The sequence below is a fragment of the Rhinoderma darwinii genome, chromosome 7 (genome assembly GCF_050947455.1).
Source record: "Rhinoderma darwinii isolate aRhiDar2 chromosome 7, aRhiDar2.hap1, whole genome shotgun sequence".
Classification (NCBI taxonomy): Eukaryota; Metazoa; Chordata; class Amphibia; order Anura; family Rhinodermatidae; genus Rhinoderma; species Rhinoderma darwinii.
The window spans coordinates 171333-237991 of record NC_134693.1 but is presented as its reverse complement, the minus strand read 5'-3'; the positions used below and the strand labels follow the sequence as shown (position 1 = coordinate 237991).

The 66659-nt window shown below is 52.1% G+C and overlaps 1 protein-coding gene across 2 annotated transcripts; it reads right to left on the bottom strand.

The window, feature by feature from the left end:
* Positions 1–9374: 9374 nt before the first annotated feature.
* ATPAF1 (ATP synthase mitochondrial F1 complex assembly factor 1) lies at positions 9375–36800 on the bottom strand. 2 transcript variants are annotated; one of them, XM_075832542.1, is made up of 9 exons: positions 36541–36800; positions 28841–28949; positions 28522–28563; positions 20812–20874; positions 20685–20735; positions 18468–18515; positions 16343–16438; positions 16102–16209; positions 9375–9779 (listed from the first exon to the last, which is right to left on the bottom strand). In XM_075832542.1, the coding sequence occupies exons 1-9, from the start codon at positions 36753–36755 to the stop codon at positions 9552–9554; spliced, it is 960 nt and encodes a 319-aa protein (XP_075688657.1). In that variant the 5' UTR covers positions 36756–36800; the 3' UTR covers positions 9375–9551. The 2 variants fall into 2 exon arrangements, with proteins under 2 accessions (XP_075688657.1, XP_075688658.1); XM_075832543.1 differs by lacking the exon at positions 16343–16438.
* Positions 36801–66659: the final 29859 nt, after the last annotated feature.

The following is a 66659-nucleotide window of genomic DNA, read 5'->3' as shown; positions in this document are numbered from 1 at the left end:
TACTCCTGAAGGTCTATGATGATGAAGGGTTAATATCTAATACTCCTGGAGGTCTATGATGAAGGATTAATACCTAATACTCCTCGAGGTCTATGGTGATGAAGGGTTAATATCTAATACTCCTGCAGGTCTATGATGATGAAGGGTTAATATCTAATTCTCCTGTAGGTCTATGGTGATGAAGGGTTAATATCTAATACTCCTGAAGGTCTATCGTGATGAAGGGTTAATATCTAATACTCCTGAAGGTCTATGGTGATGAAGGGTTAATATCTAATACTCCTGGAGGTCTATGATGATGAAGGGTTAATGTCTAATACTCCTGGAGGTCTATGATGATGAAGGGTTAATATCTAATACTCCTGGAGGTCTATGATGATGAAGGGCTAATATCTAATACTCCTGGAGGTCTATGATGATGAAGGCTTAATATCTAATACTCCTGGAGGACTATGATGATGAAGGGTTTATATCTAATACTCCTGAAGGTCTATGATGATGAAGGGTTAATATCTAATACTCCTGGAGGTCTATGATGATGAAGGATTAATACCTAATACTCCTGGAGGTCTATGGTGATGAAGGGTTAATATCTAATACTCCTGGAGGTCTATGGTGATGAAGGGTTAATATCGAATACTCCTGAAGGTCTATGGTGATGAAGGGTTAATATCTAATACTCCTGAAGGTCTATGGTGATGAAGGGTTAATATCTAATACTCCTGGAGGTCTATGATGATGAAGGGCTAATATCTAATACTCCTGGAGGTCTATGATGATGAAGGCTTAATATCTAATACTCCTGGAGGACTATGATGATGAAGGGTTAATATCTAATACTCCTGAAGGTCTATGATGATGAAGGGTTAATATCTAATACTCCTGGAGGTCTATGATGATGAAGGATTAATACCTAATACTCCTGGAGGTCTATGATGATGAAGGGTTAATATCTAATACTCCTGGAGGTCTATGGTGATGAAGGGTTAATATCTAATACTCCTGAAGGTCTATGGTGATGAAGGGTTAATATCTAATACTCCTGAAGGTCTATGGTGATGAAGGGTTAATATCTAATACCCCTGGAGGTCTATGATGATGAAGGGTTAATATCTATTACTCCTGGAGGTCTATGGTGATGACGGGTTAATATCTAATACTTCTGAAGGTCTATGACGATGAAGGGTTAATGTCTAATACTCCTGGAGGTCTATGGTGATGAAGGGTTAATATCTAATACTCATGAAGATCTATGGTGATGAAGGGTTAATATCTAATACTCCTGAAGGTCTATGATGATGAAGGGTTAATGTTTTGTACTCCTGGAGGTCTATGGTGATGAAGGGTTAAAGTCTTGTACTCCTGAAGGTCTATGATGATGAAGGGTTAATAACTAATACTACTGGACGTTTATGGTGATGAAGGGTTAATACCTAATACTCCTGGAGGTCTATGATGATGAAGGGTTAATATCTAATACTCCTGGAGGTCTATGATGATGAAGGGTTAATACCTAACTCCTGGAGGTCTATGATGATGAAGGGTTAATACCTAATACTCCTGGAGGTCTATGATGATGAAGGGTTAATATCTAATACTCCTGGAGGTCTATGGTGATGAAGGGTTAATATCTAATACTCCTGGAGGTCTATGATGATGAAGGGTTAATACCTAATACTCCTGGAGGTCTATGATGATGAAGGGTTAATACCTAATACTCCTGGAGGTCTATGATGATGAATGGCTAATACCTAATACTACTGGAGGTCTATGATGATGAAGGGTTAATATCTAATACTCCTGGAGGTCTATGATGATGAAGGGTTAATACCTAATACTCCTGGAGGTCTATGATGATGAAGGGTTAATACCTAATACTCCTGGAGGTCTATGATGATGAAGGGTTAATATCTAATACTCCTGGAGGTCTATGATGATGAAGGGTTAATATCTATTACTCCTGGAGGTCTATGGTGATGACGGGTTAATATCTAATACTTCTGAAGGTCTTTGACGATGAAGGGTTAATGTCTAATACTCCTGGAGGTCTATGGTGATGAAGGGTTAATATCTAATACTCATGAAGATCTATGGTGATGAAGGGTTAATATCTAATACTCCTGAAGGTCTATGATGATGAAGGGTTAATGTTTTGTACTCCTGGAGGTCTATGGTGATGAAGGGTTAAAGTCTCGTACTCCTGAAGGTCTATGATGATGAAGGGTTAATACCTAATACTCCTGGACGTTTATGGTGATGAAGGGTTAATACCTAATACTCCTGGAGGTCTATGATGATGAAGGTTTAATACCGAATACTCCTGTAGGTCTATGATGATGAAGGGTTAATATCTAATACTCCTGGAGGTCTATGATGATGAAGGGTTAATACCTAACTCCTGGAGGTCTATGATGATGAAGGGTTAATACCTAATACTCCTGGAGGTCTATGATGATGAAGGGTTAATATCTAATACTCCTGAAGGTCTATGGTGATGAAGGGTTAATATCTAATACTCCTGGAGGTCTATGATGATGAAGGGTTAATACCTAATACTCCTGGAGGTCTATGATGAAGGGTTAATACCTAATACTCCTGGAGGTCTATGATGATGAAGGGTTAATATCTAATACTCCTGGAGGTCTATGATGATGAAGGGTTAATATCTAATACTCCTGGAGGTCTATGATGATGACGGGTTAATATCTAATACTTCTGAAGGTCTATGACGATGAAGGGTTAATGTCTAATACTCCTGGAGGTCTATGGTGATGAAGGGTTAATATCTAATACTCATGAAGATCTATGATGATGAAGGGTTAATGTTTTGTACTCCTGAAGGTCTATGATGATGAAGGGTTAATACCTAATACTCCTGGAGGTCTATGATGATGAAGGGTTAATATCTAATACTCCTGGAGGTCTATGGTGATGACGGGTTAATATCTAATACTTCTGAAGGTCTTTGACGATGAAGGGTTAATGTCTAATACTCCTGGAGGTCTATGGTGATGAAGGGTTAATATCTAATACTCATGAAGATCTATGGTGATGAAGGGTTAATATCTAATACTCCTGAACGTCTATGATGATGAAGGGTTAATGTTTTGTACTCCTGGAGGTCTATGGTGATGAAGGGTTAAAGTCTCGTACTCCTGAAGGTCTATGATGATGAAGGGTTAATACCTAATACTCCTGGACGTTTATGGTGATGAAGGGTTAATACCTAATACTCCTGGAGGTCTATGATGATGAAGGTTTAATACCGAATACTCCTGTAGGTCTATGATGATGAAGGGTTAATATCTAATACTCCTGGAGGTCTATGATGATGAAGGGTTAATACCTAACTCCTGGAGGTCTATGATGATGAAGGGTTAATACCTAATACTCCTGGAGGTCTATGATGATGAAGGGTTAATATCTAATACTCCTGAAGGTCTATGGTGATGAAGGGTTAATATCTAATACTCCTGGAGGTCTATGATGATGAAGGGTTAATACCTAATACTCCTGGAGGTCTATGATGAAGGGTTAATACCTAATACTCCTGGAGGTCTATGATGATGAAGGGTTAATATCTAATACTCCTGGAGGTCTATGATGATGAAGGGTTAATATCTAATACTCCTGGAGGTCTATGATGATGACGGGTTAATATCTAATACTTCTGAAGGTCTATGACGATGAAGGGTTAATGTCTAATACTCCTGGAGGTCTATGGTGATGAAGGGTTAATATCTAATACTCATGAAGATCTATGATGATGAAGGGTTAATGTTTTGTACTCCTGAAGGTCTATGATGATGAAGGGTTAATACCTAATACTCCTGGAGGTCTATGATGATGAAGGGTTAATATCTAATACTCCTGGAGGTCTATGATGATGAAGGGTTAATACCTAACTCCTGGAGGTCTATGATGATGAAGGGTTAATACCTAATACTCCTGGAGGTCTATGATGATGAAGGGTTAATACCTAATACTCCTGGAGGTCTATGATGATGAAGGGTTAATACCTAATACTCCTGGAGGTCTATGATGATGAAGGGTTAATGTCTCATACTCCTGGAGGTCTATGATGCTAAGGCTATACAGCCCACTACCACATACACTTTGAGACTGCGTCTCCGTGTGTTTTTTTAAATTGTCTTTGCAATAAAATTGGTAATATATTTCCTTTTTAAAATCAACATAGCGCTGGATTTTTTTCTCCTTTTCTTAATACCTAATACTCCTGGATGTCTATGGTGATGAAGGGTTAATGTCTCGTACTCCTGGAGGTTTATGATGATGAAGGTGTTAATGTCTCGTACTCCTGGAAGTCTATGGTGATGAAGGGTTAATGTCTCGTACTCCTGGAGGATCGGGCTTGGGGTGCAGTGAGATTTTTGTCCCCGCAGTTGTTTCTAGCTCAACATTATTAATAAATCTGCATGTGGTCATAAAGCGGGGCTCAGAAGGGAAGGAGCGCCATCGGCTTGTGGAGCCAGGATTTTGCTGGATTGGTCTCTGGGCGACGTGTTGCATTTGCAGAGCCCCTGAGAAGTGACAAGGAATTCTTTCACAGGTTAGGGTATGTTCACACGTAGTCAACCAAAACGTCTGAAAATCCAGAGCTGTTTTCAAGGGAAAACAGACCCTGCTTTTCAGACGTTTTTTACCAACTCGCATTTTTACCAACTCATTTTTTTACCAACTCGTTTTTGGGTATGTTCACACGGCCAAATTTCAGACGTATACGAGGCGTATTATGCCTCGTTTTACGTCTGAAAATATGGCTACAATACGTCGGCAAACATCTGCCCATTCATTTGAATGGGTTTGCCGACGTACTGTGCAGACGACCTGTTATTTACGCGTCGTCGTTTGACAGCTGTCAAACGACGACTCGTAAAAATACAGCCTCGTCAAAAGAAGTGCAGGACACTTCTTTCAGACGTTTTTGGAGCTGTTTTCTCATAGACTCCAATGAAAACAGCTCCAAAAACGAGTTGGTAAAAAAATGAGTTGGTAAAAATGCGAGTTGGTAAAAAACGTCTGAAAAGCAGGGTCTGTTTTCCCTTGAAAACAGCTCTGGATTTTCAGACGTTTTGGTTGACTACGTGTGAACATACCCTTAGTGAGAATTTTAATTTACAATTTACCCTACATGTGGCCCTAATCTTCTGCCTGTATATACGACAGGACTCCAGAAAGGGAGAGCAATGGAGCGGGGTGAAACCGTAGCCCGAACCAGCAGGGGTGCCTCCGACTGACACCAAGCCCAAACCCGGTCTGCTAGGTCCTGTATCTAATACATTCTGCTGGCCCTTGTATCTAACCCTAACACGTGGGATACTATCTGCTAGGCCCTGTATCTAACCCTAACACGTGGGATACTGTCTGCTGGGCCCTGTATCTAACCCTAAGACGTTGGATACTGTCTGCTGGGCCCTGTATCTAACCCTAACACGTGGGATACGGTCTGCTGGGCCCTGTATCTAACGCTAACACGTGGGATACGGTCTGCTGGGACCCGTATCTAACCCTAACACGTGGGATACAGTCTGCTAGGCCCTGTATGTAACCCTAACACGTGGGATAGAGGCCGCTGGGCCCTGTATCTAATCCTAATGCGTGGGATACAGTCCGCTGAGCCCTGTATCTAACCCTAACACGTGGGATACGGTCTCCTAGGCCCTGTATCTACCCCTAATACGTGGGATATAGTCCGCTGGGCCCCGTGTGGTGACGCGTCCTTGGTGACGCGCCTCTCTTGACATCTGGCCCCACCTCCCTGGATGACGCGGCAGTCCATGTGACCGCTGCAGCCTGTGCTTGGCTTGTGATTGGCTGCAGCTGTCACTTGGACTGAATTGTCATCCCGGGAGGTCAGACTGGAGGAAGAAGCCGGGAGTTATCGGTAAGTCAGAACTTTATTTTTTTTTACACTTTCACGTATAACAATCGGAAGTCACTGTCCATGGTGCTGAACCAGTTTAACTCTTTCAGCACCCTGCACAGTGACTGTCTCCTGCCGGGTTCGGTCAAAACGAGTTCGGTCGAACCCGGTAAAGGTCGGTTCGCTCATGTGTAAGACACTCTGTTCGGATGTTTGTAAACAGAAAAGCACGTGGTGCTTTTCTGTTTACATTCAGTTTCACAGCTCTTGCGCGAATCACGCAGTTCGCACGGAAGTGCTTCCGTGCGACCTTCGTGGTTTTCACGCACCCATTGACTTCAATGGGTGCGTGATGCGCGAAAAACTCAGAATTTTAGAACATGTCGTGAGTTTTACGCAAAGCATTCGCGCTGCGCAAAATTCACGCATCGTCTGCACTGCCCCATAGAGTAATATAGGTGCGTACGACACGCGTGAATCGCACGCGCGTATATTACGCTCGTGTAAATGAGGCCTAAGGCCCCATGCACACGACAGCAAAAAACCTCCGTTTTTGCGGACCGCCATTCACTTTCATTGAACGCTGACACCTTTCCGTAGCACTACGGAAGGGTGTGAGTGCCGTGGAAATGTTCCGGGAATTATGGAACATGTCCGTTCTTTCGCATTTTGCGGGCCGTGCTCCCATACTTTGTATGGGAGCACAGCCCGAAAATGCGGCTGTCAGTCAGTGGCCGGCCGTGATTGCGGGCACGGTCGTGTGCATGGGGCCTAACACATGGGATACGGTCTGCTGAGCCCTGTATCTAACCCGAACACGTGGGATACGGTCTGCTAGGCCCTGTATCTAACCCTAACACGTGGGATACGGTCCGCTGGGCCTTGTATCAAATCCTAAGACGTGGGATACGGTCTGCTGGGCCCTGTATCTAACCCTAACACATGGGATACGGTCTGCTGGGCCGTGTATCTAACCCTAACACGTGGAATACTGTCTGCTGGGCCCTCCTGCTGCATCCTCGGGTCTCTTGGAGGGTTTTCTGTGTTAGTGAGATTGGCGTCCGGTACTCAGGACAGACCGTCGGTGTTGGATCGGGGGGGGGGGGGGGGGGGCTCTCGTACAGGCGCCGCCGCCTCTTTATGGTTTCCATGTTCTCCTCCCGGTTCGTACTCGCCCACTCCGTTACATTTGTAGCCCCCGTGCCGGGTATTGCCCCGTTCGAGTGAAACTGTAAATGCAGCCGTGCACGAGGTAATGACACCGACGTCAAGTGAAAAAAACCTGAACTTTTACGTAACGACAGATCGCGGCGATGCTGGTGTGAACAGGCCCTGAGATGCTGCGCTGCTTGTTGGCTGTGGCAGGTAAAGGGCTTTCCATAGAGAATGGGGACTGGAGTCCTGCGCTCTCTGGATCGGTGGCAGTCCCAGAACGTGAGGGCTTGTTTTTCGCAGGATGAGGTGTCGTTTTTATTGGGGTAAATATAAAGTGATGAGGACGATGCACAGAAGCTGCGCTATAACTAAGGGGTGATGAGGACGAGGCACAGAAGCTGCGCTATAACTAAGGGGTGATGAGGACGAGGCACAGAAGCTGCGCTATAACTAAGGGGTGATGAGGACGAGGCACAGAAGCTGCGCTATAACTAAGGGGTGATGAGGACGATGCACAGAAGCTGCGCTATAACTAAGGGGTGATGAGGACGAGGCACAGAAGCTGCGCTATAACTAAGGGGTGATGAGGACGAGGCACAGAAGCTGCGCTATAACTAAGGGGTGATGAGGACGAGGCACAGAAGCTGCGCTATAACTAAGGGGTGATGAGGACGATGCACAGAAGCTGCGCTATAACTAAGGAGTGATGAGGACGAGGCACAGAAGCTGCGCTATAACTAAGGGGTGATGAGGACGATGCACAGAAGCTGCGCTATAACTAAGGGGTGATGAGGACGAGGCACAGAAGCTGCGCTATAACTAAGGGGTGATGAGGACGAGGCACAGAAGCTGCGCTATAACTAAGGGGTGATGAGGACGAGGCACAGAAGCTGCGCTATAACTAAGGAGTGATGAGGACGATGCACAGAAGCTGCGCTATAACTAAGGGGTGATGAGGACGAGGCACAGAAGCTGCGCTATAACTAAGGAGTGATGAGGACGATGCACAGAAGCTGCGCTATAACTAAGGGGCGATGAGGACGAGGCACAGAAGCTGCGCTATAACTAAGGAGTGATGAGGACGAGGCACAGAAGCTGCGCTATAACTAAGGAGTGATGAGGACGAGGCACAGAAGCTGCGCTATAACTAAGGGGTGATGAGGACGAGGCACAGAAGCTGCGCTATAACTAAGGGGTGATGAGGACGATGCACAGAAGCTGCGCTATAACTAAGGGGTGATGAGGACGAGGCACAGAAGCTGCGCTATAACTAAGGGGCGATGAGGACGAGGCACAGAAGCTGCGCTATAACTAAGGGGCGATGAGGACGAGGCACAGAAGCTGCGCTATAACTAAGGGGTGATGAGGACGAGGCACAGAAGCTGCGCTATAACTAAGGGGTGATGAGGACGATGCACAGAAGCTGCGCTATAACTAAGGGGTGATGAGGACGATGCACAGAAGCTGCGCTATAACTAAGGGGCGATGAGGACGAGGCACAGAAGCTGCGCTATAACTAAGGGGTGATGAGGACGATGCACAGAAGCTGCGCTATAACTAAGGAGTGATGAGGACGAGGCACAGAAGCTGCGCTATAACTAAGGGGTGATGAGGACGAGGCACAGAAGCTGCGCTATAACTAAGGGGCGATGAGGACGAGGCACAGAAGCTGCGCTATAACTAAGGGGCGATGAGGACGAGGCACAGAAGCTGCGCTATAACTAAGGGGTGATGAGGACGATGCACAGAAGCTGCGCTATAACTAAGGGGTGATGAGGACGATGCACAGAAGCTGCGCTATAACTAAGGGGTGATGTTTGCTGCGCCGCTCGTCCTGATTGAGGGGGGTCCAAATAGGCAGTTTTTATTAATTTATAAAGAATTTGTTTTTGAGGGGGGGGGGGACTTTTTAATTTTTTATTAAACTTTCTTGAAGTCCATTTTAAGGCTTCGCTCGGGGTCTCGGATATTTGATCGCTTGTGTAACGCTTTGGAATAGACGGCGTGTGGCCGGACAGGCAGAATATGCGGCCGTGCCGCTGGCAGTTACTGACGTGAAGCCGCGGGGTCTCCGTGGTGCCCACAGCTGCCATGGTAACCCACCTGCCTCTATTAAACACCTTCGATGCTATGGTCGCTTTTGACAACGGCACCTCTGGGATTAAACAGCCGGACATTTGCTGTTGATCCTGTATGTCGCGGAGCCTTAAGCAAGGCCGAGACCTGAGCTGCCGGCAGACGCAGGTGCGTGAAGGGGTTAAGTAGCGAGCAGGAGAACATGTGTGTGGATGAGACACCACAGCCCCGCGCCCTGCACCACAGTTGGAGCAGCTCCTTTGATACGGAGTCTTCTTTTACTGATGACCACATGATTGCACAGGATCATATATATACAATAAATCACGTTACATTTCAGAACCGGCGCGATCACGCGACCCCCAGCCGCCGGCCTCAGACTCCACGCTGTGCTGCCCCCGCTGGTCGTGCTCCAGGGCAGAGATCGCCGCCGGCCTCAGACTCCACGCTGTGCTGCCCCCGCTGGTCGTGCTCCAGGGCAGAGATCGCCGCCGGCCTCAGACTCCACGCTGCGCTGCCCCCGCTGGTCGTGCTCCAGAGCAGAGATCACCGTCTCGTAGTTGAAGTCGCTGGGATTGTAGTTGAAAGTCTCCACCAGATCAAACTTGTTCCCGGCATAGAAAAGCTGCACCTGATTGGCCAAACACTGCGCGGCCTGGACATCCTGTAAAGATCAACAGTCACATCAGACTACAACTCCCATCATCCTCCGCCAATAACAGAATAAAGCGCAGGCTCCATGAACCCGGGCCGGATGTGAGTCCTTGTCCTGGATCCACGGCTTATAATGACATCCCGGCCTGTGACATGTGCGCTCGGGCTGTTGATGGTTCTGCCGCTCCGCACACGTCCAAATCAGGCGCCCACATATAATGCCGACCCCTCCACCCCACTAATAGCCCTCGCCACGGCCAAAAGCATGCCTGTGTATGGGGGGGTCGGGGGTAATAGATGGCGGCTGAGCGTGTATGTGTATGGGGGGGGGGGGTCGGGGGTAATAGATGGCGGCTGAGCGTGTAAGTGTATGGGGGGGGTCGGGGGTAATAGATGGCGGCTGAGCGTGTATGTGTATGGGGGGGGGGGTCGAGGGTAATAGATGGCGGCTGAGCGTGTAAGTGTATGGGGGGGTCGGGGGTAATAGATGGCGGCTGAGCGTGTATGTGTTTGGCCACCTGTAGTGCAGAACGGAACGTCAGCAGAATACAGTGTCCTATAGAAGAGCGGTATATCATAGGGACAGGTAGGGCTGGGCGATTGTTGATGAACAATTATTTAGGCCACGCCCCTCATTTGCATGCTGCACCGTTAGATTATAGATCCCCTGAGCCTGCTGTATTCTACTGTATATAATATACACTGACACTGCCTCCACACAGTATAATGTCCCCATAGCTGCCCCCACACAGAATAATGTCCCCATAGCTGCCTCCACACAATATAATGCCCCCATAGCTGCCTCCACACAGTATAATGCCCCCATAGCTGCCTCCACACAGTATAATGTCCCCATAGCTGCCTCCACACAGTATAATGTCCCCATAGCTGCCTCCACACAGTATAATGTCCCCATAGCTACCTCCACACAGTATAATGTCCCCATAGCTGCCTCCACACAGTGTAATGTCCCCATAGCTGCCCCCACACAGTATAATGTCCCCATAGCTGCCTCCACACAGTATAATGTCCCCATAGCTGCCTCCACACAGTATAATGTCCTCATAGCTGCCTCCACACAGTATAATGTCCTCATAGCTGCCTCCACACAGTATAATGCCCCATAGCTGCCTCCACACAGTATAATGTCCCCATAGCTGCCCCCACACAGAATAATGTCCCCATAGCTGCCTCCACACAATATAATGCCCCCATAGCTGCCTCCACACAGAATAATGTCCCCATAGCTGCCTCCACACAATATAATGCCCCCATAGCTGCCTCCACACAGTATAATGCCCCCATAGCTGCCTCCACACAGTATAATGCCCCCATAGCTGCCTCCACACAGTATAATGCCCCCATAACTGCCTCCACACAGTATAATGTCCCCATAGCTGCCCCCACACAGTATAATGCCCCCATAGCTGCCTCCACACAGTATAATGCCCCCATAGCTGCCTCCACACAGTATAATGCCCCCATAGCTGCCTCCACACAGTATAATGCCCCCATAGCTGCCTCCACACAGTATAATGCCCCCATAGCTGCCTCCACACAGTATAATGCCCCCATAGCTGCCTCCACACAGTATAATGCCCCCATAGCTGCCTCCACACAGTATAATGTCCCCATAGCTGCCCCCACACAGTATAATGCCCCCATAGCTGCCTCCACACAGAATAATGTCCCCATAGCTGCCTCCACACAGTATAATGCCCCCATAGCTGCCTCCACACAGTATAATGCCCCCATAGCTGCCTCCACACAGTATAATGCCCCCATAGCTGCCTCCACACAGTATAATGCCCCCATAGCTGCCCCCACACAGTATAATGCTCCCATAGCTGCCCCCACACAGTATAATGCCCCCATAGCTGCCTCCACACAGTATAATGTCCCCATAGCTGCCTCCACACAGTATAATGTCCCCATAGCTGCCCCCACACAGTATAATGTCCCCATAGCTGCCCCCACACAGTATAATGCCCCCATAGCTGCCTCCACACAGTATAATGTCCCCATAGCTGCCTCCACACAGTATAATGTCCCCATAGCTGCCTCCACACAGTATAATGTCCCCATAGCTGCCTCCACACAGTATAATGCCCCCATAGCTGCCTCCACACAGTATAATGTCCCCATAGCTGCCTCCACACAGTATAATGTCCCCATAGCTGCCTCCACACAGTATAATGTCCCCATAGCTGCCTCCACACAGTATAATGTCCCCATAGCTGCCTCCACACAGTATAATGCCCCATAGCTGCCTCCCCACAGTATAATGTCCCCATAGCTGCCTCCACACAGTATAATGTCCCCATAGCTGCCCCCACACAGTATAATGTCCCCATAGCTGCCTCCACACAGTATAATGTCCCCATAGCTGCCTCCACACAGTATAATGCCCCCATAGCTGCCCCCACACAGTATAATGTCCCCATAGCTGCCTCCACACAGTATAATGTCCCCATAGCTGCCCCCACACAGTATAATGTCCCCATAGCTGCCTCCACACAGTATAATGTCCCCATAGCTGCCTCCACACAGTATAATGTCCCCATAGCTGCCCCCACACAGTATAATGTCCCCATAGCTGCCTCCACACAGTATAATGTCCCCATAGCTGCCTCCACACAGTATAATGCCCCCATAGCTGCCCCCACACAGTATAATGTCCCCATAGCTGCCCCCACACAGTATAATGTCCCCATAGCTGCCTCCACACAGTATAATGTCCCCATAGCTGCCCCCACACAGTATAATTTCCCCTAGCTGCCTCCATAGCTGCCCCCACACAGTATAATGCCCCCATAGCTGCCCCCACACAGTATAATACCCCCATAGCTGCCCCCACACAGTATAATGTCCCCATAGCTGCCTCCACACAGTATAATGTCCCCATAGCTGCCTCCACACAGTATAATGTCCCCATAGCTGCCTCCACACAGTATAATGTCCCCATAGCTGCCCCCACACAGTATAATGTCCCCATAGCTGCCCCCACACAGTATAATGCTCCCATAGCTGCCTCCACACAGTATAATGTCCCCATAGCTGCCTCCACACAGAATAATGTCCCCATAGCTGCCTCCACACAGTATAATGTCCCCATAGCTGCCTCCACACAGTATAATGTCCCCATAGCTGCCTCCACACAGTATAATGTCCCCATAGCTGCCTCCACACAGTATAATGTCCCCATAGCTGCCTCCACACAGTATAATGTCCCCATAGCTGCCTCCACACAGTATAATGTCCCCATAGCTGCCTCCACACAGAATAATGTCCCCATAGCTGCCTCCACACAGTATAATGCCCCCATAGCTGCCTCCACACAGTATAATGTCCCCATAGCTGCCTCCACACAATATAATGCCCCCATAGCTGCCTCCACACAGTATAATGTCCCCATAGCTGCCTCCACACAGTATAATGCCCCCATAGCTGCCCCCACACAGTATAATGTCCCCATAGCTGCCTCCACACAGTATAATGCCCCCATAGCTGCCTCCACACAGTATAATGCCCCCATAGCTGCCACCACACAGTATAATGTCCCCATAGCTGCCTCCACACAGAATAATGTCCCCATAGCTGCCTCCACACAATATAATGCCCCCATAGCTGCCTCCACACAGTATAATGTCCCCATAGCTGCCTCCACACAGTATAATGCCCCCATAGCTGCCCCCACACAGTATAATGTCCCCATAGCTGCCTCCACACAGTATAATGCCCCCATAGCTGCCTCCACACAGTATAATGCCCCCATAGCTGCCACCACACAGTATAATGTCCCCATAGCTGCCACCACACAGTATAATGCCCCCATAGCTGCCTCCACACAGTATAATGCCCCCATAGCTGCCTCCACACAGTATAATGCCCCCATAGCTGCCCCCACACAGTATAATGTCCCCATAGCTGCCTCCACACAGTATAATGCCCCCATAGTGCCTCCACACAGTATAATGCCCCATAGCTGCCTCCACACAGTATAATGCTCCCATAGCTGCCTCCACACAGTATAATGCCCCCATAGCTGCCTCCACACAGTATAATGCCCCCATAGCTGCCCCCACACAGTATAATGCCCCCATAGCTGCCTCCACACAGTATAATGCCCCCATAGCTGCCTCCACACAGAATAATGTCCCCATAGCTGCCTCCACACAATATAATGCCCCCATAGCTGCCTCCACACAGTATAATGCCCCCATAGCTGCCTCCACACAGTATAATGCCCCCATAGCTGCCTCCACACAGTATAATGCCCCCATAGCTGCCCCCACACAGTATAATGTCCCCATAGCTGCCTCCACACAGTATAATGCTCCCATAGCTGCCTCCACACAGTATAATGCCCCCATAGCTGCCTCCACACAGTATAATGTCCCCATAGCTGCCTCCACACAGTATAATGTCCCCATAGCTGCCTCCACACAGTATAATGTCCCCATAGCTGCCCCCACACAGTATAATGCCCCCATAGCTGCCTCCACACAGTATAATGTCCCCATAGCGGCCTCCACACAGTATAATGCCCCCATAGCTGCCCCCACACAGTATAATGTCCCCATAGCTGCCTCCACACAGTATAATGCTCCCATAGCTGCCTCCACACAGTATAATGCCCCCATAGCTGCCTCCACACAGTATAATGTCCCCATAGCTGCCTCCACACAGTATAATGTCCCCATAGCTGCCTCCACACAGTATAATGCTCCCATAGCTGCCTCCACACAGTATAATGCCCCCATAGCTGCCTCCACACAGTATAATGTCCCCATAGCTGCCTCCACACAGTATAATGTCCCCATAGCTGCCTCCACACAGTATAATGTCCCCATAGCTGCCCCCACACAGTATAATGCCCCCATAGCTGCCTCCACACAGTATAATGCCCCCATAGCTGCCTCCACAGTATAATGTCCCCATAGCTGCCTCCACACAGTATAATGCCCCCATAGCTGCCCCCCACAGTATAATGTCCCCATAGCTGCCTCCACACAGTATAATGTCCCCATAGCTGCCTCCACACAGTATAATGTCCCCATAGCTGCCTCCACACAGTATAATGCCCCCATAGCTGCCTCCACAGTATAATGTCCCCATAGCTGCCCCCCACAGTATAATGTCCCCATAGCTGCCCCACACAGTATAATGTCCCGATAGCTGCCTCCACACAGTATAATGTCCCCATAGCTGCCTCCACACAGTATAATGCTCCCATAGCTGCCCCCACACAGTATATTGTCCCCCATAGCTGCCTCCACACAGTATAATGTCCCCATAGCTGCCTCCACACAGTATAATGCTCCCATAGCTGCCTCCACACAGTATAATGTCCGCATAGCTGCCTCCACACAGTATAATACCCCCATAGCTGCCGCCACACTGTATAATGCCCCCATAGCTGCCCCCCACAGTATAATGTCCCCATAGCTGCCTCCACACAGTATAATACCCCCATAGCTTCCCCCATACAGTATAATGCCCCATAACTGCCTCCACACAGTATAATGTCCCCATAGCTGCCTCCACACAGTATAATGTCCCCATAGCTGCCTCCACACAGTATAATGTCCCCATAGCTGCCTCCACACAGTATAATGTCCCCATAGCTGCCTCCACACAGTATAATGCCCCCATAGCTGCCCCCCACAGTATAATGTCCCCATAGCTGCCTCCACACAGTATAATGTCCCGATAGCTGCCTAATAAAAATAAATCAAACAAATATCACATAATCCTGATCCTACGACAACTGGAGATTCCTTCGACGGCTCTACCAAAGGATTGTCCTGTATCTGCGACCGGAGGACAGAGATGAAGCTGAAACGTGCGACGTGCGGCCCGTTATCTGCGCTGGATTTCAGTTTCATTTTTTCTTATTAATTGCGCAGCCCTAGGGACAGGTCTGCTGTATAGATGAGGAGAGTGCCCCCTCCCCCCAGTGACGGATGGCCCGGTGTATACATGCAGGTGGGGGTCACAGCATCCATCACTGGGGGGCACCCTCCTCATGAATACAGCCGATCTGTCCCTACAATATACCACTCTTCTATAGGACGCCGTGTTCTGCGGACAGCTCCTCTTTACGGCTGCCAGCACGTGGGTGGGCGGGCTGATGGCACGTGGGTGGGCGGGCTGCCGGCACGTGGGTGGGCGGGCTGCCGGCACGTGGGTGGGCGGGCTGCCGGCACGTGGGTGGGCGGGCTGCCGGCACGTGGGTGGGCGGGCGGGCTGCCGGCACGTGGCACAGAGCTGAGCATAACCGCCATGCGGGGGCAGTTTCACACATGACTGGAGCAGAGAATAAACTTTACCAGGAACTTTGAGTCAATCTCGGCCGCCATTAATACGATTCCTTTGCCGGCCTGGAGCTCGCGGTAATGGTGCATGATCAGCTGACTTGGCGCAGAGTCACCCGCTGTCTGCAAGAGAAAACAACCAGGACAGTTTCTCTGGGACCCGGGGGGGGGGGGGGGGGGAGGCATGACAAAGACCCCCTACACGTCCTGTACTCCCCCGCTCAGACCTCGTATGATGGTGCAGACGTGACCTCACCTTGATATTAATCAGCGCAGTGAAGTGAAGCTCCGCCCCCGACCACTGACCAACAAAAAACTCGTACCCATCGTCCCTGGGCAGAGCGTAGAGAAACTAACAAGAAAGCGGAGAATGAGACGACATCGCTGCGCTAAACCCTGCTGCTGCTGCGCCAAACCCTGCTGCTGCTGCGCCAAACCCTGCTGCTGCTGCGCCAAACCCTGCTGCTGCTGCGCCAAACCCTCCTCCTGCTGCGCCAAACCCTCCTCCTGCTGCGCCAAACCCTGCTGCTGCTGCGCCAAACCCTGCTGCTGCTGCGCCAAACCCTGCTGCTGCGCCAAACCCTGCTGCTGCTGCGCCAAACCCTGCTGCTGCTGCGCCAAACCCTGCTGCGCCAAACCCTGCTGCGCCAAACCCTGCTGCTGCACCAAACCCTGCTGCTGCACCAAACCCTGCTGCTGCTGCGCCAAACCCTCCTCCTGCTGCACCAAACCCTGCTGCTGCTGCGCCAAACCCTCCTCCTGCTGCGCCAAACCCTGCTGCTGCTGCGCCAAACCCTCCTCCTGCTGCGCCAAACCCTGCTGCTGCTGCGCCAAACCCTGCTGCTGCTGCGCCAAACCCTGCTGCTGCTGCGCCAAACCCTGCTGCTGCTGCGCCAAACCCTGCTGCTGCTGCGCCAAACCCTGCTGCTGCGCCAAACCCTGCTGCGCCAAACCCTGCTGCGCCAAACCCTGCTGCTGCACCAAACCCTGCTGCTGCTGCGCCAAACCCTCCTCCTGCTGCACCAAACCCTGCTGCTGCTGCGCCAAACCCTCCTCCCGCTGCGCCAAACCCTCCTCCTGCTGCGCCAAACCCTGCTGCTGCTGCGCCAAACCCTGCTCCTGCTGCACCAAACCCTGCTGCGCCAAACCCTCCTGCTGCTGCGCCAAACCCTCCTGCTGCTGCGCCAAACCCTCCTCCTGCTGCGCCAAACCCTGCTGCTGCTGCGCCAAACCCTGCTGCGCCAAACCCTGCTGCTGCTGCGCCAAACCCTGCTGCTGCGCCAAACCCTGCTGCTGCTGCGCCAAACCCTGCTGCTGCTGCGCCAAACCCTGCTGCTGCTGCGCCAAACCCTGCTGCTGCTGCGCCAAACCCTGCTGCTGCTGCGCCAAACCCTGCTGCGCCAAACCCTGCTGCGGCACCAAACCCTGCTGCTGCTGCGCCAAACCCTGCTGCGCCAAACCCTCCTCCTGCTGCACCAAACCCTGCTGCTGCTGCGCCAAACCCTCCTCCCGCTGCGCCAAACCCTCCTCCCGCTGCGCCAAACCCTGCTGCTGCTGCGCCAAACCCTGCTGCTGCTGCGCCAAACCCTGCTGCGTCAAACCCTCCTGCTGCTGCGCCAAACCCTCCTGCTGCTGCGCCAAACCCTCCTGCTGCTGCGCCAAACCCTCCTGCTGCTGCGCCAAACCCTGCTCCTGCTGCGCCAAACCCTGCTGCGCCAAACCCTCCTGCTGCTGCGCCAAACCCTCCTGCTGCTGCGCCAAACCCTCCTGCTGCTGCGCCAAACCCTCCTGCTGCTGCGCCAAACCCTCCTGCTGCTGCGCCAAACCCTCCTGCTGCTGCGCCAAACCCTGCTCCTGCTGCACCAAACCCTGCTGCGTCAAACCCTCCTGCTGCTGCGCCAAACCCTCCTGCTGCTGCGCCAAACCCTCCTGCTGCTGCGCCAAACACTGCTGCGCCAAACCCTGCTGCTGCTGCGCCAAACCCTGCTGCTGCTGCGCCAAACCCTGCTGCTGCTGCGCCAAACCCTGCTGCTGCTGCGCCAAACCCTGCTGCGCCAAACCCTCCTCCTGCTGCACCAAACCCTGCTGCGCCAAACCCTCCTCCCGCTGCGCCAAACCCTGCTGCTGCTGCGCCAAACCCTCCTCCTGCTGCGCCAAACCCTGCTGCTGCTGCGCCAAACCCTGCTGCGCCAAACCCTCCTCCTGCTGCGCCAAACCCTCCTACGCCAAATCCTACTCAAATATTCACGAGCCCTTTACACATCTACAACAAAGACACAAAGGCCCAAGAGGAGCAAGAATAAAAAGACGCACCCCCCCCCCCCCCCCCGCGACACATCACAGAGCAGCTGCGTACACAGGACGGAGAGAACTCTACTCACAGAGGGGCAGCACTGAGATCTTTTCCATATCAGGTCAAAAGTGTCTCCCTGCAGAGAGGAAGAGGAGAATCATGAGCTCCACCCAAACAATAAACTCCACCCAAACAATAAACTCCGTCCACACACTATACTCATGAGCTCCACCCAAACAAACTCCACCCACACACTATACTCATGAGCTCCACCCAAACAAACTCCACCCACACACTATACTCATGAGCTCCACCCAAACAAACTCCACCCACACACTATACACATGAGCGCCACCCAAACAAACTCCACCCACACACTATACTCATGAGCTCCACCCAAACAAACTCCACCCACACACTATACTCATGAGCTCCACCCAAACAAACTCCACCCACACACTATACTCATGAGCTCCACCCAAACAAACTCCACCCACACACTATACTCATGAGCTCCACCCAAACAAACTCCACCCACACACTATACTCATGAGCTCCACCCAAACAATAAACTCCACCCACACACTATACTCATGAGCTTCACCCAAACAATAAACTCTGCCCACACACTATACTCATGAGCTCCACCCAAACAATAAACTCCGCCCACACATTACACTCATGAGCTCCACCCAAACAATAAACTCCACCCACACACTATACTCATGAGCTCCACCCAAACAATAAACTCCGCCCACACACTATACTCATGAGCTCCACCCAAACAATAAACTCCGCCCACACACTATACTCATGAGCTCCACCCAAACAAACTCCACCCACACATTATACTCATGAGCTCCACCCAAACAAACTCCACCCACACACTATACTCATGAGCGCCACCCAAACAATAAACTCCACCCACACACTATACTCATGAGCTCCACCCAAACAAACTCCACCCACACACTATACTCATGAGCTCCACCCAAACAATAAACTCCGCCCACACACTATACTCATGAGCGCCACCCAAACAATAAACTCCGCCCACACACTATACTCATGAGCACCACACCCACACATACAAACACTCCACCCCACACACCCCACCCCACCACACACACACAAACACTCCACCCCACACACCCCACCCCACACACACACCCCACCCTATACTCATGAGCGCCACCCACAGGATACCCCAACCAAATATTAAAGAGGCTGTCACCACATTATAAGTGTCCTATCTCCTACATGATGTGATCGGCAGTGTAATGTAGAGAACAGTGGTCCTAGTAATAAAGAGGCTGCCACCAGATTATAAGTGTCCTGTCTCCTACATAATGTGATCTGCGCTGTAATGTAGATAACAGTGGTCCTAGTAATAAAGAGGCTGTCACCAGATTATAAGTGTCCTGTCTCCTACATAATGTGATCAGCCCTGTAATGTAGATAACAGTGGTCCTAGTAATAAAGAGGCTGTCACCACATTATAAGTGGCCTATGTTGTACATAATGTGATCAGCCCTGTAATGTAGAGAACAGTGGTCCTAGTAATAAAGAGGCTGTCACCACATTATAAGTGGCCTATCTTGTACATGATGTGATCGGCGCTGTAATGTAGATGACCGCAGTGATTTTTATTTTGAAAAAAGATCATTTTTGAGCAAGTTATAAACAGTTTTAGATTTATGCTAATTAGTTTCTTAATAGACAACTGGGCGTGTTTTAACTTTTTACCAACTGGGTGTTGTACAGAGGATTGTATGACGCTGACCAACCAGTGACCAATCCGCGTCATACACTTCTCGTTTTTCAAAATAAAAATCACTGCGGTTATCTAAATTACAGCGCCGATCCGATTATGTACAATATAGGCCACTTATAATGTGGTGACAGCCTCTTTATTACTAGGACCACTGTTATCTACATTACAGCGCCGATCACATCATGTACAAGATAGGCCACTTATAATGTGGTGACAGAGCCTCTTTATTACTAGGACCACTGTTCTCTACATTACAGCGCTGATCACATTATGTAGGAGACAGGACACTTATAATCTGGTGACAGCCTCTTTATTACTAGGACCACTGTTATCTACATTACACTGCCGATCACATTATATAGGAGACAGGACACTTATAATCTGGTGGCAGAGTCTCTTTAAACTCCTCAGTGCCACACACACATTATACTTCATCAACACATTAACTCATGAGTGCCACACACAGCTCCGCTTCACATAATACTCCACCCTTACATTATACTCATGTAAATTGCGCCACACGTCACTCACTGGTATAACTGCAAACACTGTGTCTCGTGTGGCAAAGAACTGTGACCATATCTAGAAGAAGCAGATGAAACGTTACAAGGGTGTACGGACTAACGTGACCTGGGCGGTGGAGTCCTCCCTTACACACCTGGGCAATGTCTTCAGCGCTTTTGTGCTTTACCAGCTCCACATTCAGCAGCGAGTTCAAGGTCTAAAGAGAGAAAAAACACATTAATGGGGAGTTCACACTCAGTTTTTTGACGCGGAAACCGCACCAAAAAACGTGAGGTGGAGGCTTTTTTTCCCGCAAGCGGAAAAACCGGCTTGCAGGTAAAAGAAGGGACATGCCCGATCATCGGGCGTTTACGCCTATGACTACCTCCTATTGACATCAATGGGAGGCAGAGAAAGCGTATTTCACAGCGTTTTACGCCTGCGGTGCTCAATGGCCGGGGGCGAAAAATGCAGCGAAAATCGGCGTGCAGGCAGAGGAAAATCTGACTTAAAATTCCAAACTGAATTTTGAGGCAGATTTTCCTCCTGTAAAAAAAACTCACTGTGAACCCGGCCTTAGGTTGGAATCACACATCGTGTTGGCAGCAGTGTTTCCGGCAGCATTCACCGGCTGAGGCCTCATGCACACGACCGTATCTTTTCACACCCGTAAATACTGGCGTAAATACGGGTCCGGTGTCACACGTATTCCACCCGTTTTGCACCAGTATTTACGAACCCGTGCTCGTAAATATGGGTCCGGTGTCACACGTATTCCACCCGTATTTACGAGCACGTTTTTGGCGGCAAAATAGCACTGCACTAATCGGCAGCCCCTTCTCTCTATCAGTGCAGGATAGAGAGAAGGGACAGCCTTTTCTGTAATAAAAGTTAAAGAAATTCCTACTTACCCGGCCGTTGTCTTGGTGACGCGTCCCTCTCTTCACATCCAGCCCGACATCCCTGGATGACGCGGCAGTCCATGTGACCGCTGCAGCCTGTGCTTGGCCTGTGATTGGCTGCAGCGGTCACATGGCCTGAAACGTCATCCAGGACGTCGGGCTGGATGTCGAGAGGGACGCGTCACCAAGGCAACGGGCGGGAGACCGGACTGGAGGAAGCAGGAAGTTGTCGGTAAGTATGAACGTCTTTTATTTTTATTTTTTACAGGTTTATTCTGATCGGTAGTCACTGTCCAGGGTGCTGAGTTACTGCCGATCAGTTAACTCTTTCAGCTCCCTGGACAGTGACTATTTACGGACGTCGCTTAGCAACGCTGCCGTAATGACGGGTGCACACATGTAGCCACCCGTTATTACGAGAGCTCCATAGACTTCTATGGACTGTCCGTGCCGTTATTACGGCCTGAAATAGGACATGTTCTATCTTTTTCAACGGCACGGGCACCTTCCCGTGAGAAAACGGGAAGGCACCCGTCACCAATAGAAGTCTATGAGCCCGTTATTACGGGTCGTGATTACGACCCTTAATAACGGGAGTTTTTACGGTCGTGTGCATGAGGCCTGAGTTCCTGGCACCGTTTCCGGCAGCGCACCAAACATTTCTGGCAGCGTTTCCGACACCGTTTCTGGCAGCATTCCCAGCATAGTTTTTAGCAGTATTCCCGGCACGGTTTCCGGCAGTATTCAATGGGAGGTCAGAGACAGAACCGCAGCAGGAAAGAACATGTCACTCTTTTCCCCCAGGTGCGGCTAAAAGCCGCTGTGGGAAAAAAACTAACGTTTTTTGGCATTGATTCTAACGCGGTTTCCGTGTCGAAATCGGCACCAAAATTTTCTGAACTGGGCCTTAGCGTTCGTATTTGGAGCAATGTTTGTGGCAGTATTCTCGGTAGTATTCGGGGCAATGTTTGCGGCAGTATTGGCGGTAGTATTCGGGGCAATGTTTGCGGTAGTATTCGGGGCAATGTTTGCGGCAGTATTGGCGGCAGTATTCGGGGCAATGTTTGTGGCAGTATTCTCGGTAGTATTCGGGGCAATGCTTGTGGCAGTATTTGGAGCAGTGCCTGTGGCAGTATTGGCGGTAGTATTCGGGGCAATGTTTGCGGTAGTATTCTCGGTAGCACTCGTGGCAATGTTTGCGGCAGTATTTGCGGTAGTACTCGTGGCAATGTTTGCGGCAGTATTCTCGGTAGTATTCGGGGCAATGCTTGTGGCAGTATTTGGAGCAGTGCCTGTGGCAGTATTGGCGGTAGTATTCGGGGCAATGTTTGTGGCAGTATTCTCGGTAGTATTCGGGGCAATGCTTGTGGCAGTATTTGCGGTAGTATTTGGAGCAGTGCCTGTGGCAGTATTGGCGGTAGTATTCGGGGCAATGTTTGCGGTAGTATTCGGGGCAATGCTTGCGGCAGTATTCTCGGTAGCACTCGTGGCAATGTTTGCGGCAGTATTTGCGGTAGTACTCGTGGCAATGTTTGCGGCAGTATTCTCGGTAGTACTCGGGGCAATGTTTGCGGCAGTATTTGCGGTAGTACTCGGGGCAATGTTTGCGGCAGTATTTGCGGTAGTACTCGGGGCAATGTTTGCGGCAGTATTCGGGGCAATGTTTGCGGCAGTACTCGGGGCAATGTTTGCGGCAGTATTTGCGGCAGTACTCGGGGCAATGTTTGCGGCAGTACTCGGGGCAATGTTTGCGGCAGTATTTGCGGTAGTACTCGGGGCAATGTTTGCGGCAGTATTTGCGGTAGTACTCGTGGCAATATTTGCGGTAGTACTCGGGGCAATGTTTGCGGTAGTATTCGGGGCAATGTTTGTGGCAGTATTGGCGGTAGTATTCGGGGCAATGTTTGCGGTAGTATTCGGGGCAATGTTTGTGGCAGTATTTGCGGTAGTATTCGGGGCAATGTTTGTGGCAGTATTGGCGGTAGTATTCGGGGCAATGTTTGCGGTAGTATTCGGGGCAATGCTTGTGGCAGTATTTGCGGTAGTACTCGTGGCAATGTTTGCGGCAGTACTCGTGGCAATGTTTGCGGTAGTATTTGCGGCAGTACTCGTGGCAATGCTTGCGGCAGTATTTGCGGTAGTATTCGGGGAAATGCTTGCGGCAGTATTTGCGGTAGTATTTGGAGCAGTGCCTGTGGCAGTATAAGGGGCAATGTTTGCGGTAGTATTCGGGGCAATGTTTGCGGCAGTATTCTCGGTAGTACTCGTGGCAATGTTTGTGGCAGTATTGGCGGTAGTATTCGGGGCAATGTTTGCGGTAGTATTCGGGGCAATGTTTGCGGCAGTATTCTCGGTAGTACTCGGGGCAATGTTTGCGGCAGTATTTGCGGTAGTACTCGGGGCAATGTTTGCGTCAGTATTGGCGGCAGTACTCGGGGCAATGTTTGCGGCAGTATTTGCAGTAGTACTCGGGGCAATGTTTGCGGCAGTACTCGGGGCAATGTTTGCGGCAGTATTTGCGGTAGTACTCGTGGCAATATTTGCGGTAGTACTCGGGGCAATGTTTGCGGTAGTATTCGGGGCAATGTTTGTGGCAGTATTTGCGGTAGTATTCGGGGCAATGATTGCGGCAGTATTCGGGGCAATGTTTGTGGCAGTATTTGCGGTAGTATTCGGGGCAATGATTGCGGCAGTATTCGGGGCAATGTTTGCGGTAGTATTCGGGGGAATGTTTGCGGTAGCATTTGCGGTAGTATTCGGGGCAATGTTTGCGGCAGTATTTGCGGTAGTATTCGGGGCAATGTTTGCGGCAGTATTCGGGGCAATGTTTGCGGTAGTATTTGGGGCAATGATTGCGGCAGTATTCGGGGCAATGCTTGTGGCAGTATTTGCGGTAGTATTTGGAGCAGGGCCTATGGCAGTATTCGGGGCAATGTTTGCGGTAGTACTCGGGGCAATGTTTGCGGCAGTATTTGCGGTAGTACTCGGGGCAATGTTTGCGGGAGTATTTGCGGTAGTATTCAGGGCAATGTTTGCGGTAGTACTCGTGGCAATGTTTGCGGCAGTATTCTCGGTAGTACTCGGGGCAATGTTTGCGGCAGTATTTGCGGTAGTACTCGGGGCAATGTTTGCGGCGGTATTTGCGGTAGTACTCGGGGCAATGTTTGTGGCAGTATTGGCGGTAGTATTCGGGGCAATGTTTGCGGCAGTATTCTCGGTAGTACTCGGGGCAATGTTTGCGGCAGTATTTGCGGTAGTACTCGGGGCAATGTTTGCGGCAGTATTTGCGGTAGTACTCGGGGCAATGTTTGCGGCAGTATTTGCGGTAGTACTCGGGGCAATGTTTGCGGCAGTATTTGCGGTAGTACTCGGGGCAATGTTTGCGGCAGTATTTGCGGTAGTACTCGGGGCAATGTTTGCGGTAGTACTCGGGGCAATGTTTGCGGCAGTATTTGCAGTAGTACTCGGGGCAATGTTTGCGGCAGTATTTGCGGTAGTACTCGGGGCAATGTTTGCGGCAGTATTCGGGGCAATGTTTGCGCCAGTACTCGGGGCAATGTTTGCGCCAGTATTTGCAGTAGTACTCGGGGCAATGTTTGCGGCAGTATTTGCGGTAGTACTCGGGGCAATGTTTGCGGTAGTATTCGGGGCAATGCTTGCGGCAGTATTTGCGGTAGTACTCGTGGCAATATTTGCGGCAGCATTTGCGGTAGTACTTGGGGCAATGTTTGTGGCAGTATTCGGGGCAATGTTTGCGGTAGTATTCGGGGCAATGTTTGCGGCAGTATTTGCGGTAGTATTCGGGGCAATGTTTGCGGTAGTATTCGGGGCAATGCTTGCGGCAGTATTCTCGGTAGTACTCGGGGCAATGCTTGCGGCAGTATTTGTGGTAGTATTCGGGGCAATGCTTGTGGCAGTATTTGCGGTAGTATTTGGAGCAGTGCCTGTGGCAGTATTCGGGGCAATGTTTGCGGTAGTATTCGGGGCAATGCTTGCGGCAGTATTCTCGGTAGTACTCGGAGCAATGTTTGCGGGAGTATTTGCGGTAGTATTCAGGGCAATGTTTGCGGTAGTATTCGTGGCAATGTTTGTGGCAGTATTGGCGGTAGTATTCGGGGCAATGTTTGCGGTAGTATTCGGGGCAATGTTTGCGGCAGTATTCTCGGTAGTACTCGGGGCAATGTTTGCGGCAGTATTTGCGGTAGTACTCGCGGCAATGATTGCGACAGTATTTGCGGTAGTACTCGGGGCAATGTTTGCGGCAGTATTTGCGGTAGTACTCGGGGCAATGTTTGCGGCAGTATTTGCGGTAGTATTCGGGGCAATGTTTGCGGTAGTATTCGGGGCAATGTTTGTGGCAGTATTTGCGGTAGTATTCGGGGCAATGTTTGTGGCAGTATTTGCGGTAGTAATCGTGGCAATATTTGCGGCAGTACTCGGGGCAATGTTTGCGGTAGTATTCGGGGCAATGTTTGTGGCAGTATTTGCGGTAGTATTCGGGGCAATGTTTGCGGCAGTATTTGCGGTAGTATTCGGGGCAATGTTTGCGGTAGTATTCGGGGCAATGTTTGCGGCAGTATTTGCGGTAGTATTCGGGGCAATGTTTGCGGCAGTATTTGCGGTAGTACTCGGGGCAATATTTGCGGCAGTATTCGGGGCAATGTTTGCGGTAGTATTCGGGGCAATGTGTGCGGCAGTATTTGCGGTAGTATTCGGGGCAATGTTTGCGGCAGTATTTGCGGTAGTACTCGGGGCAATATTTGCGGCAGTATTCGGGGCAATGTTTGCGGTAGTATTCGGGGCAATGTTTGCGGTAGTATTTGCAGTAGTATTCGGGGCAATGCTTGTGCCAGTATTTGCAGCAGTGCCTGTGGCAGTATTCGGGGCAATGTTTGCGGTAGTATTCGGGGCAATGCTTGCGGCAGTATTCTCGGTAGTACTCGGGGCAATGTTTGCGGCAGTATTTGCGGTAGTATTCAGGGCAATGTTTGCGGTAGTATTCGGGGCAATGTTTGCGGCAGTATTTGCGGTAGTATTCGGGGCAATGTTTGCGGCAGTATTTGCGGTAGTACTCGGGGCAATGTTTGCGGTAGTACTCGGGGCAATGTTTGCGGCAGTACTCGGGGCAATGTTTGCGGCAGTATTTGCGGTAGTACTCGGGGCAATGTTTGCGGCAGTATTTGCGGTAGTACTCGGGGCAATGTTTGTGGTAGTATTGGCGGTAGTATTCAGGGCAATGTTTGCGGTAGTATTCGGGGCAATGTTTGCGGCAGTATTCTCGGTAGTACTCGGGGCAATGTTTGCGGCAGTATTTGCGGCAGTACTCGGGCAATGTTTGCGGCAGTATTTGCGGTAGTGCTCGGGGCAATGTTTGCGGCAGTATTTGCGGCAGTACTTGGGGCAATGTTTGCGCCAGTGCTCGGGGCAATGTTTGCGGCAGTATTTGCAGTAGTACTCGGGGCAATGTTTGCGGTAGTATTCGGGGCAATGTTTGCGGTAGTATTCGGGGCAATGCTTGCGGTAGTATTCGGGGCAATGCTTGCGGAAGTATTTGCGGTAGTACTCGGGGCAATGTTTGCGGTAGTATTCGGGGCAATGTTTGCGGTAGTACTCGTGGCAATGTTTGCGGCAGTATTTGCGGTAGTATTCGGGGCAATGTTTGCGGCAGTATTTGCGGTAGTATTCGGGGCAATGTTTGCGGCAGTATTCGGGGCAATGTTTGCGGCAGTATTCGGGGCAATGTTTGCGGCAGTATTCTCGGTAGTATTCGGGGCAATGTTTGCGGCAGTATTCGCGGTAGTATTCGGGGCAATGTTTGCGGCAGTATTCTCGGTAGTATTCGTGGCAATGTTTGCGGCAGTATTTGCGGTAGTATTCGGGGCAATGTTTGCGGCAGTATTTGCGGTAGTATTCGGGGCAATGTTTGCGGCAGTATTCGGGGCAATGTTTGCGGCAGTATTCGGGGCAATGTTTGCGGCAGTAGTCGGGGCAATGTTTGCGGCAGTATTTGCGGTAGTATTCGGGGCAATGTTTGCGGCAGTATTTGCGGTAGTATTCGGGGCAATGTTTGCGGCAGTATTTGCGGTAGTATTCGGGGCAATGTTTGCGGCAGTATTCGGGGCAATGTTTGCGGCAGTATTCGGGGCAATGTTTGCGGCAGCATTCGGGGCAATGTTTGCGGCAGTATTTGCGGTAGTATTCGGGGCAATATTTGCGGCAGTATTCGGGGCAATGTTTGCGGCAGTATTTGGGGCAATGTTTGCGGCAGTATTCGGGGCAATGTTTGCGGCAGTATTCGGGGCAATATTTGCGGCAGTATTCGGGGCAATGTTTGCGGCAGCATTCGGGGCAATGTTTGCGGAAGTATTTGCGGTAGTATTCGGGGCAATATTTGCGGCAGTATTCGGGGCAATGTTTGCGGCAGTATTCGGGGCAATGTTTGCGGCAGTATTTGCGGTAGTATTCGGGGCAATGTTTGCGGTAGTATTCGGGGCAATGTTTGCGGCAGCATTCGGGGCAATGTTTGCGGTAGTATTCGGGGCAATGTTTGCGGCAGTATTTGCGGCAGCATTCGGGGCAATGTTTGCGGCAGTATTCGGGGCAATGTTTGCGGCAGCAGATAAAACGACGAGGAAACGGTTTAAAAAAAGTAAAATATTCTGGCTGTCGGCAGCGCATCTTGGTGGGTAAACATGGAGACGCGCTGCAGACATGATGATAATGTACGGGGACGAGGGATCGGAGTAACGAGCGCTCCTCCCCATCCAGAGCTCCGCGTGACAGGAGAAAACCAGCGCCAATCAACGGAGTCTCAGTGATCGGCACTCGCTGCACCGGCCGGTGCCTTAAGGGGTGCAAACATGTGATATTAGTCCTCTCTGTAGGTTATTATATGACAGGAATAGAACCGTTATTATGCGGCTTCTCGGGGGAGGGGAGGTACATACAGGCTCCGCCCTCACCTTGTTCTTTGTCAATTCTTCCTCTATTGATCCTGATTTTAACTGGAAAAGACAAAGAATAAAAGTAAAGCAAAGACCTCGTACACGATCAACAGGGGGCGGCTAATGCGGATAATTACTAGTGGGAGGGGTCTCTGCTGTGGGAGGGGTCAGCAGAGGTCATCTGTTTTATCAGGACAAGGATCACACTTCTCCTACAGGATCCTGGGAATTTTAGAGAACCCCCAGAATCCTTTGCTCTTTAAAAAGCCGCTATGCATGTGATAACAGGCCCCGCCCTCTTCTCCTGGAAAGTGGGAGGCGCAGTCCCATTGTTTACCTGCTCTTCCACGGTCCGCACATATTCTGATTGGAGAGTGGAACCGACCGTCTGTTTTCGCACGTCTTTCCTCTGCTTTATACGAGCGTCAAACGCCCCAGGATCCGACCTGACGGGGAGAAACGTAACAAGTGACACCCACATTTACTGCGTGTCATACAAAGAGCGCCCCACACATCATGTTTTATTGTGTAACCGTATCAGGACTATTACACAACCAGTGGCGTAGATATAGAGGGTTGCAGTTGCAACTGGGCCCCTAATCCTGGGGGGCCCCCGTTGCCATACAGTATGCTGGTTAAATACATTTTCTGCGAAGTGAAGCCGGCACTTCCTGATTAGTCACATGGTACTTCGTGTATCATGTGACCGTGACAGCACGTGACACGTCTCCCAGCCAGTGCAGTGGAAGAGCCGGTGCGGAGGACTCCAGGAGAGCTGCGTGCCTCACTCTGCTCTGCCTGTGTTAGCGGTGGAGAGGGGGGGCATTAGGTTACAGCCCCTCCTCCTCTCTCCACCGCAAAATGAACAATACAGTACGGTACAGACTGTGGGTCGTGTCCCCCTGGGGGGGGGGGGGTCGCAAGTCACTCACCGGTTCCATTCAATGACTCCTTGCTCTAGAATTCACTGTGCCCTGAGCGGCTCGAGGCGGTTGGGATGTAACGTCATTATCGCACCGCGTCACTCATAGCACAGACCGGAGGAGGCTCCTGCACCCGGCGTGGGAACGGGGATAGGTAAGTAATTATGTTATTTTTCTATTATGCACATATGGGGGCATTTTACTGCATGGGGGGCGGATATGGTGGGGGGACATTATACTGTGTGGAGGCAGCTATGGGGGCATTATACTGTGTGGAGGGCAGCTATGGGGACATTATACTGTGTGGAGGCAGCTATGGGGGCATTATACTGTGTGGAGGCAGCTATGGGGGCATTATACTGTGTGGAGGCAGCTATGGGGACATTATACTGTGTGGAGGCAGCTATGGGGACATTATACTGTGTGGGGGCAGCTATGGGGGCATTATACTGTGTGGAGGCAGCTATGGGGGCATTATACTGTGTGGAGGCAGCTATGGGGGCATTATACTGTGTGGAGGCAGCTATGGGGACATTATACTGTGTGGAGGCAGCTATGGGGGCATTATACTGTGTGGAGGCAGCTATGGGGACATTATACTGTGTGGAGGCAGCTATGGGGACATTATACTGTGTGGGGGCAGCTATGGGGGCATTATACTGTGTGGAGGCAGCTATGGGGGCATTATACTGTGTGGAGGCAGCTATGGGGGCATTATACTGTGTGGAGGCAGCTATGGGGGCATTATACTGTGTGGAGGCAGCTATGGGGACATTATACTGTGTGGAGGCAGCTATGGGGACATTATACTGTGTGGGGGCAGCTATGGGGGCATTATACTGTGTGGAGGCAGCTATGGGGGCATTATACTGTGTGGAGGCAGCTATGGGGACATTATACTGTGTGGAGGCAGCTATGGGGACATTATACTGTGTGGAGGCAGCTATGGGGACATTATACTGTGTGGAGGCAGCTATGGGGACATTATACTGTGTGGAGGCAGCTATGGGGACATTATACTGTGTGGGGGCAGCTATGAGGACATTATACTGTGTGGGGGCAGCTATGGGGACATTATACTGTGTGGAGGCAGCTATGGGGACATTATACTGTGTGGGGGCAGCTATGAGGACATTATACTGTGTGGGGGCAGCTATGGGGACATTATACTGTGTGGAGGCAGCTATGGGGACATTATACTGTGTGGAGGCAGCTATGGGGACATTATACTGTGTGGAGGCAGCTATGGGGACATTATACTGTGTGGAGGCAGCTATGGGGACATTATACTGTGTGGAGGCAGCTATGGGGACATTATACTGTGTGGGGGCAGCTATGGGGACATTATACTGTGTGGAGGCAGCTATGGGGACATTATTCTGTGTGGAGGCAGCTATGAGGACATTATACTGTGTGGGGGCAGCTATGGGGACATTATACTGTGTGGGGGCAGCTATGGGGACATTATACTGTGTGGAGGCAGCTATGGGGGGTATTATACTGTGTGGAGGCAGCTATGGGGACATTATACTGTGTGGGGGCAGCTATGGGGGCATTATACTGTGTGGAGGCAGCTATGGGGGTATTATACTGTGTGGAGGCAGCTATGGGGACATTATACTGTGTGGAGGCAGCTATGGGGGGTATTATACTGTGTGGAGGCAGCTATGGGGACATTATACTGTGTGGAGGCAGCTATGGGGGCATTATACAGTGTGGAGGCAGCTATGGGGGCATTATACTGTGTGGAGGCAGCTATGGGGACATTATACTGTGTGGAGGCAGCTATGGGGACATTATACTGTGTGGGGGCAGCTATGGGGACATTATACTGTGTGGGGGCAGCTATGGGGACATTATACTGTGTGGAGGCAGCTATGGGGACATTATACTGTGTGGAGGCAGCTATGGGGACATTATACTGTGTGGAGGCAGCTATGGGGACATTATACTGTGTGGAGGCAGCTATTTGGGCATTATACTGTGTGGAGGCAGCTATGGGGACATTATACTGTGTGGAGGCAGCTATGGGGACATTATACTGTGTGGAGGCAGCTATGGGGGCATTATACTGTGTGGAGGCAGCTATGGGGGCATTATACTGTGTGGAGGCAGCTATGGGGGCATTATACTGTGTGGAGGCAGCTATGGGGACATTATACTATGTGGAGGCAGCTATGGGGGCATTATACTGTGTGGAGGCAGCTATGGGGACATTATACTGTGTGGAGGCAGCTATGGGGACATTATACTGTGTGAAGGCAGCTATGGGGGCATTATACTGTGTGGAGGCAGCTATGGGGACATTATACTGTGTGGAGGCAGCTATGGGGACATTATACTGTGTGGGGGAAGCTATGGGGACATTATACTGTGTGGAGGCAGCTATGGGGACATTATACTGTGTGGAGGCAGCTATGGGGACATTATACTGTGTGGAGGCAGCTATGGGGACATTATACTGTGTGGAGGCAGCTATGGGGACATTATACTGTGTGGAGGCAGCTATGGGGACATTATACTGTGTGGAGGCAGCTATGGGGACATTATACTGTGTGGAGGCAGCTATGGGGACATTATACTGTGTGGAGGCAGCTATGGGGACATTATACTGTGTGGAGGCAGCTATGGGGACATTATACTGTGTGGGGGCAGCTATGGGGCATTATACTGTGTGGGGGCAGCTATGGGGCATTATACTGTGTGGGGGCAGCTATGGGGCATTATACTGTGTGGAGGCAGCTATGGGGACATTATACTGTGTGGAGGCAGCTATGGGGGACATTATACTGTGTGGAGGCAGCTATGGGGGCATTATACTGTGTGGGGGCAGCTATGGGGGCATTATACTGTGTGGAGGGAGCTATGGGGGCATTATACTGTGTGGAGGCAGCTATGGGGACATTATACTGTGTGGGGGCAGCTATGGGGACATTATACTGTGTGGAGGCAGCTATGGGGGCATTATACTGTGTGGAGGCAGCTATGGGGACATTATACTGTGTGGAGGGCAGCTATGGGGACATTATACTGTGGAGGCAGCTATGGGGACATTATACTGTGTGGGGGCAGCTATGGGGACATTATACTGTGTGGAGGCAGCTATGGGGGCATTATACTGTGTGGAGGCAGCTATGGGGGCATTATACTGTGTGGAGGCAGCTATGGGGGCATTATACTGTGTGGAGGCAGCTATGGGGGCATTATACTGTGTGGAGGCAGCTATGGGGACATTATACTGTGTGGGGGCAGCTATGGGGACATTATACTGTGTGGGGGCAGCTATGAGGACATTATACTGTGTGGGGGCAGTTATGGGGCATTATACTGTGTGGAGGCAGCTATGGGGGCACTATACTGTGTGGGGGCAGTTATGGGGCATTATACTGTGTGAGGGCAGTTATGGGGCATTATACTGTGTGGAGGCAGCTATGGGGACATTATACTGTGTGGAGGGCAGCTATGGGGACATTATACTGTGGAGGCAGCTATGGGGACATTATACTGTGTGGGGGCAGCTATGGGGACATTATACTGTGTGGAGGCAGCTATGGGGGCATTATACTGTGTGGAGGCAGCTATGGGGGCATTATACTGTGTGGAGGCAGCTATGGGGACATTATACTGTGTGGAGGCAGCTATGGGGGCATTATACTGTGTGGAGGCAGCTATGGGGACATTATACTGTGTGGGGGCAGCTATGGGGACATTATACTGTGTAGGGCAGTTCTGGGGGGATTATACGGTGTGGGGCAGTTATGGGGGGATTATACGGTGGGGGGCAGTTATGGGGGAATTATACGGTGGGGGGCAATTATGGGGGGATTATACGAGTGGGGCAGTTATGGGGACATTATACGGTGGGGGGCAGTTATGGGGGGATTATACGGTGTGGGGCAGTTATGGGGGGATTATACGGTGGGGGCTGTTATGGGGGGATTATACGGTGGGGGCAGTTATGGGGGGATTATACGGTGGGGGCAGTTATGGGGGGATTATACGGTGGGGGGAAGTTATGGGGGGATTATACGGTGGGGGGAAGTTATGGGGGGATTATACGGTGTGGGGCAGTTATGGGGACATTATACGGTGTGGGGCAGTTATGGGGACATTATACGGTGTGGGGCAGTTCTGGGGGGATTATACGGTGTGGGGCAGTTATGGGGGGATTATACGGTGTGGGGCAGTTATGGGGGGATTATACGGTGTGGGGCAGTTATGGGGGGATTATACGGTGTGGGGCAGTTATGGGGGGATTATACGGTGTGGGGCAGTTATGGGGGGATTATACGTGTTTGGCAGTTATGGGGGGATTATACGTGTGGGGCAGTTATGGGGACATTATACTGTGTGGGGGCAGTTATGGGGACATTATACGTGTGGGGCAGTTATGGGGGGATTATACGTGTGGGGCAGTTATGGGGGGATTATACGTGTGGGGCAGTTATGGGGGGATTATACGGTGGGGGCAGTTATGGGGGGATTATACGGTGGGGGGCAGTTATGGGGGGATTATACGGTGGGGGGCAGTTATGGGGGGATTATACGGTGTGGGGCAGTTATGGGGGGATTATACGGTGTGGGGCAGTTATGGGGGGATTATACGGTGGGGGCAGTTATGGGGGGATTATACGTGTGGGGCAGTTATGGGGGGATTATACGTGTGGGGCAGTTATGGGGGGATTATACGGTGGGGGGCAGTTATGGGGGGATTATACGGTGGGGGGCAGTTATTGGGGGATTATACGGTGGGGGGCAGTTATGGGGGGATTATACGTGTGGGGCAGTTATACGGTGTGGGGCAGTTATGGGGGGATTATACGGTGGGGTCAGTTATGGGGGGATTATACGGTGGGGGGCAGTTATGGGGGATTATACGGTGGGGGGCAGTTATGGGGACATTATACGGTGTGGGGCAGTTATGGGGGGATTATACGGTGGGGGGCAGTTATGGGGGGATTATACGGTGGGGGGCAGTTATGGGGGGCAGTTATGGGGGGATTATACGGTGGGGGGCAGTTATGGGGGGATTATACGGTGGGGGGCAGTTATGGGGGGATTATACGGTGGGGGGCAGTTATGGGGGGATTATACGGTGGGGGGCAGTTATGGGGGGATTATACGGTGTGGGGCAGATATGGGGGGATTATACGGTGTGGGGCAGTTATGGGGGGATTATACGGTGGGGGGCAGTTATGGGGGGATTATACGGTGGGGGGCAGTTATGGGGGGATTATACGGTGGGGGGCAGTTATGGGGGGATTATACGGTGGGGGGCAGTTATGGGGGATTATACGGTGGGGGGCAGTTATGAGGGGATTATACGGTGGGGGGCAGTTATGGGGGGATTATACGGTGGGGGGCAGTTATGGGGGGATTATACGGTGGGGGGCAGTTATGGGGGGATTATACGGTGGGGGGCAGTTATGGGGGATTATACGGTGGGGGGCAGTTATGAGGGGATTATACGGTGGGGGGCAGTTATGGGGGGATTATACGGTGGGGGGCAGTTATGGGGGGATTATACGGTGGGGGGCAGTTATGAGGGGATTATACGGTGGGGGGCAGTTATGGGGGGATTATACGGTGTGGGGCAGTTATGGGGGGATTATACGGTGGGGGGCAGTTATGGGGGGATTATACGGTGGGGGGCAGTTATGGGGGGATTATACGGTGGGGGGCAGTTATGGGGACATTATACGGTGTGGGGCAGTTATGGGGACATTATACGGAGTGGGGCAGTTATGGGGGGATTATACGGTGGGGGGCAGTTATGGGGGGATTATACGGTGGGGGGCAGTTATGGGGGGATTATACGGTGGGGGGCAGTTATGGGGGGATTATACGGTGGGGGGCAGTTATGGGGGGATTATACGGTGGGGGCAGTTATGGGGGCATTATACGGTGGGGGGCAGTTATGGGGGCATTATACTGTGTGGGGGGCAGTTATGGGGGGATTATACGGTGGGGGGCAGTTATGGGGGGATTATACGGTGGGGGGCAGTTATGAGGGGATTATACGGTGGGGGGCAGTTATGGGGGCATTATACTGTGTGGGGGGCAGTTATGGGGGGATTATACGGTGGGGGGCAGTCATGGGGGGATTATACGGTGGGGGGCAGTTATGGGGGGATCATACGGTGGGGGGCAGTTATGGGGGGATCATACGGTGGGGGGCAGTTATGGGGGGATTATACTGTGTGGGGGGCAGTTATGAGGGGATTATACGGTGGGGGGCAGTTATGGGGGGATTATACTGTGTGGGGGGCAGTTATGGAGGGATTATACGGTGTGGGGCAGTTATGGGGGGATTATACGGTGGGGGGCAGTTATGGGGGGATTATACGGTGGGGGGCAGTTATGGGGGGATTATATGGTGGGGGGCAGTTATGGGGGGATTATACGGTGGGGGGCAGTTATGGGGGGATTATACGGTGGGGGGCAGTTATGGGGGGATTATACGGTGGGGGGCAGTTATGGGGGGATTATACGGTGGGGGGCAGTTATGGGGAGCATTATACTGTGTGGGGGGCAGTTATGGGGGGATTATACGGTGTGGGGCAGTTATGGGGGGATTATACGGTGGGGGGCAGTTATGGGGGGATTATACGGTGGGGGGCAGTTATGGGGGGATTATACGGTGGGGGGCAGTTATGGGGGGATTATACGGTGGGGGCAGTTATGGGGGGATTATACGGTGGGGGGCAGTTATGGGGGGATTATACGGTGGGGGGCAGTTATGGGGGGATTATACGGTGGGGGGCAGTTATGGGGAGCATTATACTATGGGGGTGTTGGGCATAAAGCGTGCAGGGTCTGGTGATGGCGGCGTTGGGGAGGGGTAGGGGCCCAAGCTGAATTCTTGCACCCGGGCCCCTGTAAACAACACACGGACAGATTCCAGGGTGACACCAGTGAACCCCAATATTACATTAACACGGCGGGGGGGGGAGCTGCAGTCTTCAGGAACAGATGTAAAGTGTGACACGACCCCACTAGTTCCCAGACCCAGGGCCCTCGTGACAGGAGAATATTGGGGTGATCGGAGGTAACGACCAGGCTGGAGCGCCCCCCCCGCCATGTGACCACCCACCACCACCACTAGGGGTCGCACCGGCGCAATTGTTGAATCTTGTCCAGGTATTTTCCTAAGAAGGGGTTCTGCTCCAGTTCCGGCTCCTTCCTCATCGAGAATGCGCGGAGCTGAGAGGACACGAGCCCCAGAGCCACAGGGCCTGCTGCGCGGCTTCTTAACGCAAGGAGCCCGCTGTATCTTAAACTCATTTGCAACACAGCAGTCGCCATCATTCCGTCACCTTCAGGCCACATCCGGGAGTAATCGTGACCCGATCCGCGGAAAACACGGCAAGCAGCCGAGTTCCGGATACTGCGCAGGCGCACGACTGAATGTACACAAAAGAAGCGGCGGAAATAAGGAGCGAACCAGCAGTGATGGGAATAATGTCAGCGCCGGTCCCAGTAAAGATCCCTGTGTTCAGCGCGGGTCCCAGTAAAGATCCCTGTGTTCAGCGGTGGTCCCAGTAAAGATCCCTGTGTTCAGCGCGGGTCCCAGTAAAGATCCCTGTGTTCAGGGCCGGTCCCAGTAAAGATCCCTGTGTTCAGCGCTGGTCCCAGTAATGATCCCTGTGTTCTGCGCTGGTCCCAGTAAAGATCCCGGTGGTCAGCCCTGGTCCCAGTAAAGATCCCTGTGTTCAGCGCGGGTCCCAGTAAAGATCCCTGTGTTCAGGGCTAGTCCCAGTAAAGATCCCTGTGTTCAGCGCAGGTCCCAGTAAAGATCCCTGTGTTCAGCTCTGGTCCCAGTAAAGATCCCTGTGTTTAACGCTGGTCCCAGTAAAGATCCCTGTGTTCAGCGTTGGTCCCAGTAAAGATCCCTGTGGTCAGCTCTGGTCCCAGTAAAGATCCCTGTGTCAGCTCTGGTCCCAGTAAAGATCCCTGTGTTCAGCGCCGGTCCCAGTAAAGATCCCTGTGTTCAGCGCCGGTCCCAGTAAAGATCCCTGTGTTCAGCGCCGGTCCCAGTAAAGATCCCTGTGTTCAGTGCTGGTCCCAGTAAAGATCCCTGTGGTCAGCTCTGGTCCCAGTAAAGATCCCTGTGTCAGCTCTGGTCCCAGTAAAGATCCCTGTGTTCAGCGGTGGTCCCAGTAAAGATCCTTGTGTTCAGCACTGGTCCCAGTAAAGATCCCTGTGTTCAGCGCGGGTCCCAGTAAAGATCCCTGTGTTCAGCGGTGGTCCCAGTAAAGATCCCTGTGTTCAGCGCTGGTCCCAGTAATGATCCCTGTGTTCTGCGCTGGTCCCAGTAAAGATCCCGGTGGTCAGCCCTGGTCCCAGTAAAGATCCCTGTGTTCAGCGCGGGTCCCAGTAAAGATCCCTGTGTTCAGGGCCAGTCCCAGTAAAGATCCCTGTGTTCAGCGCTGGTCCCAGTAAAGATCCCTGTGTTCAGCTCTGGTCCCAGTAAAGATCCCTGTGTTTAACGCTGGTCCCAGTAAAGATCCCTGTGTTCAGCGTTGGTCCCAGTAAAGATCCCTGTGGTCAGCTCTGGTCCCAGTAAAGATCCCTGTGTCAGCTCTGGTCCCAGTAAAGATCCCTGTGTTCAGCGCCGGTCCCAGTAAAGATCCCTGTGTTCAGCGCCGGTCCCAGTAAAGATCCCTGTGTTCAGCGCTGGTCCCAGTAAAGATCCCTGTGTTCAGCGCCGGTCCCAGTAAAGATCCCTGTGTTCAGCGCCGGTCCCAGTAAAGATCCCTGTGTTCAGCGCCGGTCCCAGTAAAGATCCCTGTGTTCAGTGCTGGTCCCAGTAAAGATCCCTGTGGTCAGCTCTGGTCCCAGTAAAGATCCCTGTGTCAGCTCTGGTCCCAGTAAAGATCCCTGTGTTCAGCGGTGGTCCCAGTAAAGATCCTTGTGTTCAGCACTGGTCCCAGTAAAGATCCCTGTGTTCAGCGCGGGTCCCAGTAAAGATCCCTGTGTTCAGCGGTGGTCCCAGTAAAGATCCCTGTGTTCAGCGCTGGTCCCAGTAATGATCCCTGTGTTCTGCGCTGGTCCCAGTAAAGATCCCGGTGGTCAGCCCTGGTCCCAGTAAAGATCCCTGTGTTCAGCGCGGGTCCCAGTAAAGATCCCTGTGTTCAGGGCCAGTCCCAGTAAAGATCCCTGTGTTCAGCGCTGGTCCCAGTAAAGATCCCTGTGTTCAGCTCTGGTCCCAGTAAAGATCCCTGTGTTTAACGCTGGTCCCAGTAAAGATCCCTGTGTTCAGCGTTGGTCCCAGTAAAGATCCCTGTGGTCAGCTCTGGTCCCAGTAAAGATCCCTGTGTCAGCTCTGGTCCCAGTAAAGATCCCTGTGTTCAGCGCCGGTCCCAGTAAAGATCCCTGTGTTCAGCGCCGGTCCCAGTAAAGATCCCTGTGTTCAGCGCTGGTCCCAGTAAAGATCCCTGTGTTCAGTGCTGGTCCAAGTAAAGATCCCTGTGTTCAGCGCTGGTCCCAGTAAAGATCCCTGTGTTCAGCGCTTGTCCCAGTAAAGATCCCTGTGTTCAGCGCCTGTCCCAGTAAAGATCCCTGTGTTCAGCGCCGATCCCAGTAAAGATCCCTGTGTTCAGCGCCGGTCCCAGTAAAGATCCCTGTGTTCAGCACTGGTCCCAGTAAAGATCCCTGTGTTCAGTGCTGGTCCCGGTAAAGATCCCTGTTTTCAGTGCTGGTCCCAGTAAAGTTCCCTGCGGTCAGCGCCGGTTCCATTATAGATCCCTGTGTTCAGCGCCGGTCCCAGTAAAGATCCCTGTGTTCAGCGCCGGTCCCAGTAATGATCCCAGTGTTCAGCACCGGTCCCGGTAAAGATCCCTGTGTTCAGCGCTGGTCCTAGTAAAGATTCCTGTGTTCAGTGCTGGTCCCAGTTAAGATCCATGTGTTCAGCGCTGGTCCCGGTAAAGATCCCTGTGTTCAGCGCTGGTCCTAGTAAAGATTCCTGTGTTCAGTGCTGGTCCCAGTTAAGATCCATGTGTTCAGCGCCGATTCCAGTAAAGATCCCGATATTCAGCGCCGGTTCCAGTAAAGATCCCTGTGTTCAGCGCCGGTCCCAGTAAAGAACCCTGTGTTCAGCGCCGGTCCCAGTAAAGATCCCTGTGTTCAGCGTTGGTCCCAGTAAAGATCCCGGTGGTCAGCCCTGGTCCCAGTAAAGATCCATGTGTTCAGTGCTGGTCCCAGTAAAGATCCCTGTGTTCAGCGATGGTCCCAGTAAAGATCCCTGTGTTCAGCGCTGGTCCCAGTAAAGATCCCTGTTTTCATTGCTGGTCCTTAGTAAAGATCCCTGTGGTCAGCTCTGGTCCCAGTAAAGATCCCTGTGTTCAGTGCTGGTCCCAGTTAAGATCCCTGTGTTCAGCGCTGGTCCCAGTAAAGATCCCTGTGTTCAGCGCTGGTCCCAGTAAAGATCCCTGTGTTCAGCGCAGGTCCCAGTAAAGATCCCTGTGATCGGCACCGGTCCCAGTAAAGATCCCTGTGTTCAGCGCTCGTGCCTGTAAAGATCCCTGTGTTCAGCGCTAGTGCCAGTAAAGATCCCTGTGTTCAGCGCTGGTCCCAGTAAAGATCCCTGTATTCAGCGCCTGTCCCAGTAAAGATCCCTGTGTTCAGCGCCTGTCCCAGTAAAGAACCCTGTGTTCAGCGCAGGTCCCAGTAAAGATCCCTGTGTTCAGCGCCTGTCCCAGTAAAGATCCCTGTGTTCAGCGCCTGTCCCAGTAAAGATCCCTGTGTTCAGCACCGGTCCCAGTAAAGATCCCTGTGGTCAGCGCCGGTCCCAATAAAGATCCCTGTGTTCAGCGCCGGTCCAAGTAATGATCCCTGTGTTCAGCGCCGGTCCCAGTAAAGATCCCTGTGTTCAGCGCTTGTCCCAGTAAAGATCCCTTTGTTCAGCGCCGGTCCCAGTAAAAATCCCTGTGTTCAGCGCAGGTCCCAGTAAAGATCCCTGTGTTCAGCGCCGGTCCCAGTAAAGATCCCTGTGTTCAGCGCTGGTCCCAGTAAAGATCCCTGTGGTCAGCTCTGGTCCCAGTAAAGATCCCTGTGTCAGCTCGGGTCCCAGTAAAGATCCCTGTGTTCAGCGCCGATCCCAGTAAAGATCCCTGTGTTCAGCGCCGGTCCCAGTAAAGATCCCTGTGTTCAGCGCTGGTCCCAGTAAAGATCCCTGTGTTCAGTGCTGGTCCCGGTAAAGATCCCTGTTTTCAGTGCTGGTCCCAGTAAAGTTCCCTGCGGTCAGCGCCGGTTCCATTATAGATCCCTGTGTTCAGCGCCGGTCCCAGTAAAGATCCCTGTGTTCAGCGCCGGTCCCAGTAATGATCCCAGTGTTCAGCACCGGTCCCGGTAAAGATCCCTGTGTTCAGCGCTGGTCCTAGTAAAGATTCCTGTGTTCAGTGCTGGTCCCAGTTAAGATCCATGTGTTCAGCGCCGATTCCAGTAAAGATCCCGATATTCAGCGCCGGTTCCAGTAAAGATCCCTGTGTTCAGCGCCGGTCCCAGTAAAGAACCCTGTGTTCAGCGCCGGTCCCAGTAAAGATCCCTGTGTTCAGCGTTGGTCCCAGTAAAGATCCCGGTGGTCAGCCCTGGTCCCAGTAAAGATCCATGTGTTCAGTGCTGGTCCCAGTAAAGATCCCTGTGTTCAGCGATGGTCCCAGTAAAGATCCCTGTGTTCAGCGCTGGTCCCAGTAAAGATCCCTGTTTTCATTGCTGGTCCTTAGTAAAGATCCCTGTGGTCAGCTCTGGTCCCAGTAAAGATCCCTGTGTTCAGTGCTGGTCCCAGTTAAGATCCCTGTGTTCAGCGCTGGTCCCAGTAAAGATCCCTGTGTTCAGCGCTGGTCCCAGTAAAGATCCCTGTGTTCAGCGCAGGTCCCAGTAAAGATCCCTGTGATCGGCACCGGTCCCAGTAAAGATCCCTGTGTTCAGCGCTCGTGCCTGTAAAGATCCCTGTGTTCAGCGCTAGTGCCAGTAAAGATCCCTGTGTTCAGCGCTGGTCCCAGTAAAGATCCCTGTATTCATCGCCTGTCCCAGTAAAGATCCCTGTGTTCAGCGCCTGTCCCAGTAAAGAACCCTGTGTTCAGCGCAGGTCCCAGTAAAGATCCCTGTGTTCAGCGCCTGTCCCAGTAAAGATCCCTGTGTTCAGCGCCTGTCCCAGTAAAGATCCCTGTGGTCAGTGCAGGTACCAGTAAAGATCCCTGTGTTCAGCACCGGTCCCAGTAAAGATCCCTGTGGTCAGCGCCGGTCCCAATAAAGATCCCTGTGTTCAGCGCCGGTCCAAGTAATGATCCCTGTGTTCAGCGCCGGTCCCAGTAAAGATCCCTGTGTTCAGCGCTTGTCCCAGTAAAGATCCCTTTGTTCAGCGCCGGTCCCAGTAAAAATCCCTGTGTTCAGCGCAGGTCCCAGTAAAGATCCCTGTGTTCAGCGCCGGTCCCAGTAGAGATCCCTGTGGTCAGCTCTGGTCCCAGTAAAGAACCCTTTGTCAGCTCTGGTCCCAGTAAAGATCCCTGTGTTCAGCGCCGGTTCCAGTAAAGATCCCTGTTTTCAGCAATTGTCCCAGTAAAGATCCCTGTGTTCAGCGCAGGTCCCAGTAAAGCTCCCTGTGTTCAGCGCAGGTCCAAGTAAAGATCCCTGTGTTCAGGGCCGGTCCCAGTAAAGATCCCTTAGTTCAGCGCAGGTCCCAGTAAAGATCCCTGTGGTCAGCGCCGGTCCCAGTAAAGATCCCTGTGTTCAGGGCCGGTCCCAGTAAAGATCCCTGTGTTCATCGCCGGTCCCAGTAAAGATCCCTGTGGTCAGCTCTGGTCCCAGTAAAGATCCCTGTTTTCAGCGCTGGTCCCAGTAAAGATCCCTGTGTTCAGCGCTTGTCCCAGTAAAGTTCCCTGTTTTCAGCGATTGTCCCAGTAAAGATCCCTGTGGTCAGCGACGGTCCCAATAAAGATCCCTGTGTTCAGCGCCGGTCCAAGTAATGATCCCTGTGTTCAGCGCCGGTCCCAGTAAAGATCCCTGTGTTCAGTGCTTGTCCCAGTAAAGATCCCTTTGTTCAGCGCCGGTCCCAGTAAAAATCCCTGTGTTCAGCGCAGGTCCCAGTAAAGATCCCTGTGTTCAGCGCCGGTCCCAGTAGAGATCCCTGTGGTCAGCTCTGGTCCCAGTAAAGAACCCTTTGTCAGCTCTGGTCCCAGTAAAGATCCCTGTGTTCAGCGCCGGTTCCAGTAAAGATCCCTGTGTTCAGCGCTGGTCCCCGTAAAGATCCCTGTTTTCAGCTCTGGTCCCAGTAAAGATCCCTGTTTTCAGCGATTGTCCCAGTAAAGTTCCCTGTTTTCAGCGATTGTCCCAGTAAAGATCCCTGTGTTCAGCGCCGGTCCCGGTAAAGATCCCTGTGTTCAGCGCTGGTCCCCGTAAAGATCCCTGTGTTCAGCTCTGGTCCCAGTAAAGATCCCTGTGGTCAGCTCTGGTCCCAGTAAAGATCCCTTTGTTCAGCGCAGGTCCCAGTAAAGCTCCCTGTGTTCAGCGCAGGTCCCAGTAAAGCTCCCTGTGTTCAGCGCAGGTCCCAGTAAAGATCCCTGTGTTCAGCACCGGTCCCAGTAAAGATCCCTGTGTTCAGCACCGGTCCCAGTAAAGATCCCTGTGTTCAGCGCAGGTCCCAGTAAAGATCCCTGTGGTCAGCGCCGGTCCAAGTAAAGATCCCTGTTTTCAGCGATTGTCCCAGTAAAGTTCCCTGTTTTCAGCGATTGTCCCAGTAAAGATCCCTGTGTTCAGCGCCGGTCCCGGTAAAGATCCCTGTGTTCAGCGCTGGTCCCAGTAAAGATCCCTGTGGTCAGCTCTGGTCCCAGTAAAGATCCCTTTGTTCAGCGCTAGTCCCAGTAAAGATCCCTGTGGTCAGCTCTGGTCCCAGTAATGATCCCTGTGGTCAGCTCTGGTCCCAGTAAAGATCCCTGTGTTCAGCGCCGGTCCCAGTAAAGATCCCTGTATTCAGCGCCGATCCCAGTAAAGATCCCTGTGTTCAGCGCTGGTTCCAGTAAAGATCCCGATATTCAGCGCCGGTCCCAGTAATGATCCCTGTGTTCAGCGCTGGTTCCAGTAAAGATCCCTGTGTTCAGCGCCGGTCCCAGTAAAGAACCCTGTGCTCAGCGCCGGTCCCAGTAAAGATCCCTGTGTTCAGCGCTGGTCCCAGTAAAGATCCCGGTGGTCAGCCCTGGTCCCAGTAAAGATCCATGTGTTCAGTGCTGGTCCCAGTAAAGATCCCTGTTTTCATTGCTGGTCCGAGTAAAGATCCCTGTGGTCAGCTCTGGTCCCAGTAAAGATCCCTTTGTTCAGTGCTGGTCCCAGTTAAGGTCCATGTGTTCAGCGCTGGTCCCAGTAAAGATCCCTGTGTTCGGCGCCGATCCCAGTAAAGATCCCTGTGTTCAGCGCTAGTCCCAGTAAATATCCCCGTGTTCAGCGTCGGTCCCAGTAAAGATCCCTGTTTTCAGCGATTGTCCCAGTAAAGTTCCCTGTGTTCAGCGCTGGTCCCAGTAAAGATCCTTGTTTTAAGTGCCGATCCCAGTAAAGATCCCTGTGGTCAACACTGACTCCTGTAAAGATCCCTGTGTTCAGCGCCGGTCCCAGTAAAGATCCCTGTGTTCAGCGCTCGTCCCAGTAAAGATCCTTGTGTTCAGTGCCCGTCCCAGTAAAGATCCCTGTGTTCAGCGGTTGTCCCAGTAAAGATCCGTGTTCAGCGATGGTCCCAGTAAAGATCCCTGTGTTCAGCTCTTGTCCCAGTAAAGATCCCTGTGTTCAGCACCGGTCCCAGTAAAGATCCCTGTGTTCAGCGCAGGTCCCAGTAAAGAACCATGTGTTCAGCACCGGTCCCAGTAAAGATCCCTGTGGTCAGCGCCGGTCCAAGTAAAGATCCCTGTTTTCAGCGATTGTCCCAGTAAAGTTCCCTGTTTTCAGCGATTGTCCCAGTAAAGATCCCTGTGTTCAGCGCCGGTCCCGGTAAAGATCCCTGTGTTCAGCGCTGGTCCCAGTAAAGATCCCTGTGGTCAGCTCTGGTCCCAGTAAAGATCCCTGTGTTCAGCGCTAGTCCCAGTAAAGATCCCTGTGGTCAGCTCTGGTCCCAGTAAAGATCCCTGTGGTCAGCTCTGGTCCCAGTAAAGATCCCTGTGTTCAGCGCCGGTCCCAGTAAAGATCCCTGTATTCAGCGCCGATCCCAGTAAAGATCCCTGTGTTCAGCGCTGGTTCCAGTAAAGATCCCGATATTCAGCGCCGGTCCCAGTAATGATCCCTGTGTTCAGCTCTGGTTCCAGTAAAGATCCCTGTGTTCAGCGCCGGCCCCAGTAAATATCCCCGTGTTCAGCGTCGGTCCCAGTAAAGATCCCTGTTTTCAGCGATTGTCCCAGTAAAGTTCCCTGTGTTCAGCGCTGGTCCCAGTAAAGATCCCTGTGTTCAGCGCCGGTCCCAGTAAAGATCCCTGTGTTCAGCGCCGGTCCCAGTAAAGATCCTTGTGTTCAGTGCCCGTCCCAGTAAAGATCCCTGTGTTCAGCGGTGGTCCCAGTAAAGATCCGTGTTCAGCGCTGGTCCCAGTAAAGATCCCTGTGTTCAGCTCTTGTCCCAGTAAAGATCCCTGTGTTCAGCACCGGTCCCAGTAAAGATCCCCGTGTTCAGCGCTAGTCCCAGTAAAGATCCCTGTTTTCAGCGATTGTTACAGTAAAGTTCCCTGTTTACTGAGCTGGTCCCAGTAAAGATCCCTGTGGTCAGCGCCGGTTCCATTATAGATCCCTGTGTTCAGCGCCGGTCCCAGTAAAGATCCGTGTTCAGCGCTGGTCCCAGTAAAGATCCCTGTGTTCAGCGATTGTCCCAGTAAAGATTCCTGTGTTCAGAGCCGGTCCCAGTAAAGTTCCCTGTGTTTAGCGCCGGTCCCAGTAAAGATCCCTGTGTTCAGCGATTGTCCCAGTAAAGATCCCTGTTTTCAGCGATTGTCCCAGTAAAGTTCCCTGTTTTCAGCGATTGTCCCAGTAAAGATTCTTGTTTTAAGTGCCGATCCCAGTAAAGATCCCTGTGTTCAGCGCCGGTCCCAGTAAAGATCCCTGTGTTCAGCGCCGGTCCCAGTAAAGATCCTTGTGTTCAGTGCCCGTCCCAGTAAAGATCCCTGTGTTCAGAGGTGGTCCCAGTAAAGATCCCTGTGTTCAGCGCTCGTGCCAGTAAAGATCCCTGTGTTCAGCGCTAGTGCCATTAAAGATCCCTGTGTTCAGCGCTGGTCCCAGTAGAGATCCCTGTGTTCAGCGCTGGTCCCAGTAAAGATCCCTGTGTTCAGCGCTGGTCCCAGTAAAGATCCCTGTGTTCAGCGCCTGTCCCAGTAAAGATCCCTGTGTTCAGCGCCTGTCCCAGTAAAGATCCCTGTGTTCAGCGCAGGTCCCAGTAAAGATCCTTGTGTTCAGCGCAGGTCCCAGTAAAGATCCCTGTGTTCAGCGCCTGTCCCAGTAAAGATCCCTGTGGTCAGTGCAGGTACCAGTAAAGATCCCTGTGTTCAGCACCGGTCCCAGTAAAGATCCCTGTTGTCAGCGCCGGTCCCATTATAGATCCCTGTGTTCAGCGCAGGTCCAAGTAAAGATCCCTGTGTTCAGGGCCGGTCCCAGTAAAGATCCCTTAGTTCAGCGCAGGTCCCAGTAAAGATCCCTGTGGTTAGCGCCGGTCCCAGTAAAGATCCCTGTGTTCAGGGCCGGTCCCAGTAAAGATCCCTGTGTTCAGCGCCGGTCCCAGTAAAGATCCCTGTGGTCAGCTCTGGTCCCAGTAAAGATCCCTGTTTTCAGCGCTGGTCCCAGTAAAGATTCCTGTGTTCAGCGCTTGTCCCAGTAAAGTTCCCTGTTTTCAGCGATTGTCACAGTAAAGATCCCTGTGGTCAGCGCCGGTCCCAATAAAGATCTCTGTGTTCAGCGCCGGTCCAAGTAATGATCCCTGTGTTCAGCGCTGGTCCCAGTAAAGATCCCTGTGTTCAGCGCTTGTCCCAGTAAAGATCCCTTTGTTCAGCGCCGGTCCCAGTAAAAATCCCTGTGTTCAGCGCAGGTCCCAGCAAAGATCCCTGTGTTCAGCGCCGGTCCCAGTAGAGATCCCTGTGGTCAGCTCTGGTCCCAGTAAAGAACCCTTTGTCAGCTCTGGTCCCAGTAAAGATCCCTGTGTTCAGCGCCGGTTCCAGTAAAGATCCCTGTTTTCAGCGATTGTCCCAGTAAAGATCCCTGTGTTCAGCGCTGGTCCCAGTAAAGATCCCTGTGTTCAGCGCAGGTCCCAGTGAAGATCCCTGTGGTCAGCGCAGGTCCCAGTAAAGAACCATGTGTTCAGCACCGGTCCCAGTAAAGATCCCTGTTTTCAGCACCGGTCCCAGTAAAGATCCCTGTGTTCAGCGCAGGTCCCAGTAAAGAACCATGTGTTCAGCACCGGTCCCAGTAAAGATCCCTGTGGTCAGCGCCGGTCCAAGTAAAGATCCCTGTTTTCAGCGATTGTCCCAGTAAAGTTCCCTGTTTTCAGCGATTGTCCCAGTAAAGATTCCTGTGTTCAGAGCCGGTCCCAGTAAAGTTCCCTGTGTTTAGCGCCGGTCCCAGTAAAGATCCCTGTGTTCAGCGATTGTCCCAGTAAAGATCCCTGTTTTCAGCGATTGTCCCAGTAAAGTTCCCTGTTTTCAGCGATTGTCCCAGTAAAGATGCCTGTGGTCAGCGCTGGTCCCAGTAAAGATCCTTGTTTTAAGCGCCGATCCCAGTAAAGATCCCTGTGTTCAGCGCCGGTCCCAGTAAAGATCCCTGTGTTCAGCGCCGGTCCCAGTAAAGATCCTTGTGTTCAGTGCCCGTCCCAGTAAAGATCCCTGTGTTCAGCGGTGGTCCCAGTAAAGATCCCTGTGTTCAGCGCTCGTGCCAGTAAAGATCCCTGTGTTCAGCGCTAGTGCCAGTAAAGATCCCTGTGTTCAGCGCTGGTCCCAGTAGAGATCCCTGTGTTCAGCGCTGGTCCTAGTAAAGATCCCTGTGTTCAGCGCTTGTCCCAGTAAAGATCCCTGTGTTCAGCGCCTGTCCCAGTAAAGATCCCTGTGTTCAGCGCCTGTCCCAGTAAAGATCCCTGTGTTCAGCGCAGGTCCCAGTAAAGATCCTTGTGTTCAGCGCAGGTCCCAGTAAAGATCCCTGTGTTCAGCGCTTGTCCCAGTAAAGATCCCTGTGTTCAGCGCCTGTCCCAGTAAATATCCCTGTGTTCAGCGCCTGTCCCAGTAAAGATCCCTGTGTTCAGCACCGGTCCCAGTAAAGATCCCTGTTGTCAGCGCCGGTCCCATTATAGATCCCTGTGTTCAGCGCAGGTCCAAGTAAAGATCCCTGTGTTCAGGGCCGGTCCCAGTAAAGATCCCTTAGTTCAGCGCAGGTCCCAGTAAAGATCCCTGTGGTTAGCGCCGGTCCCAGTAAAGATCCCTGTGTTCAGGGCCGGTCCCAGTAAAGATCCCTGTGTTCAGCGCCGGTCCCAGTAAAGATCCCTGTGGTCAGCTCTGGTCCCAGTAAAGATCCCTGTTTTCAGCGCTGGTCCCAGTAAAGATCCCTGTGTTCAGCGCTTCTCCCAGTAAAGTTCCCTGTTTTCAGCGATTGTCACAGTAAAGATCCCTGTGGTCAGCGCCGGTCCCAATAAAGATCCCTGTGTTCAGCGCCGGTCCAAGTAATGATCCCTGTGTTCAGCGCCGGTCCCAGTAAAGATCCCTGTGTTCAGCGCTTGTCCCAGTAAAGATCCCTTTGTTCAGCGCCGGTCCCAGTAAAAATCCCTGTGTTCAGCGCAGGTCCCAGTAAAGATCCCTGTGGTCAGCTCTGGTCCCAGTAAAGAACCCTTTGTCAGCTCTGGTCCCAGTAAAGATCCCTGTGTTCAGCGCCGGTTCCAGTAAAGATCCCTGTTTTCAGCGATTGTCCCAGTAAAGATCCCTGTGTTCAGCGCTGGTCCCAGTAAAGATCCCTGTGTTCAGCGCAGGTCCCAGTAAAGATCCCTGTGGTCAGCGCAGGTCCCAGTAAAGAACCATGTGTTCAGCACCGGTCCCAGTAAAGATCCCTGTTTTAAGCACCGGTCCCAGTAAAGATCCCTGTGTTCAGCGCAGGTCCCAGTAAAGAACCATGTGTTCAGCACCGGTCCCAGTAAAGATCCCTGTGGTCAGCGCCGATCCAAGTAAAGATCCCTGTTTTCAGCGATTGTCCCAGTAAAGTTCCCTGTTTTCAGCGATTGTCCCAGTAAAGATCCCTGTGTTCAGCGCTGGTCCCGGTAAAGATCCCTGTGTTCAACGCTGGTCCCCGTAAAGATCCCTGTGTTCAGCTCTGGTCCCAGTAAAGATCCCTGTGTTCAGCGCTGGTACCAGTAAAGATCCGTGTTCAGCGCTAGTCCCAGTAAAGATCCCTGTTTTCAGCGATTGTTACAGTAAAGTTCCCTGTGTTCAGCTCTGGTCCCAGTAAAGATCCCTGTGGTCAGCGCCGGTTCCATTATAGATCCGTGTTCAGCGCTGGTCCCAGTAAAGATCCCTGTGTTCAGCGATTGTCCCAGTAAAGATTCCTGTGTTCAGAGCCGATCCCAGTAAAGATCCCTGTGTTCAGCGATTGTCCCAGTAAAGATCCCTGTGTTCAGGGCCGGTCCCAGTAAAGATCCCTTAGTTCAGCGCAGGTCCCAGTAAAGATCCCTGTGGTTAGCGCCTGTCCCAGTAAAGATCCCTGTGTTCAGGGCCGGTCCCAGTAAAGATCCCTGTGTTCAGCGCCGGTCCCAGTAAAGATCCCTGTGGTCAGCTCTGGTCCCAGTAAAGATCCCTGTTTTCAGCGCTGGTCCCAGTAAAGATCCCTGTGTTCAGCGCTTGTCCCAGTAAAGTTCCCTGTTTTCAGCGATTGTCACAGTAAAGATCCCTGTGGTCAGCGCCGGTCCCAATAAAGATCCCTGTGTTCAGCGCCGGTCCAAGTAATGATCCCTGTGTTCAGCGCCGGTCCCAGTAAAGATCCCTGTGTTCAGCGCTTGTCCCAGTAAAGATCCCTTTGTTCAGCGCCGGTCCCAGTAAAAATCCCTGTGTTCAGCGCAGGTCCCAGTAAAGATCCCTGTGGTCAGCTCTGGTCCCAGTAAAGAACTCTTTGTCAGCTCTGGTCCCAGTAAAGATCCCTGTGTTCAGCGCCGGTTCCAGTAAAGATCCCTGTTTTCAGCGATTGTCCCAGTAAAGATCCCTGTGTTCAGCGCTGGTCCCAGTAAAGATCCCTGTGTTCAGTGCAGGTCCCAGTAAAGATCCCTGTGGTCAGCGCAGGTCCCAGTAAAGAACCATGTGTTCAGCACCGGTCCCAGTAAAGATCCCTGTTTTCAGCACCGGTCCCAGTAAAGATCCCTGTGTTCAGCGCAGGTCCCAGTAAAGAACCATGTGTTCAGCACCGGTCCCAGTAAAGATCCCTGTGGTCAGCGCCGGTCCAAGTAAAGATCCCTGTTTTCAGCGATTGTCCCAGTAAAGTTCCCTGTTTTCAGCGATTGTCCCAGTAAAGATCCCTGTGTTCAGCGCCGGTCCCGGTAAAGATCCCTGTGTTCAACGCTGGTCCCCGTAAAGATCCCTGTGTTCAGCTCTGGTCCCAGTAAAGATCCCTGTGTTCAGCGCTGGTACCAGTAAAGATCCGTGTTCAGCGCTAGTCCCAGTAAAGATCCCTGTTTTCAGCGATTGTTACAGTAAAGTTCCCTGTTTACAGAGCTGGTCCCAGTAAAGATCCCTGTGGTCAGCGCCGGTTCCATTATAGATCCCTGTGTTCAGCGCCGGTCCCAGTAAAGATCCGTGTTCAGCGCTGGTCCCAGTAAAGATCCCTGTGTTCAGCGATTGTCCCAGTAAAGATTCCTGTGTTCAGAGCCGATCCCAGTAAAGATCCCTGTGTTCAGCGATTGTCCCAGTAAAGATCCCTGTTTTCAGCGATTGTCCCAGTAAAGTTCCCTGTTTTCAGCGCTGGTCCCAGTAAAGATCCTTGTTTTAAGTGCCGATCCCAGTAAAGATCCCTGTGTTCAGCGCCAATCCCAGTAAAGATCCCTGTGTTCAGCGCCGGTCCTAGTAAAGATCCTTGTGTTCAGTGCCCGTCCCAGTAAAGATCCCTGTGTTCAGCGGTGGTCCCAGTAAAGATCCCTGTGTTCAGCGCTCGTGCCAGTAAAGATCCCTGTGTTCAGCGCTAGTGCCAGTAAAGATCCCTGTGTTCAGCGCTGGTCCCAGTAGAGATCCCTGTGTTCAGCGCTGGTCCCAGTAAAGATCCCTGTGTTCAGCGCTGGTCCCAGTAAAGATCCCTTAGTTCAGCGCAGGTCCCAGTAAAGATCCCTGTGGTCAGCTCCGGTCGCAGTAAAGATCCCTGTGTTCAGGGCCGGTCCCAGTAAAGATCCCTGTGTTCAGCGCCGGTCCCAGTAAAGATCCCTGTGGTCAGCTCTGGTCCCAGTAAAGATCCCTGTGTTCAGCGCTGGTCCCAGTAAAGATCCCTGTGTTCAGCGCTTGTCCCAGTAAAGTTCCCTGTTTTCAGCGATTGTCCCAGTAAAGATCCCTGTGGTCAGCGCCGGTCCCAATAAAGATCCCTGTGTTCAGCGCCGGTCCAATAATGATCCCTGTGTTCAGCGCCGGTCCCAGTAAAGATCCCTGTGTTCAGCGCTTATCCCAGTAAAGATCCCTTTGTTCAGCGCCGGTCCCAGTAAAAATCCCTGTGTTCAGCGCAGGTCCCAGTAAAGATCCCTGTGTTCAGCGCCGGTCCCAGTAGAGATCCCTGTGGTCAGCTCTGGTCCCAGTAAAGAACCCTTTGTCAGCTCTGGTCCCAGTAAAGATGCCTGTGTTCAGCGCCGGTTCCAGTAAAGATCCCTGTTTTCAGCGATTGTCCCAGTAAAGATCCCTGTTTTCAGCGATTGTCCCAGTAAAGTTCCCTGTTTTCAGCGCTGGTCCCAGTAAAGATCCTTGTTTTAAGTGCCGATCCCAGTAAAGATCCCTGTGTTCAGCGCCAATCCCAGTAAAGATCCCTGTGTTCAGCGCCGGTCCTAGTAAAGATCCTTGTGTTCAGTGCCCGTCCCAGTAAAGATCCCTGTGTTCAGCGGTGGTCCCAGTAAAGATCCCTGTGTTCAGCGCTCGTGCCAGTAAAGATCCCTGTGTTCAGCGCTAGTGCCAGTAAAGATCCCTGTGTTCAGCGCTGGTCCCAGTAGAGATCCCTGTGTTCAGCGCTGGTCCCAGTAAAGATCCCTGTGTTCAGCGCTGGTCCCAGTAAAGATCCCTTAGTTCAGCGCAGGTCCCAGTAAAGATCCCTGTGGTCAGCTCCGGTCGCAGTAAAGATCCCTGTGTTCAGGGCCGGTCCCAGTAAAGATCCCTGTGTTCAGCGCCGGTCCCAGTAAAGATCCCTGTGGTCAGCTCTGGTCCCAGTAAAGATCCCTGTGTTCAGCGCTGGTCCCAGTAAAGATCCCTGTGTTCAGCGCTTGTCCCAGTAAAGTTCCCTGTTTTCAGCGATTGTCCCAGTAAAGATCCCTGTGGTCAGCGCCGGTCCCAATAAAGATCCCTGTGTTCAGCGCCGGTCCAATAATGATCCCTTTGTTCAGCGCCGGTCCCAGTAAAGATCCCTGTGTTCAGCGCTTATCCCAGTAAAGATCCCTTTGTTCAGCGCCGGTCCCAGTAAAAATCCCTGTGTTCAGCGCAGGTCCCAGTAAAGATCCCTGTGTTCAGCGCCGGTCCCAGTAGAGATCCCTGTGGTCAGCTCTGGTCCCAGTAAAGAACCCTTTGTCAGCTCTGGTCCCAGTAAAGATGCCTGTGTTCAGCGCCGGTTCCAGTAAAGATCCCTGTTTTCAGCGATTGTCCCAGTAAAGATCCCTGTGTTCAGCGCAGGTCCCAGTAAAGCTCCCTGTGTTCAGCGCAGGTCCCAGTAAAGATCCCTGTGTTCATCACCGGTCCCAGTAAAGATCCCTGTGTTCAGCACCGGTCCCAGTAAAGATCCCTGTGTTCAGCGCAGGTCCCAGTAAAGAACCATGTGTTCAGCACCGGTCCCAGTAAAGATCCCTGTGGTCAGCGCCGGTCCAAGTAAAGATCCCTGTTTTCAGCGATTGTCCCAGTAAAGTTCCCTGTTTTCAGCGATTGTCCCAGTAAAGATCCCTGTGTTCAGCGCCGGTCCCGGTAAAGATCCCTGTGTTCAGCGCTGGTCCCCGTAAAGATCCCTGTGTTCAGCTCTGGTCCCATTAAAGATCCCTGTGGTCAGCTCTGGTCCCAGTAAAGATCCCTGTGTTCAGCGCTAGTCCCAGTAAAGATCCCTGTGGTCAGCTCTGGTCCCAGTAAAGATCCCTGTGTTCAGCGCTAGTCCCAGTAAAGATCCCTGTGGTCAGCTCTGGTCCCAGTAAAGATCCCTGTGGTCAGCTCTGGTCCCAGTAAAGATCCCTGTGTTCACCGCCGGTCCCAGTAAAGATCCCTGTATTCAGCGCCGATCCCAGTAAAGATCCCTGTGTTCAGCGCTGGTTCCAGTAAAGATCCCGATATTCAGCGCCGGTCCCAGTAATGATCCCTGTGTTCAGCGCTGGTTCCAGTAAAGATCCCTGTGTTCAGCGCTGGTCCCAGTAAAGATCCCTGTGTTCAGCGCTGGTCCCAGTAAAGATCCCGGTGGTCAGCCCTGGTCCCAGTAAAGATCCATGTGTTCAGTGCTGGTCCCAGTAAAGATCCCTGTGTTCAGCGCTGGTTCCAGTAAAGATCCCTGTTTTCATTGCTGGTCCGAGTAAAGATCCCTGTGGTCAGCTCTGGTCCCAGTAAAGATCCCTGTTTTCATTGCTGGTCCGAGTAAAGATCCCTGTGGTCAGCTCTGGTCCAAGTAAAGATCCCTGTTTTCAGCGATTGTCCCAGTAAAGTTCCCTGTGTTCAGCGCTTGTCCCAGTAAAGTTCCCTGTTTTCAGCGATTGTCCCAGTAAAGATCCCTGTGGTCAGCGCCGGTCCCAATAAAGATCCCTGTGTTCAGCGCCGGTCCAATAATGATCCCTTTGTTCAGCGCCGGTCCCAGTAAAGATCCCTGTGTTCAGCGCTTATCCCAGTAAAGATCCCTTTGTTCAGCGCCGGTCCCAGTAAAAATCCCTGTGTTCAGCGCAGGTCCCAGTAAAGATCCCTGTGTTCAGCGCCGGTCCCAGTAGAGATCCCTGTGGTCAGCTCTGGTCCCAGTAAAGAACCCTTTGTCAGCTCTGGTCCCAGTAAAGATGCCTGTGTTCAGCGCCGGTTCCAGTAAAGATCCCTGTTTTCAGCGATTGTCCCAGTAAAGATCCCTGTGTTCAGCGCAGGTCCCAGTAAAGCTCCCTGTGTTCAGCGCAGGTCCCAGTAAAGATCCCTGTGTTCATCACCGGTCCCAGTAAAGATCCCTGTGTTCAGCACCGGTCCCAGTAAAGATCCCTGTGTTCAGCGCAGGTCCCAGTAAAGAACCATGTGTTCAGCACCGGTCCCAGTAAAGATCCCTGTGGTCAGCGCCGGTCCAAGTAAAGATCCCTGTTTTCAGCGATTGTCCCAGTAAAGTTCCCTGTTTTCAGCGATTGTCCCAGTAAAGATCCCTGTGTTCAGCGCCGGTCCCGGTAAAGATCCCTGTGTTCAGCGCTGGTCCCCGTAAAGATCCCTGTGTTCAGCTCTGGTCCCATTAAAGATCCCTGTGGTCAGCTCTGGTCCCAGTAAAGATCCCTGTGTTCAGCGCTAGTCCCAGTAAAGATCCCTGTGGTCAGCTCTGGTCCCAGTAAAGATCCCTGTGTTCAGCGCTAGTCCCAGTAAAGATCCCTGTGGTCAGCTCTGGTCCCAGTAAAGATCCCTGTGGTCAGCTCTGGTCCCAGTAAAGATCCCTGTGTTCACCGCCGGTCCCAGTAAAGATCCCTGTATTCAGCGCCGATCCCAGTAAAGATCCCTGTGTTCAGCGCTGGTTCCAGTAAAGATCCCGATATTCAGCGCCGGTCCCAGTAATGATCCCTGTGTTCAGCGCTGGTTCCAGTAAAGATCCCTGTGTTCAGCGCTGGTCCCAGTAAAGATCCCTGTGTTCAGCGCTGGTCCCAGTAAAGATCCCGGTGGTCAGCCCTGGTCCCAGTAAAGATCCATGTGTTCAGTGCTGGTCCCAGTAAAGATCCCTGTGTTCAGCGCTGGTTCCAGTAAAGATCCCTGTTTTCATTGCTGGTCCGAGTAAAGATCCCTGTGGTCAGCTCTGGTCCCAGTAAAGATCCCTGTTTTCATTGCTGGTCCGAGTAAAGATCCCTGTGGTCAGCTCTGGTCCAAGTAAAGATCCCTGTTTTCAGCGATTGTCCCAGTAAAGTTCCCTGTTTTCAGCGATTGTCCCAGTAAAGATCCCTGTGTTCAGCGCCGGTCCCGGTAAAGATCCCTGTGTTCAGCGCTGGTCCCCGTAAAGATCCCTGTGTTCAGCTCTGGTCCCAGTAAAGATCCCTGTGGTCAGCTCTGGTCCCTGTAAAGATCCCTGTGTTCAGCGCTAGTCCCAGTAAAGATCCCTGTGGTCAGCTCTGGTCCCAGTAAAGATCCCTGTGGTCAGCTCTGGTCCCAGTAAAGATCCCTGTGTTCAGCGCCGGTCCCAGTAAAGATCCCTGTATTCAGCGCCGATCCCAGTGAAGATCCCTGGGTTCAGCGCCTGTCCCAGTAAAGATCCCTGTGGTCAGTGCAGGTACCAGTAAAGATCCCTGTGTTCAGCACCGGTCCCAGTAAAGATCCCTGTAGTCAGCGCCGGTCCCATTATAGATCCCTGTGTTCAGCGCAGGTCCCTGTAAAGATCCCTGTGTTCAGCGCTAGTCCCAGTAAAGATCCCTGTGGTCATCTCTGGTCCCAGTAAAGATCCCTGTGGTCAGCTCTGGTCCCAGTAAAGATCCCTGTGTTCAGCGCCGGTCCCAGTAAAGATCCCTGTATTCAGCGCCGATCCCAGTGAAGATCCCTGTGTTCAGCGCCTGTCCCAGTAAAGATCCCTGTGGTCAGTGCAGGTACCAGTAAAGATCCCTGTGTTCAGCACCGGTCCCAGTAAAGATCCCTGTAGTCAGCGCCGGTCCCATTATAGATCCCTGTGTTTAGCGCAGGTCCAAGTAAAGATCCCTGTGTTCAGGGCCGGTCCCAGTAAAGATCCCTTAGTTCAGCGCATGTCCCAGTAAAGATCCCTGTGGTCAGCGCCGGTCCCAGTAAAGATCCCTGTGTTCAGGGCCGGTCCCAGTAAAAATCCCTGTGTTCAGCGCCGGTCCCAGTAAAGATCCCTGTGGTCAGCTCTGGTCCCAGTAAAGATCCCTGTTTTCAGCGCTGGTCCCAGTAAAGATCCCTGTGTTCAGCGCTTGTCCCAGTAAAGTTCCCTGTTTTCAGCGATTGTCCCAGTAAAGATCCCTGTGGTCAGCGCCGGTCCCAATAAAGATCCCTGTGTTCAGCGCCGGTCCAAGTAATGATCCCTGTGTTCAGCGCCGGTCCCAGTAAAGATCCATGTGTTCAGCGCTTGTCCCAGTAAAGATCCCTTTGTTCAGCGCCGGTCCCAGTAAAAATCCCTGTGTTCAGCGCAGGTCCCAGTAAAGATCCCTGTGTTCAGCGCCGGTCCCAGTAGAGATCCCTGTGGTCAGCTCTGGTCCCAGTAAAGAACCCTTTGTCAGCTCTGGTCCCAGTAAAGATCCCTGTGTTCAGCGCCGGTTCCAGTAAAGATCCCTGTTTTCAGCGATTGTCCCAGTAAAGATCCCTGTGTTCAGCGCAGGTCCCAGTAAAGCTCCCTGTGTTCAGCGCAGGTCCCAGTAAAGATCCCTGTGTTCAGCACCGGTCCCAGTAAAGATCCCTGTTTTCAGTACCGGTCCCAGTAAAGATCCCTGTGTTCAGCGCAGGTCCCAGTAAAGAACCATGTGTTCAGCACCGGTCCCAGTAAAGATCCCTGTGGTCAGCGCCGGTCCAAGTAAAGATCCCTGTTTTCAGCGATTGTCCCAGTAAAGTTCCCTGTTTTCAGCGATTGTCCCAGTAAAGATCCCAGTGTTCAGCGCCGGTCCCGGTAAAGATCCCTGTGTTCAGCGCTGGTCCCAGTAAAGATCCCTGTGTTCAGCGCTGGTACCAGTAAAGATCCGTGTTCAGCGCTAGTCCCAGTAAAGATCCCTGTTTTCAGCGATTGTTACAGTAAAGTTCCCTGTTTACAGAGCTGGTCCCAGTAAAGATCCCTGTGGTCAGCGCCGGTTCCATTATAAATCCCTGTGTTCAGCGCCGGTCCCAGTAAAGATCCGTGTTCAGAGCTGCTCCCAGTAAAGATCCCTGTGTTCAGCGATTGTCCCAGTAAAGATTCCTGTGTTCAGCGATTGTCCCAGTAAAGTTCCTTGTGTTTAGCGCCGGTCCCAGTAAAGATCCCTGTGTTCAGCGATTGGCCCAGTAAAGATCCCTGTTTTCAGCGATTGTCCCAGTAAAGTTCCCTGTTTTCAGCGCTGGTCCCAGTAAAGATCCTTGTTTTAAGCGCCGGTCCCAGTAAAGATCCTTGTGTTCAGTGCCCGTCCCAGTAAAGATCCCTGTGTTCAGCGGTGGTCCCAGTAAAGATCCCTGTGTACAGCGCTCGTGCCAGTAAAGATACCTGTGTTCAGCGCTAGTGCCAGTAAAGATCCCTTTGTTCAGTGCTGGTCCCAGTAGAGATCCCTGTGTTCAGCGCCGGTCCCAGTAAAGATCCCTGTGTTCAGCGCTGGTCCCAGTAAAGATCCCTTAGTTCAGCGCAGGTCCCAGTAAAGATCCCTGTGGTCAGCTCCGGTCCCAGTAAAGATCCCTGTGTTCAGGGCCGGTCCCAGTAAAGATCCCTGTGTTCAGCGCCGGTCCCAGTAAAGATCCCTGTGGTCAGCTCTGGTCCCAGTAAAGATCCCTGTGTTCAGCGCTGGTCCCAGTAAAGATCCCTGTGTTCAGCGCTTGTCCCAGTAAAGTTCCCTGTTTTCAGCGATTGTCCCAGTAAAGATCCCTGTGGTCAGCGCCGGTCCCAATAAAGATCCCTGTGTTCAGCGCCGGTCCAAGTAATGATCCCTGTGTTCAGCGCCGGTCCCAGTAAAGATCCCTGTGTTCAGCGCTTGTCCCAGTAGAGATCCCTGTGTTCAGCGCCGGTCCCAGTAAAGATCCCTGTGTTCAGCGCTGGTCCCAGTAAAGATCCCTTAGTTCAGCGCAGGTCCCAGTAAAGATCCCTGTGGTCAGCTCCGGTCCCAGTAAAGATCCCTGTGTTCAGGGCCGGTCCCAGTAAAGATCCCTGTGTTCAGCGCCGGTCCCAGTAAAGATCCCTGTGGTCAGCTCTGGTCCCAGTAAAGATCCCTGTGTTCAGCGCTGGTCCCAGTAAAGATCCCTGTGTTCAGCGCTTGTCCCAGTAAAGTTCCCTGTTTTCAGCGATTGTCCTAGTAAAGATCCCTGTGGTCAGCGCCGGTCCCAATAAAGATCCCTGTGTTCAGCGCCGGTCCAAGTAATGATCCCTGTGTTCAGCGCCGGTCCCAGTAAAGATCCCTGTGTTCAGCGCTTGTCCCAGTAAAGATCCCTTTGTTCAGCGCCGGTCCCAGTAAAAATCCCTGTGTTCAGCGCAGGTCCAAGTAAAGATCCCTGTGTTCAGCGCCGATCCCAGTAGAGATCCCTGTGGTCAGCTCTGGTCCCAGTAAAGAACCCTTTGTCAGCTCTGGTCCCAGTAAAGATCCCTGTGTTCAGCGCCGGTTCCAGTAAAGATCCCTGTTTTCAGCGATTGTCCCAGTAAAGATCTCTGTGTTCAGCGCAGGTCCCAGTAAAGCTCCCTGTGTTCAGCGCAGGTCCCAGTAAAGATCCCTGTGTTCAGCACCGGTCCCAGTAAAGATCCCTGTGTTCAGCACCAGTCCCAGTAAAGATCCCTGTGTTCAGCGCAGGTCCCAGTAAAGAACCATGTGTTCAGCACCGGTCCCAGTAAAGATCCCTGTGGTCAGCGCCGGTCCAAGTAAAGATCCATGTTTTCAGCGATTGTCCCAGTAAAGTTCCCTGTTTTCAGCGATTGTCCCAGTAAAGATCCCTGTGTTCAGCGCCAGTCCCGGTAAAGATCCCTGTGTTCAGCGCTGGTCCCCGTAAAGATCCCTGTGTTCAGCTCTGGTCCCATTAAAGATCCCTGTGGTCAGCTCTGGTCCCAGTAAAGATCCCTGTGTTCAGCGCTAGTCCCAGTAAAGATCCCTGTGGTCAGCTCTGGTCCCAGTAAAGATCCCTGTGTTCAGCGCTAGTCCCAGTAAAGATCCCTGTGGTCAGCTCTGGTCCCAGTAAAGATCCCTGTGGTCAGCTCTGGTCCCAGTAAAGATCCCTGTGTTCACCGCCGGTCCCAGTAAAGATCCCTGTATTCAGCGCCGATCCCAGTAAAGATCCCTGTGTTCAGCGCTGGTTCCAGTAAAGATCCCGGTGGTCAGCCCTGGTCCCAGTAAAGATCCATGTGTTCAGTGCTGGTCCCAGTAAAGATCCCTGTGTTCAGCTCTGGTCCCAGTAAAGATCCCTGTGTTCAGCGCTAGTCCCAGTAAAGATCCCTGTGGTCAGCTCTGGTCCCAGTAAAGATCCCTGTGGTCAGCTCTGGTCCCAGTAAAGATCCCTGTGTTCACCGCCGGTCCCAGTAAAGATCCCTGTATTCAGCGCCGATCCCAGTAAAGATCCCTGTGTTCAGCGCTGGTTCCAGTAAAGATCCCGATATTCAGCGCCGGTCCCAGTAATGATCCCTGTGTTCAGCGCTGGTTCCAGTAAAGATCCCTGTGTTCAGCGCCGGTCCCAGTAAAGAACCCTGTGTTCAGCGCTGGTCCCAGTAAAGATCCCTGTGTTCAGCGCTGGTCCCAGTAAAGATCCCGGTGGTCAGCCCTGGTCCCAGTAAAGATCCATGTGTTCAGTGCTGGTCCCAGTAAAGATCCCTGTGTTCAGCGCTGGTTCCAGTAAAGATCCCTGTTTTCATTGCTGGTCCGAGTAAAGATCCCTGTGGTCAGCTCTGGTCCCAGTAAAGATCCCTGTTTTCATTGCTGGTCCGAGTAAAGATCCCTGTGGTCAGCTCTGGTCCAAGTAAAGATCCCTGTTTTCAGCGATTGTCCCAGTAAAGTTCCCTGTTTTCAGCGATTGTCCCAGTAAAGATCCCTGTGTTCAGCGCCGGTCCCGGTAAAGATCCCTGTGTTCAGCGCTGGTCCCCGTAAAGATCCCTGTGTTCAGCTCTGGTCCCAGTAAAGATCCCTGTGGTCAGCTCTGGTCCCTGTAAAGATCCCTGTGTTCAGCGCTAGTCCCAGTAAAGATCCCTGTGGTCAGCTCTGGTCCCAGTAAAGATCCCTGTGGTCAGCTCTGGTCCCAGTAAAGATCCCTGTGTTCAGCGCCGGTCCCAGTAAAGATCCCTGTATTCAGCGCCGATCCCAGTGAAGATCCCTGGGTTCAGCGCCTGTCCCAGTAAAGATCCCTGTGGTCAGTGCAGGTACCAGTAAAGATCCCTGTGTTCAGCACCGGTCCCAGTAAAGATCCCTGTAGTCAGCGCCGGTCCCATTATAGATCCCTGTGTTCAGCGCAGGTCCCTGTAAAGATCCCTGTGTTCAGCGCTAGTCCCAGTAAAGATCCCTGTGGTCAGCTCTGGTCCCAGTAAAGATCCCTGTGGTCAGCTCTGGTCCCAGTAAAGATCCCTGTGTTCAGCGCCGGTCCCAGTAAAGATCCCTGTATTCAGCGCCGATCCCAGTGAAGATCCCTGTGTTCAGCGCCTGTCCCAGTAAAGATCCCTGTGGTCAGTGCAGGTACCAGTAAAGATCCCTGTGTTCAGCACCGGTCCCAGTAAAGATCCCTGTAGTCAGCGCCGGTCCCATTATAGATCCCTGTGTTTAGCGCAGGTCCAAGTAAAGATCCCTGTGTTCAGGGCCGGTCCCAGTAAAGATCCCTTAGTTCAGCGCATGTCCCAGTAAAGATCCCTGTGGTCAGCGCCGGTCCCAGTAAAGATCCCTGTGTTCAGGGCCGGTCCCAGTAAAAATCCCTGTGTTCAGCGCCGGTCCCAGTAAAGATCCCTGTGGTCAGCTCTGGTCCCAGTAAAGATCCCTGTTTTCAGCGCTGGTCCCAGTAAAGATCCCTGTGTTCAGCGCTTGTCCCAGTAAAGTTCCCTGTTTTCAGCGATTGTCCCAGTAAAGATCCCTGTGGTCAGCGCCGGTCCCAATAAAGATCCCTGTGTTCAGCGCCGGTCCAAGTAATGATCCCTGTGTTCAGCGCCGGTCCCAGTAAAGATCCATGTGTTCAGCGCTTGTCCCAGTAAAGATCCCTTTGTTCAGCGCCGGTCCCAGTAAAAATCCCTGTGTTCAGCGCAGGTCCCAGTAAAGATCCCTGTGTTCAGCGCCGGTCCCAGTAGAGATCCCTGTGGTCAGCTCTGGTCCCAGTAAAGAACCCTTTGTCAGCTCTGGTCCCAGTAAAGATCCCTGTGTTCAGCGCCGGTTCCAGTAAAGATCCCTGTTTTCAGCGATTGTCCCAGTAAAGATCCCTGTGTTCAGCGCAGGTCCCAGTAAAGCTCCCTGTGTTCAGCACCGGTCCCAGTAAAGATCCCTGTTTTCAGTACCGGTCCCAGTAAAGATCCCTGTGTTCAGCGCAGGTCCCAGTAAAGAACCATGTGTTCAGCACCGGTCCCAGTAAAGATCCCTGTGGTCAGCGCCGGTCCAAGTAAAGATCCCTGTTTTCAGCGATTGTCCCAGTAAAGTTCCCTGTTTTCAGCGATTGTCCCAGTAAAGATCCCAGTGTTCAGCGCCGGTCCCGGTAAAGATCCCTGTGTTCAGCGCTGGTCCCCGTAAAGATCCCTGTGTTCAGCTCTGGTCCCAGTAAAGATCCCTGTGTTCAGCGCTGGTACCAGTAAAGATCCGTGTTCAGCGCTAGTCCCAGTAAAGATCCCTGTTTTCAGCGATTGTTACAGTAAAGTTCCCTGTTTACAGAGCTGGTCCCAGTAAAGATCCCTGTGGTCAGCGCCGGTTCCATTATAAATCCCTGTGTTCAGCGCCGGTCCCAGTAAAGATCCGTGTTCAGAGCTGCTCCCAGTAAAGATCCCTGTGTTCAGCGATTGTCCCAGTAAAGATTCCTGTGTTCAGAGCCGGTCCCAGTAAAGTTCCTTGTGTTTAGCGCCGGTCCCAGTAAAGATCCCTGTGTTCAGCGATTGGCCCAGTAAAGATCCCTGTTTTCAGCGATTGTCCCAGTAAAGTTCCCTGTTTTCAGCGCTGGTCCCAGTAAAGATCCTTGTTTTAAGCGCCGGTCCCAGTAAAGATCCTTGTGTTCAGTGCCCGTCCCAGTAAAGATCCCTGTGTTCAGCGGTGGTCCCAGTAAAGATCCCTGTGTACAGCGCTCGTGCCAGTAAAGATACCTGTGTTCAGCGCTAGTGCCAGTAAAGATCCCTTTGTTCAGTGCTGGTCCCAGTAGAGATCCCTGTGTTCAGCGCCGGTCCCAGTAAAGATCCCTGTGTTCAGCGCTGGTCCCAGTAAAGATCCCTTAGTTCAGCGCAGGTCCCAGTAAAGATCCCTGTGGTCAGCTCCGGTCCCAGTAAAGATCCCTGTGTTCAGGGCCGGTCCCAGTAAAGATCCCTGTGTTCAGCGCCGGTCCCAGTAAAGATCCCTGTGGTCAGCTCTGGTCCCAGTAAAGATCCCTGTGTTCAGCGCTGGTCCCAATAAAGATCCCTGTGTTCAGCGCTTGTCCCAGTAAAGTTCCCTGTTTTCAGCGATTGTCCCAGTAAAGATCCCTGTGGTCAGCGCCGGTCCCAATAAAGATCCCTGTGTTCAGCGCCGGTCCAAGTAATGATCCCTGTGTTCAGCGCCGGTCCCAGTAAAGATCCCTGTGTTCAGCGCTTGTCCCAGTAGAGATCCCTGTGTTCAGCGCCGGTCCCAGTAAAGATCCCTGTGTTCAGTGCTGGTCCCAGTAAAGATCCCTTAGTTCAGCGCAGGTCCCAGTAAAGATCCCTGTGGTCAGCTCCGGTCCCAGTAAAGATCCCTGTGTTCAGGGCCGGTCCCAGTAAAGATCCCTGTGTTCAGCGCCGGTCCCAGTAAAGATCCCTGTGGTCAGCTCTGGTCCCAGTAAAGATCCCTGTGTTCAGCGCTGGTCCCAGTAAAGATCCCTGTGTTCAGCGCTTGTCCCAGTAAAGTTCCCTGTTTTCAGCGATTGTCCTAGTAAAGATCCCTGTGGTCAGCGCCGGTCCCAATAAAGATCCCTGTGTTCAGCGCCGGTCCAAGTAATGATCCCTGTGTTCAGCGCCGGTCCCAGTAAAGATCCCTGTGTTCAGCGCTTGTCCCAGTAAAGATCCCTTTGTTCAGCGCCGGTCCCAGTAAAAATCCCTGTGTTCAGCGCAGGTCCAAGTAAAGATCCCTGTGTTCAGCGCCGATCCCAGTAGAGATCCCTGTGGTCAGCTCTGGTCCCAGTAAAGAACCCTTTGTCAGCTCTGGTCCCAGTAAAGATCCCTGTGTTCAGCGCCGGTTCCAGTAAAGATCCCTGTTTTCAGCGATTGTCCCAGTAAAGATCTCTGTGTTCAGCGCAGGTCCCAGTAAAGCTCCCTGTGTTCAGCGCAGGTCCCAGTAAAGATCCCTGTGTTCAGCACCGGTCCCAGTAAAGATCCCTGTGTTCAGCACCAGTCCCAGTAAAGATCCCTGTGTTCAGCGCAGGTCCCAGTAAAGAACCATGTGTTCAGCACCGGTCCCAGTAAAGATCCCTGTGGTCAGCGCCGGTCCAAGTAAAGATCCATGTTTTCAGCGATTGTCCCAGTAAAGTTCCCTGTTTTCAGCGATTGTCCCAGTAAAGATCCCTGTGTTCAGCGCCAGTCCCGGTAAAGATCCCTGTGTTCAGCGCTGGTCCCCGTAAAGATCCCTGTGTTCAGCTCTGGTCCCATTAAAGATCCCTGTGGTCAGCTCTGGTCCCAGTAAAGATCCCTGTGTTCAGCGCTAGTCCCAGTAAAGATCCCTGTGGTCAGCTCTGGTCCCAGTAAAGATCCCTGTGTTCAGCGCTAGTCCCAGTAAAGATCCCTGTGGTCAGCTCTGGTCCCAGTAAAGATCCCTGTGGTCAGCTCTGGTCCCAGTAAAGATCCCTGTGTTCACCGCCGGTCCCAGTAAAGATCCCTGTATTCAGCGCCGATCCCAGTAAAGATCCCTGTGTTCAGCGCTGGTTCCAGTAAAGATCCCGGTGGTCAGCCCTGGTCCCAGTAAAGATCCATGTGTTCAGTGCTGGTCCCAGTAAAGATCCCTGTGTTCAGCGCTGGTTCCAGTAAAGATCCCTGTTTTCATTGCTGGTCCGAGTAAAGATCCCTGTGGTCAGCTCTGGTCCCAGTAAAGATCCCTGTGTTCAGCGCTGGTCCCAGTAAAGATCCCTGTGTTCAGCGCTTGTCCCAGTAAAGTTCCCTGTTTTCAGCGATTGTCCCAGTAAAGATCCCTGTGGTCAGCGCCGGTCCCAATAAAGATCCCTGTGTTCAGCGCCGGTCCAAGTAATGATCCCTGTGTTCAGCGCCGGTCCCAGTAAAGATCCCTGTGTTCAGCGCTTGTCCCAGTAGAGATCCCTGTGTTCAGCGCCGGTCCCAGTAAAGATCCCTGTGTTCAGTGCTGGTCCCAGTAAAGATCCCTTAGTTCAGCGCAGGTCCCAGTAAAGATCCCTGTGGTCAGCTCCGGTCCCAGTAAAGATCCCTGTGTTCAGGGCCGGTCCCAGTAAAGATCCCTGTGTTCAGCGCCGGTCCCAGTAAAGATCCCTGTGGTCAGCTCTGGTCCCAGTAAAGATCCCTGTGTTCAGCGCTGGTCCCAGTAAAGATCCCTGTGTTCAGCGCTTGTCCCAGTAAAGTTCCCTGTTTTCAGCGATTGTCCTAGTAAAGATCCCTGTGGTCAGCGCCGGTCCCAATAAAGATCCCTGTGTTCAGCGCCGGTCCAAGTAATGATCCCTGTGTTCAGCGCCGGTCCCAGTAAAGATCCCTGTGTTCAGCGCTTGTCCCAGTAAAGATCCCTTTGTTCAGCGCCGGTCCCAGTAAAAATCCCTGTGTTCAGCGCAGGTCCAAGTAAAGATCCCTGTGTTCAGCGCCGATCCCAGTAGAGATCCCTGTGGTCAGCTCTGGTCCCAGTAAAGAACCCTTTGTCAGCTCTGGTCCCAGTAAAGATCCCTGTGTTCAGCGCCGGTTCCAGTAAAGATCCCTGTTTTCAGCGATTGTCCCAGTAAAGATCTCTGTGTTCAGCGCAGGTCCCAGTAAAGCTCCCTGTGTTCAGCGCAGGTCCCAGTAAAGATCCCTGTGTTCAGCACCGGTCCCAGTAAAGATCCCTGTGTTCAGCACCAGTCCCAGTAAAGATCCCTGTGTTCAGCGCAGGTCCCAGTAAAGAACCATGTGTTCAGCACCGGTCCCAGTAAAGATCCCTGTGGTCAGCGCCGGTCCAAGTAAAGATCCATGTTTTCAGCGATTGTCCCAGTAAAGTTCCCTGTTTTCAGCGATTGTCCCAGTAAAGATCCCTGTGTTCAGCGCCAGTCCCGGTAAAGATCCCTGTGTTCAGCGCTGGTCCCCGTAAAGATCCCTGTGTTCAGCTCTGGTCCCATTAAAGATCCCTGTGGTCAGCTCTGGTCCCAGTAAAGATCCCTGTGTTCAGCGCTAGTCCCAGTAAAGATCCCTGTGGTCAGCTCTGGTCCCAGTAAAGATCCCTGTGTTCAGCGCTAGTCCCAGTAAAGATCCCTGTGGTCAGCTCTGGTCCCAGTAAAGATCCCTGTGGTCAGCTCTGGTCCCAGTAAAGATCCCTGTGTTCACCGCCGGTCCCAGTAAAGATCCCTGTATTCAGCGCCGATCCCAGTAAAGATCCCTGTGTTCAGCGCTGGTTCCAGTAAAGATCCCGGTGGTCAGCCCTGGTCCCAGTAAAGATCCATGTGTTCAGTGCTGGTCCCAGTAAAGATCCCTGTGTTCAGCGCTGGTTCCAGTAAAGATCCCTGTTTTCATTGCTGGTCCGAGTAAAGATCCCTGTGGTCAGCTCTGGTCCCAGTAAAGATCCCTGTTTTCATTGCTGGTCCGAGTAAAGATCCCTGTGGTCAGCTCTGGTCCAAGTAAAGATCCCTGTATTCAGCGATTGTCCCAGTAAAGTTCCCTGTTTTCAGCGATTGTCCCAGTAAAGATCCCTGTGTTCAGCGCCGGTCCCGGTAAAGATCCCTGTGTTCAGCGCTGGTCCCCGTAAAGATCCCTGTGTTCAGCTCTGGTCCCAGTAAAGATCCCTGTGGTCAGCTCTGGTCCCTGTAAAGATCCCTGTGTTCAGCGCTAGTCCCAGTAAAGATCCCTGTGGTCAGCTCTGGTCCCAGTAAAGATCCCTGTGGTCAGCTCTGGTCCCAGTAAAGATCCCTGTGTTCAGCGCCGGTCCCAGTAAAGATCCCTGTATTCAGCGCCGATCCCAGTAAAGATCCCTGTGTTCAGCGCTGGTTCCAGTAAAGATCCCGATATTCAGCGCCGGTCCCAGTAATGATCCCTGTGTTCAGCGCTGGTTCCAGTAAAGATCCCTGTGTTCAGCGCCGGTCCCAGTAAAGAACCCTGTGTTCAGCGCCGGTCCCAGTAAAGATCCCTGTGTTCAGCGCTGGTCCCAGTAAAGATCCCGGTGGTCAGCCCTGGTCCCAGTAAAGATCCATGTGTTCAGTGCTGGTCCCAGTAAAGATCCCTGTGTTCAGCGCTGGTTCCAGTAAAGATCCCTGTTTTCATTGCTGGTCCGAGTAAAGATCCCTGTGGTCAGCTCTGGTCCCAGTAAAGATCCCTGTGTTCAGTCCTGGTCCCAGTTAAGGTCCATGTGTTCCTCGCTGGTCCCAGTAAAGATCCCTGTGTTCGGCGCTAGTGCCAGTAAAAATCCCTGTGTTCAGCGCTAGTCCCAGTAAATATCCCCGTGTTCAGCGTCGGTCCCAGTAAAGATCCCTGTGGTCAGCGCCGATCCCAGTAAAGATCCCTGTGTTCAGCGCTAGTCCCAGTAAATATCCCCGTGTTCAGCGTCGGTCCCAGTATAGATCCCTGTTTTCAGCGATTGTCCCAGTAAAGTTCCCTGTGTTCAGCGCTGGTCCCAGTAAAGATCCCTGTGTTCAGCGCCGGTCCCAGTAAAGATCCTTGTTTTAAGTGCCGATCCCAGTAAAGATCCCTGTGGTCAACACTGACTCCTGTAAAGATCCCTGTGTTCAGCGCCGGTCCTAGTAAAGATCCCTGTGTTCAGCGCCGGTCCCAGTAAAGATCCGTGTTCAGCGCTGGTCCCAGTAAAGATCCCTGTGTTCAGCTCTTGTCCCAGTAAAGATCCGTGTTCGGCGCTAGTCCCAGTAAAGATCCCTGTTTTCAGCGATTGTTACAGTAAAGTTCCCTGTTTACAGAGCTGGTCCCAGTAAAGATC

Excerpts from the sequence above, each read along its gene's own strand:
- ATPAF1 (XM_075832542.1), bottom strand. The coding sequence starts at position 36,755 with ATGTGGCCTGAAGGTGACGGAATGATGGCGACTGCTGTGTTGCAAATG. Across the intron at positions 20,736-20,811 it reads GCGCTGAAGACATTGCCCAG|ATATGGTCACAGTTCTTTGC; the intron begins GTGTGTAAGGGA and ends TGCTTCTTCTAG. Across the intron at positions 9,780-16,101 it reads AGATTGACTCAAAGTTCCTG|GATGTCCAGGCCGCGCAGTG; the intron begins GTAAAGTTTATT and ends TGATCTTTACAG.